The following is a 72,089-nucleotide window of genomic DNA, read 5'->3' on the forward strand; positions in this document are numbered from 1 at the left end:
GATGGTAGCACCGAATCCCATTCTGTGCAGCAAAATGATTCCACCTCTGTAGGCATAGATTGGCAAGCCCCGCAGCTACACCACCAATCCTCCCCTGACCTCCGTCTCCCCTCGGCCCCTTGCTGTTTTGCTGCCTCGGAGGATTCAGCCTCTCTTCTCACCCGCTCAGCATCCAGCACCTGGAGTTCCTAATCTGTATGCTCCGGCCCAAACAGGTATGGCTCTGGATCTGTGTCCGCTACAAGAAACTCTTCAAAATCGCATTCAAAGTCGTCCATTGCAGCTACTATGGTCCGGAGATATTGTTAGGCTAAATAAACAACTGAGTTTTGTTTACAGGCTATGTCTGTGCCTGTGTCTGCTCACCGGTGTATCCCTCCGCAGATCACAGCACAGGGCGTAAACACACCATACTTACGTGTATCAAACTTCTTCTAAAACGACTAAAAAGGACTCTCATTTTTTGAATTAATGTTTAAACATGTTTATTTTAAATGCACGTGTAGAAATGCCAGCTTCAGGGTTTCTGTAATGTTTATTTGTTCACTTTTATGAGTAGGCTACTGACCCCCCTACAGACTTCAATTGTATTTGCTAAGCTAAGCCGCAATGCTAACCGCTGAGACCCAGCCACTGGACGTACAGACACAAAAAAGATATCCATCATGTTGTCTCAATATGAAAATGATAGAGAAAGGGCATACCTCCCAAATCGTCAAAGTATTCTTTTAACAATGGAAGTTAGAACATGTTGCAACATGAGCAGGTAGTAGGTTATTGTGCAAGACTGCCTTTGGCGCAAATGCTTCAAGATGTATAGAACATAAAGTGGCGCTCAACTAAAACAAACACCAAACTCACCGACTTCATGACATTACTTGTGTATGTGTAATGTGTTTGAAATCGCCCAAGGCATGATGGCAACCATGATGGCACATGACATAGTCTTTACGTTACTGTAAAAAACATGTATTTTAACACAAACCATGACTCTAAACCTAACAAAGTAATTTTGTCACCAAAACCTAAAGTACTTTTAGTGGCTGATTGTTTTGTTGCCTGAACCTAAAGCATTTCCTGTGAGGACAAAAGTATATTTTGAAAGATACTGTAGCATATAATGAGCTGAAATTGACCTGAAAACTGACATGTCCAAAACTGACGACTCAAGTGTCATAGTTCGAAGCACAGGGCCACTGACCAAGCTGCTGACTTTGACAATGGAAGTTAGAATGTGTTGCAACATCAGCTGGTATTAGGTAACGGTGCAAGACTTTCACTTGTGCAAATTCTTCAAAATATATACAACAAAAAGTGGTCCGTTCATCTATCCATACACTTCCAACCACTTATCCAAAGCTGGGTCACAAAGTGGTGCTCAAGTAAAACCAAACCCACCAACTTCATGGCAATACTTCCTGTTTGAATTGCCCAATGCATGATGGCAACCATAAACTCGAAAAATTCATATCATCTTTCCGTTAATTTACAAATTGTTCAATTTGAATCAATTTGGACTTTTATTTAAAAAAAAAAATCACTCTTATATGAAATATAGCATTTATGAGTAGCCTAACTTATTCTGAAAGTGTTGAACGTGAAAAGACACGTGGTCATTGTGCCTTGGCCTGTTTGCAAATTACAGGAAGTGAGTAAAACCAGCTTATGGTTCGAAAGCTATGTTAACTTGATTTAAAGGTAATTTCTGTTCAGAGATGTTTCAGACATATTGGTGGTGCTGTGTTAATTTTCTTTTAACATTAAATTATTCTTTTGTGAACAGCAGACTCATTTATACATTGGCACAACATGTACATGTGAAAAGGCCTCGAGTGTTGCAGAACAATGCTGAGTGTCAACAAGTTCGCGAGCACAGTGTTGATCATAAATGTATGAGGATCAAAAACAAGACATCAGCACTGTGTTAAAATCCCTATCATGTGGGAGGGTAATATGACAGACAGCAGTGATGATAGTAATGTGGGTGTCAATTGGGAGCCTGTAAGGTGATAAAAAGTAGAGTTAGGGGGACAACCGGAGAGTTCAAGCTGAGAGCAGGGCAGGCGAGTCAGAGACGGGCAGATCCCTGCCTTGTGTTGAAACCAAACTCTACACGATGGAGTTATTGATTAAATGTTCTCTTAAAAGGCCAGTTGGATGGAGAAGGTCACATCAAGGTTTTCACTACAGGGGAATGGAGATGCATTTGACCTGTCAGCTGAGGATAGGCTCTGAGTGAGCACACAGCCCTTCTGTGGAGGGAAAAGGCAAGGCAGTCTTCTTAAATGGAATCTATCCATGCTGAAACTTACTGGGCAAAACCCCTATGGAGTGAGGTAAGTGTCAAAATATCTGAAAAGTCTTTCAGGAGTTTCCTACCATCAGATGTACAGAGGCCTTGTACGGCTCTCACATAAATATCTTGAATCGTCCTTACTAGGAAGTCATGATTTTAACTGCATGCACTTTTACCAGTTCTAATCATGGAAATGTAAACAGAGGAATAATTTAAGTTAATTGGCGAGAGAGCATGGTTGTGAGTGCAATCATTTCTTTCAAAAGGTTAATGTGAGAATAATTTGGACAAACTGTTTTCTATTAAGAAGCCAGACACTTCTTAAGGATGTATGAGTCACATTAACAACAGAACAATTGTAAAACACAATTTAAAATGCTGTTAGCAGTCATCATATCAACCTTTTGGATCCATCACAACAATACTTTCTATTGGATATTTTTGGAATTTTACTCTATTCATAATAACCTAAGCTCAACATTGCAGTACCATACCTCTCCACACATGTAAATATGTACCCAACCCAACTCAGCACTATTAGCTGCAACCAGCAGCTCTATAGGTCGCCCTGTCGGTTTGGTCAACAAAAATCTCTTCACCTTTTGGCGGCCATAGTTTCTGCACTAGGAGGCTGAAATTTGTGTTGCACATCCAGTGTGTGTGTGTGTGTGTGTGTGTGTGTGAGAAGGTGTGTGTTTGTAATTCTGCTAATTGGCTAAAAGGGGCCCCCCATTTGGCGTACTGGCATGGGGGGCAGTAAACAAATTCACATAACCAGACCAAACTTTGTAGAAAGACACACACATACAAGCGTATGCACACCATTTTGCCACGCCCCTTTTATAACTCATGAACTGGTTGTCTCTGGAAATATTATTAGACCACACATTCTCACTCCCACCTTGTCACATATTGACATTTGGTCATGGACCTTCCATGTCTAGATACGACGTGCAAGGTACCCTGGGTGTGTTGTTGAAGTTCTGGGATGCAATATCAACTTCTGCCTGTCACATGCATTGTCTTCTTTCAAAATAGATTTTACATTTTCACAGGAAATTTACCGTATACATACAGTCTCTTTCAAAATAAATGCACTATGTCTTTAAAACGGAATTGCAAATTGATGTTTTTTCTTCCTTCAGCAACACACGCCCGTGGTTTGGTTTTGGAAAAAAGAGCATGGTTTGGCTTTATAATCTTAGAGGAAGCAAACACTGCTCTCGCAGGTAAAAGTCAGTGTTTGCTGGACCCATCCACCACACAGCCCGCCCTAGTTGGACTTGTTTGTGTGTGTGTGTGTGTGTGTGTGTGTGTGTGTGTGTGAGTGTGAGATTGCTTGTATACATCCAAGTTCGTGATCCGGCAAATGGGAATTCACACTTGTTCATAAAGCACTTCAAACCTACAATAATTCTTATTTTGGCCATTTGAAGGCTGCAAACAAGCTGAAAACACAGTATTAGCATCTTATCACCTTATAACATTAAAAGCAAGCTTATTTATACAGCACACTTCAGCAGCTAAACAATTCAAAGTGCCCTAAATAAAACTTTAAAAGGATCAAGACAAGGTGCAAAAGAAACACATTAAGAAGCTATTCATTCAAGAGCTAGAAAATAGAAAATAACTAGAAAAGCACTCAGAGTGCAGACCTCCGCCAAGTAGGTGATATTCCCTCCCCCTCTGCATCAGATTTTGCAGCCTGCATCACAATTAGGTTATCTGCATCACTATCATTATTAGGTTATATATGCCTTCACCATGGAGACACTGTGGTGTATTTATTTCGTTTTTATTTTGTACCAACACAGAATATGTTTTTTTTTTATCTTTCACTTTATTTTTTTCCCAACACATATTACACATATTAATTTCAACTTTAGAATTACAACAATATTTAGCAAGAAGAACAAGACGTGCTTTCCAGCCACCAGATGGCGCTATTTTCACCATCTTTAGAAATTGGAATTGCTGCTGAGGCTGTCAGACGATAGAATTTATTTATTATTTTATCCACTTTGCTTCAACCGATCACCACCAAAATTATTATCATCATCTGTTCCTTGTCCCATTATCCACCTTTCCTGAAAATTTCATCAAAATCCATTCATAACTTTTTGAGTTATTTTGCAGACAAACAAACAGACAAACAAACAGACCAACGCTGGAGAAACATAACCTCCTTGGTGAAGGTAAAAAGTTAAAATACAATAAGACAGGCATAAAATACAGGCAAACAACTGCCTATTTACACAGCGGTAAGGGAGCTGAGCCAGAAGGCAAAGCTTTTGATTTACCTGTCAGTCTATGCTCCAACCCTCTCCTATGGTCATAATGTTCGGATGGTGACTGAAAGAATGAGATTGTTGATACAAGTGTCCGAAATTGGTTTCCACCACCACCACTACTACTTTGAGATAAGGTAAACAGTGCTGACATCCAAAGGGAGCCTTGAGTCTAACCACGCTTTCGCAACCCAAGGAGCCAGTTGGAGTGGTTCAGGTATCTGATCAGGATGCCTCACCTGTGGCTTCCGACGGCAGTTTTCCAGGCACGTCCAATTAGTAGGAGACCGTGGGTAGACCCAGAACACATTGGAGAGATTATATACCTCATGTCCTGGGACTACCTTCGGATTCCCCAGATAAAAGCTGCAAAACATCAGAGAGGGATGTCTGGAGAGCAGCAGAATCTAGCAATCCATGCATGGATGAAAGGATATACTCTCCAACATAGTGTACAATAAAATAAGCTGTATCATAATCCTGAACCTTCTAACCACTGATCGACTTTACAAGGAAGAATCGGGCTCCTCAAGGGCACTTTGACAGCAGTAGTTGAGGGAGACTGACTCGTTCGATTGTGGGACAGGCGACCCCTTTTCAGTCGAAGTCTACGTTCTGCCCCACAGAGTCGAGTGCAGCAGTAATTGGCCACAGTCTGCTGGGGAGGAGTCGTTTAGATTTGGAAGAGAACACATGCTGTGAGGTTCCCTTTCATGGTGACCATATTCCTGATTTGGCACAAGTCAACCCTAGGGGAGGATGCAAACTGCTGGGAGACACACACACATCCCTACACACAGATCTTTACTCCCAATACCCACACTGACTTTCCTCCTGCCTCGACTTCCATGCTAGAATCAGGGAGACACATCTAACTGGAAATGCACAGCAAAGATTTTTTAAAAATATTTCACTAATACTGCACCACATGAAGATTACTGCTCTGCGTGCTGCTGCTGTTGAATGATTGAAACTTCATTAAAATCATGGCCTGAAAATAATGAGTGCTTTAACGAGACATACCTGTACATCATTAATGACTGAAAAACTGTTGTTTTGGTATTATTTTGTGAACAACTTGTACTCCTACACTTGATTTTGAAGTGACATTGCCAGTGTACCCACTGGAATATAATGGGATTAATTCTTATCATACCAATCAAAAATATTCTGTTTAAAATAATCAGAGCTTGGTTTTGATCAAATGGTTACCAATCTTTGAGAGTACCTCAAAACTGCATGCTGACGTTTGACCTTTAAGGGAACACTGAATCTTCAAAGTGCTAAGCGTGAACTCCCAATTAGGATTGGGTTTTAACTGTTCAGGAGGTTTTTACTGGGAGCCGAATTATCTGCAGAGGTCTCTCCTCTCCAAAAGATTCAGACTAAATGATTGAAACTGGTAAAAACACTGAATAAAGCAGTGTGAGGTTACAAACCAATGTTTCTCTGATGCTATTAGGCTTGCCCGAGATGGATGGCTAGCCCAGCACCTGCTAATGAGTGCTCACCTTTTTTCTCTGATAACTTAATATCCAGAAGTTGAGGCTTTGACCGAGGGACAGGTTAACCGCAGAGGTCTTTTCCTCTCCAAAACAAATGAACCCGGTGATTTAAACTGGAGAAACACTGAATAAAGCAGTGGCCAATGTAAAAACGCCCCTGGCCTGATCTAGAGCGAGTTTTTGGTTTGTTGGTTCTGAGCTACTATAGAGACATGGCAGTGCAATATGGCGGACTCCGTGAATGGGGACTTGCTCCCTGTGTAGATACAAACAGCTAATTCTAAGACAACAACAGTACTTTAGATTTTATTGAAAAGAAATGCAAAAATAGTGGAACATAACTTGGCCTCACCTGGAGGACCACACCCGCAGAATTAACAAATGTATTTGGGATGTCAATTACTGCACCATACTGTGCTTCCTTGTAGAAATAAAAAAAGAGTAAAAAACTGAACACATCTTCCTTCCGGATCATACAGAAGTTTGCTGCTTACATTTGGCATGCAGTTGAACATGATGTTCTCATTCTGAATTCCCTGCATTTTTAAACAACCCCTGTGTATGTAAAGTAGCGCTACAAACAAACACATCCAAATGTTATTTCCTTTATTAGCTTTCAGCTTGAGAGCCATGACTCCGGATCATGATTTGCAAGACAAAGCAGGTGGAATTACTCCCACCTATGTTAATGCTATTCAGTGAATGTGAGTAAATGGCCAACACAGGGGTGGTCCTTATTTACCCAGCTGTTACTGTAGGTTGAGTCAAATCAAGCCGTCGCTCCCTGAGTATTCCTGGCTTCACAGCAGCATGAGTGGAGGGGGATTAGCCTGTATTACATGCTTTACTATGATGCTGGCTTGCACAAATCCCTTTCCTTCCTCTCTTCCTCTTCTCCTGCTGACTTAACACTGGAGTGTGTACCATAAAGCAACACCAGAAAAGGCAAGGAAGAACGTCTGTCCTTGCAGTAAGTTATCAGATTTTACTGGTGAGACTATTTGCTTTTTAATTAGATGTAGAACTAGGTACAGGCGACAGTTATGCTGACCCCGCAGAACCATTTATTTAACGACTATTGCTTTCGGACCTTGATCGTGTCCTCAGGGATCATATTGTCACCTGGGTCCCCAAACGCCCTTGGCACTTAATTAATCAATTGATGTGATTGAGTGGCCTCTGTGTGTGAGACATAATGAGCTCCTGATTAAAATCGTTACAGGAGGACCTGTAGACACGGTCATAGGCCTCACATTGCTACTAAGCTCCACAGTAATGTTATATTTAGTGAACTGGCCCAAGAAACTGAGGGGATGAATGTCATTAAATGATTACAGATAATGATAAACTCTTGTTTTTTTATACAAAGATGCTTCTTTATGAACAGATAACAGATACAGAGAGGTGGAGGCTATTGAACTGTAAGGCTTCGAGTCCACTAATAAGACATGGTGCTAAGACTCATTTATCTCAACCTCTTTAACTTCTAACGTACAGGTTTTACAGTCAACTCTCACCATCACTGCGTGGTCACTGAAGATCATGAGTATAGCTTGGAAAATTTGGATGTAGATTAACTTATTTTTGTTTACATAACTGAAAAAAATGGGTCTCAAACCCCCTTTTTGCTTATAATCTCATGAGTCACAGTTACTATTTTCCATTGAAAAAAATGATCCTACTTGTTCGCTAAGGTTGGCATAGTCAAACGAATACTAGTGAGTGTCCTGTTCAGGGTTACAGGGGGCTGGACCCAGGGATGGGCAGTATTTCAATTACTTGTATTTAAAATATGTATTTCAACTACATTTGAGTATTTTGTAATTTGTATTTCATAAGGCCAATAAAAAGCAAATGTGATTTGTAACAAAATACTTCTGAGTGGAGTAATTTTGTATCTAAAATACTCAAAATACTTTCTCCACGAATCAAAAAACAAAAATTATAGGCTACACATTTTTAGAATATTGGATGTAGCAATATTTTTTCTTAGTTTTTTAACTCTAGAAATACTTGAAAAGTTAGTTGTTCTTAAAGGCAACTAACCTGGCTACTCAGTGGTTGGGTCTCAAGAACCAAAATAGCCTAACCCTAACCCTACTACCATCCCACTGGCCAATGAAACAGAGAAATGTATAGGCTACTCACTTGTTAAGTTAGCCTGTTCACTTTTGTATTCATTAACCATTTATTTTTATTCAGTTTTCTGTGCAGAGCTTGATGTTTTTATTTATATGACTTTAATAGTACACATAGGCCTAATGCTATTCATATGTTATTATCACAGTGTCTGTGAATATTTTATTTATGAACTGTTAAGTCTGGTTAATAAATATATATATATATATACATAATCAAGTTGTTGTCTTTTAATGGCTTTGCTTAGTTACACTTAGTTAGTTCTGTGACACTTAGTTAGTTCTGTGACTGTTCTGCCTTTTTGTGGGGTTCACCAGAGCTTTGTGTTTATCCTATAGCCCAAACCTGAATACTCTGCTATACCAAATTATAAGAAAACAAGCGCAAATTTGCAATAGCTGCGTCCAAATTTGCTACTATCATGCCATTAATGGATGAATTGTGGTTGTTCTTTCTGCAATAGTTACTTGTGGTCTCTAATTGCAGCGTACATTTTGAGCATTTTTGGTCAAGGACTTTTTGAGTTATTCACAAAAAGATTTGAATCGGTTAGTATAGCGCCAACTATGGATGAATCGTGGGCATTCTTTCTGGTATAGTTACTCATTGTCTCTAGTTGCAGTATGCAAATTTTGAGCATTTTTGGTCAAGGAATTTTTGAGTTATTCACGAAAAGCTTTGTGGACCGACCAACCAACCGTCCGACAGAGTGACCTATAGAGCTGCGGGTCGCTGCTAAAAAGAAAAAGAAAAAAAAAAGTATTTTCTGTATTAAAATACATGTATTTTATTTTGATACATTTTCTGATACCAGCATTTTGTATTTTATTTTGATACATTTATTTGAGGGGTATTTTGTATCAGAATACATTTTGATGTATTTTTGCCCCATCTCTGGTTGGACCCATCCCAACATGTAGTGGGGGAGAGGTGCAGTACATCCAGGACAGATCGCCAGTCCGTCACATCGGCAACAGGTTGATCAACAAAGGTCACATTGCAAATGTGCCAAATATTTATTCACAAACAGGCCCCGATAATGTAACTGGATCATGATAAAGCTGCATGACAGATGTTAATATACTGTGTAAACCTTGCATCTCCATGTTTGATCATTTTTTACCTATTTTTTTTATAATTCAGTGCCACTGGTCACTCTTTACATTTGTTTGTGGGTTTCATGAATATTATAACGAACAGAAAGTATTAAAAAGAGCTTGTGAATAAACCTCATATCTCCACAAGATCCTTAAACTGTTGCCAAAATCTCATAGCTCTATGTAAAAGCGGTGATAAAGTATCTTTGGCGTACACAGCAGAGCTAAAGGTAAACAGTGACAAGACAATTTTATATGACTTCTAAATAAGGAACTGGTTGTTTGCAGGAGTAAAATGTTTCTTTACTCAAGAAACGCTCTTTGAAGGCTAGTGTTATGCACCAGCCCTCTGTGACTCCCAGCACTGGGAAGTTGCTACTATTGCTACTGATGGTCCATCACCTGAGCGTCTGGCTGCTCTCCTGCCAAATAGTCTCCTAGTGTCGGGGGAGAGACTGACGGATCCCGAATGCATGAAGTAGCTAATTTTTGTCTCTTTTGTGATCTGATAACCAGAGAGAGAGTGAAAGCATTTTTAAATGCTCAATTTTTCAAATGAAATTATTCCACATTTTACAATTGACCTATGGCTAAGCCACGCCCCCTCCACTCACTCGGACAAACTATCAACATTCAGTGACCGGTGCTATGGCAGGTGTCACAGTACATGGCATTTCGCAGAACGCGATTGATGATTTTTGGGGACATAACGATCAGATGTCATTGAGAAGTAACCAAAAGGGCCTAACCTATGCAACTATGCATTGGAGGGATATATTCATCATTTTATCGTTGCCATCGCCATCAAAGACAACAAGTTAAAGTGCCACTGAAGTTAAGGTTTTTGGCTCAGAATATGAGAAAAGGATAACGGCCTTTTTACCATCTTTACCAAGAGTGTCTCTCCGTTAGTTTGGTGCTACAGTATTTACACTGAATCATTCAGCATAACGTTTGCCAACCTTTGTTTTCTCTGCCATTACAGATAAGTTAATGAAGCTAAGCTCCAGAAGTTGTGATTGTCTTCGGCACTTGGCCTGCGGCCTTGTGCCTATGACCAAATCACAGCCGTGACGATACACAGTACTACAACATCACTCCCTCTCATGTGATATTGCTTAAATATAGTCACTCTAGTGTTTACTTTATTTTCCATTTTCCTTGCTTCTGTTTTTCCTCTTCTTCTGTTTTGAATTTCATTCTCAATCGACTTCCTGATGGGTCCTAGTGCCTCATGGGGCGGGTACAGCTGACCATTCAGCCAATCATGCTCATTGTTCAGAGACAAACGTCACCCGTATCTCATGCTAAGCAAAGTGCGAATGGCTGGAAACATGTCACATGGGAACAGATGCCTTCAGGGCTCACAAAAAACTCTGGCATACTGATTACAACCACACCGGTCAAATTATCGTACATTTGGCCTTTTTTGGGATTATTGATTGTACATTGTACAGAGAGCCAAATTGTCGTACAAATACGATAATTATCGTACACCTGACAACGCTGTGTCCGAGTGTATGGGAATGGCTATACGCACTGTGATTGGCTCATCGCATTTGAGGGCGGGACTTAGCCACAGGTCAGTTGTTGGCAACAAAGACAATCACAGACTACAATACAGATCAGAAGATAAATAAGTTCACTTCAATTAAAGCAACACATCTGCAAAAGTAATTCCCAAGTCTTTTAAAGAGCACCTTCTTGAAAAGCATCCAAATCCTCCATTTTGACATTTTATTTATATTCTAATAGTACCTGTCCTCTAACCAGACTCTTGAAAGCTAGTAAAGAATCACAACACTGCCCCTTTTTCCATTGTTTTCTTCCTACTTAAATAAATTGCCATTTTTGCTTGACGTTGCAAAGAAATGTCAGCAGTCAACCTTTTTTCTTCTTTTTTTCCATTGCAAAAACCAAATCTAAACATCTGATGTGGCTGTTCTGATCAATGTCGGAAAAAATGCACATATCAACATTTGCTGGTCAAAAATCTCTCTTTTCTTTTCAGGAGTCAGAGTCAATACACTTCAGCTTTCAGTCAGTTAGTACCCCACAATGAGACGTGGATGGAGACGGAGGATCAGAAGAAAAGCACTTTAGAAAATGGATGGAGAACTGGGCCTGTCATTTGTTGAGGAATGACTCATGACATGATGGGCTTGTCAATCATAACAAAGATAATTAGAGTTGGATTTTTCAAGTAAGCTGTCATTGGATGCTTTGCTTGTGGGCCTGTGAATGTGAAGAAGAAATAATCAATGCTTACTTGTAGGTTTGGATGTGTATTAATGATAGACACTGTATACATAATGAAATTAACTATAAATTTTGCAAGTCCTTAGAGGTTTCATGTTCAGATTCAGATCATCAAGAAAAACGCAAAATCATGTGCCATTAAAATCCCAAATAGCAAGTTCCTTAAAGCCACATAAAAAAGTTCAACCTTCTCTGTAACGGAATGTTTCATATAAAAGATCACCAGCATGTGGGTAAATTTAATAATTGTAATATTGCAAGTACGGTTACATCAATGTATTTTGGCCTACAGTGGCCTGACCACAAGTATATGAGAAAATAGCTTGTTTATTCATTGGAAATACAATTGTGCTTAGCTACGCTTGAATAAGTTTAAGAGACCTGCTTTACTTAAACAGGCTTAAAATGTAACCTAATTTTTAGAGCCCACTGGTGGGAGGCCCTGGAGTAGACCCAGGACACGCTAGAGGGACTACATATCTCATCTGGCCTGGGAATGCTTTGGGGTCCTGCAGGAGGAGCTGGAAAGTGTTGCTGGGGAGAGGGACTGCTGGGGTGCTTTGCTTGCCCTGCTGCCCCTGTGACCCGGCCCTGGATAAGCGGATTAAAATGGATGGATGGAAGAAATACACCAAAATATGTTGCCTATTTGCACCATAGACAATATAAAATAATGGATGTCGCTTCTCTGACATCACCCATTGGTTTGCCATTTTGAAGCCTCAAGTTCGGCATTTCGGCCATCGCTATCTTGGGTTTTGGAGCCAGAAGTATATTTGGACTAGAGGATGTTGCCGTGGAGGAGCATGGGCTGGATCTGACTCACAGAGCCTGTTTATACCTGATATAGCTGGTGATCCAAACACAAGTGGACTGCCAAGACACATTGCTGTTTCTACCTGTGCCTAACATGCGTCTCCAGCTGACCAATTGTGTTCAGATTTCGTTACTGCCACGCGCACAGTTATTATGTCCACACTTTTTTCTAGCTGCGGTGTATCATGCTTGCTTGTCACGTTAGTGGTTGTGTACCTACAGTTGGAGATACTGCTGTCAGTAGAAGTCAATACGTCTTTTTCCATCGGGGCTAAACGAGGGATGGTCACGCAATACTTCATCGTTCTCAACATAAAACGGGCGCTTTTAGCGCACTGTCACCAAAACAACCACCACATGGAAACTTAGGTGTGATGACTATCTGAGGAAGAGTATAACAATGTTTCATGAACTGTTCTGCGCTGCTGTCTCATATCATGCGGTACGTGAAGTTGTAAGTTGTATCTTCAATAGTCCCGCTAAGGCTTCAAGACTGACCTCAAGTCATAGGAGTCATTTCTTCAACAGCAGACTGTAGTGACAGCCTGTCACTCAAACTGCCACACTCTGAATTATGCGTAACTTTAAGTCTTAATAAAATGCGAACAGGTGAGTTACATAAAATTCACCCCTGCACAACTGAATGAATATTGAAATCAGCCACAGAGACCAAGAATATTTGGTAACACTTTACTTGAAGGTATTTACATAAGAATGACATGACACTGTCATAACTATGATGTCTGAACATGAACATTATGTACATGTCATAAACGTTTATGACTGTTGTCATTAAGTGTCATTCAGTTTTTGTAATGACAGGTTGACATTGTTTGGGTTGTCTTGATTATGACAAGTTGACATTAAATTTGTCTGGGATGTTCTTATAATGACAACGTGACATTAACCAGGATGACATTACCAGAAGATGTCTTTTGTTAATGTCAAGTTGTCATTATAAGGACATCCCAGGACATCCCAAACAAATTTAATGTCAACTTGTCATGACAAAGACAACTTCTGTCACTTTAATTAATGTCAAGTTGTCATAATCAAGACAACCCAAACAATGTCAGCTTGTCATTACAAAAACCTAATGACACTTAATGACAGCAGTCATAAACGTTTACAACATGTATATAATGTTCATGACAGTGTCATGTCATAGTTATGAAAGTGTCATGTCACCCTTATGTAGATACCTTCAAGTAAAGTGTTCCCGAATATTTTTGTACCAGGCTAAGTTATTTATTTACAGATTTTGTTTTGGAGCCAACGGCAGTTTCTCTTGATTTACTCCTCCTAGTACAGTACGGGTCTTTGGAAACCAATTTTTTGTTTGGCATTAATAGTCATATTCTACTGAAGCAATAAAGACAATATCAAGAATAAGGGCCACTTCTCAATAACTGTTTAACTTGATAACAAGATATTTGATTGCAGAAGGCATACTTCTCCAACTACAACATAATGTTGAACAAAACACATTTTCATGGATCTAGTAAATAACAATAACCATCCACTTAAATCTCAAAAAGGAGCCAGTTGGCATAATTCAGGCCCCTAGCGAGAAAGGAACACTTGAGTGAAGATTTAAGTGTCATAAATTTGATTGAGATTGATTGGTGGAAAATTACAGCACTGCTAAATTTGTAACATCATCAGCTGTCAGTGTTCATACAGTGGCTTAATGTGTTCTGTACCGCATGTCTGTAATTTGTTTTCAGCTGTTCTTTGGTAAAAACTGATGTTTTAAATTGACCTTCTCTGTAGTCGACTTCAAAAAAGAACAAGGACAAAGGAAAGAAAAAACACCATTTAATGATTTACACCATATGTTATGTGTACCTGACAAGTAGCTGAAGGCTGAGTTAAAGAACCCTTTGGGACAAAACCACAGTGTTCTTGGACTAACCTTAGTTGTAGCTCCCACAGTCAGTGCACAGAAATCCAACAAATAAATGATAAGTTTTAATGAAGCCACCGAGGCAGCCTCCGGGGGACTCTTTTCCAAAACTGTTTCTGTTGAGTCTGACATCTTTCCAATAGCCCTGCTCCAGTCAATACATTTCTGCCTGGGTCATTGGCCACAGACTACATCAAGCTCCATCAGTTGTAAAAGTGGCTCCCCTGAAAACTTTGAGGTATTAAAACAAAATTTTAAAGAAGGGTGGTCAAAATGCACTGATATTTTCCTCCTGCCTGGCTTAATTCTTTCATGTGAAAAGAAATTAAGGGTCTTTTGTACAAGGTGCTTAGGGGTAAAAAGTAAAGACTGTATTAAATAAGGAATGCTGGAAAATATAACATAAAAGGCGCAGAAGGTGAAATGCTAACGGGGTAAATATCTAACTAAATACATCAAATGTGAAATGTGTATAAATGTAATAGTTCTAACAATTTGAGAAATATTCTTATTTTCTTTCTTTCTGAGAAGAGTTTTTATGTCTTGCTTTCACTCATTGAGACTATGAACAAAACAGCATCCCATCTGGCGCAAGATGTGTAATATATACGGTAAGGAAATATTTTTTCATCACAGAGTATCCCATGGACACTAAAGCATCAGGTCATGATTTTCAATACCGTCAAAAACACAGATGCTCCTCTTTCTATTAAACTGATATGAAGAAGCTGTATTAAAGGGAGAGTCCAAAAATGAAAATTCAGCCATTGTCTACTCACCCATATGTCAAGGGAGGCTCTGGTGAAGTTTTAGAGTCCTCACAACACTTACAGACATCTGAGGGAGAAGTGGGTAGCAGCACAACTGCACACCTAATGGCTGACGGCGCCCCAGATTCAAACGTCCAAGAACACATAATTGAAACCATAAAATATCTCCATGCTGCTCGTCCGTAGTGATCCAAGTGTCCTGAAGCCCCGACATAAAAAGTTGTTTGGAAAAACGTCATTTGAACTGTTTTTGGCCTCACTGTAGCCTGTAGCTTCAACTGCCTCTCTGTGGATCATGGTCACACACACGTCAGCGCAGTGTACACAGAGGCAGTTAGAGCTACAGGCTACAATCAGGCTAAAAACAGAGTTCACTGTACAACAGTGATGATCAAGTGACAGACTGTAAACTAATAGGTGCTGGGGGCCCGTAATTCACAATGAAAAAAAATTGATTCACACTGGTAATTTTGTTTTGGTGTTGTTTTTTGTACATTCAATGTCAAAAGGTTGCAAGAATGCATAAAAAAAAACATCAAAATAGAGCTTGTTTTTCAAAGAGAAGTGCCAGGGGAGGACCCCACGGACCCCCCAACAGAGGTCTGGCCTAAATATTTATTTTTATATGTATATATATATATATATATATCTATATATATCTGGGCCCTGGCCTTTGTCGTTTTACAGAGGTGGCCCCCAAGCAAAGCAAGTTGGGCATCCCTGCTGTACAACAGCCTGACCCAAAACTTGCCTTATAAATGGGATATATTCAGTAGCCGAGTCATGTTTGAAGCCACTGGAAATGGATGAAATTCATATCTTACACTGTTCATTTGAATAATTTTCTCAGCAGAAATCACCACTCAAAGGAACTTACATTAATTAGGCTTAGCCCTGTGCCCAACAGCGTCTCTTATCTCTTCTACAATCTTCTTTTTTCTTTAATTTTGGTCCAGATAGTATTTGAGATACTCTGGCCATTTGTGTTTAATAAAATGAGCATCAGATTTGAACACTGCAAAATTCATACTGCGTCCAGAACTGTCTGTTCCACATAATTTGTTTGATTTCAAAGTAATTTTCATTAAAGTTATCTTTAAAAAGTGACTGATGAATTAAATCCATCTGCATAGTTCAAGTAAAAAAAAGCCCCCGTGTGAAATGAAACGTTAATGCTCTGCTTGATGAATCATATTTGAAAAAAAATGAAATAAAAGATGGGATTTCTGTATGTACAGTCTCTTGCATCGCTTTCATCAGAAACTATATAATAATAGCAATCCCAGAATAATATAATATCCATAGTGGCCATGGCAACATCCAGTGGCATGTAGTAATCACACAATATTGTGTACTGCTTATTCTAATATGAAACCAACTCACTTCCCTTTGTTTCTGTCTCAAGTTTGTAGTGGAAATCTCTTTCAGTCTGTTAATTGCTTCACTTTACAATCCTGTCTAAACAAAAGCTTTTCAGTACAACCAATAGAAAGAGGGAAAAAAGTGTGTATAATTGGATTGGAATTTTTTTTCAATTTGATTTTCTCAAAAACAATTTAAGGTATTTAACTAACATAGCAAGTGTGTTTGAACCCATTCAAGCTGTGCCTCGTTTCTAATTTCCCCTTAAATCTATTTGGTAAGTTCCTCACATTGTGTCCCCTTGTCACATCAACAGAGACATGCATTTACCCCTCATCTACCCTCGCTGTCATTTGCTTGAATGCATTTCAACCCTTGACTTGTTCTAACATACCATTACGGATGAAGAGGAAGAAGAGGATTTCTGAAGTGAATGGTGTCAAAACTGTTTGCTTTTTGCCCCATCAAGAAAAGCCTGGAAGCGCCTTTCGTGCTTACGTCTACCAGTTGACATCTTTACCACATCATGGTTCATGGGTCGTTCTGAGGTTGCCTGGTGCAGATGTATCAGGCAGTATCTGAGTAAACCTTCCTTTATCTCTCTATTGCAGCTTTTCATTCCTCTCTGGCAAAGAGAAAAAAAGGAGTCTTCACAACCCTTGACGTTTCAGGCAATTGCAATATCAGCAAAAAGAGCTGAAGTAAATATACTGTGGTATTGATCGGTCACGCATTAGCATTTCAGTAGATTAAGTGGGAAACCGTGCGGGTGTTCGGTTTTTCCATGCTGCCGTCAAAGTGCCAGTCATCAATCTTTTCACATGCATGCACACATGCACTCCTCACGAGGCATCTCTGTAAATGAAGACAATTTACTATCAAATACAGCCACCAATCTGATATTATAACCTTTGGGCTAGACTGATGACATCCATTTCCCTTTCTTGTTTGAATTAGACCAGACCCAGGTAGTCTTTAAAGCTCATAAAGCAGGTCAACATTGCATTGATATTGCAACTGCAAGGAGCCTGCGTGAAAAATCATGCTCAATGTCCAGTGACAGCAGCTGTGTTATGGTAGTTAAGAGGCAGTTATACGGCTGTGAGGATAAATTGAAGAAATTGTAGATGTCAATGGAAGCAGGCAGTCAGTCCAAAACAAATTGTCCATTATTTGCAAAAGCCCTTACGCACATCAGTGAGAACTGCTATATGAAAAGGCAACTCTTTCATTATTTGAAAATGACCAAAAGAAAGATTTTCAATCTAAAATGTAATGAATTAGCATTTAAATGTATATTATAAAGTAATAAAGAATAAAGGAAAACATTCTGTTACAGCGTAGACCTCCCAATATATTGATACAATAAGTATGCATTAAAAAAAAATGTTAAGGTGCCACAGTCACACCACAGTCAGAAATAATAATAAGCAAATATAATTATAATCATAAATTTACTCAACAAATTGTCATTATTATTACTAACGGCTCTAGTATTATGGTGTGCTGCAGTTCTGTGTGTGGTTTATCCAAGTGGTGTTGCTGTAACCCAGCAGAAGCTGACTGCTGTGGGTAGGTACATTTTATTACTTTCAAATGTATTTAAAAATGGAAAACTGGAATGTTATATCAGTGTTACACAGACTGTATCACTGTGATGGTTTCCATAAGTATTGTGAAAATGCTCATGTTCATGAACATTTATCTTCTTGCAATATTATGCTAATGTCCGGTCAGAACGCTAGCTAGCTATCATACATTTCGTGCATAGCTAGCAAATAGCCCATAACATTCTGGGCATAATAATTCACTAGCTTTGTGTAAAGTTAGGATGCATTAATGGTCCCGTCAGATTTTAATGGAAAATGTATTGTTGTAACAATGTACAGTAACACTTCACTTCTGTCAGCTAACATGAACGAAAAGGTAACGTGTCAGCAGCCCTTTTTAGATAGGAATTGTGTAAGTTTGCAGGAAAGCCCAATCAGTCTTTTTTCAGCATTGGCAGTATGAAAACAAAATCGGGGAGTGCGGCAAAATGCCGCCTACCTACTTTTGTTCATACAGAATGCGCCTTTTTTCGGGGCAATGGGGGGCGTGAGCAAGTAACACGAGTAGCTCAGCGTGTGACGTAAACAGTGACGTGGGAGGGAAGCCGCAGCTGGTCAGTCCTTCGGCGATTCTCTCGGAAGTCGGCTCGTTCTTCACCGTCCCTGTCATCTGACGGTTAATGGCCTCTTCGTTTGCGAGGACAAGGAGTGCGCGCAATTTCTTGTCTCCCCAGTTGCTCATCTTTACTGTGTCCGTCAGGTTTGCGTTTCCCTCTTGCTAATTCCTGCTATCAGCCAGTGGGTCGCACGTCATCAACAGCTCCTCCCACAAGTCTTCAACAGCCCCTCCCATTGCAGAAGGCCGCCTCAGTCTGTTTAAACTAAAAGGGTTCGGCCAATATGACTACCCTACAAGGCAGAAAATTGGGCACCTTGGATCAACTCGCCATTCCGGCTCTGTGTGTCTAAACGCTCGCAGCTTTCGCGGAAAATCTGGCAGTGTAAATGGGCCAGTAATTGCATGGAGTGGAAAAAAATGTTACTGGTGAAAACGGGCTGATTTGCGAGACCACCAGACCCCCTTACCACTTACCAGATTTGGTCCCCCTAATGTTACCTCCATGGCTACAGCCCTGCGGTGAGCTATTGAACTCAAACAGAAATCTGGTTCCTAAAATATTATCAATAATGCAGACGTATTAGAAGTAACAATAGCATTAAAACATATCATTTAAACCAGATTCATTACTTGAAAACATATAAAAATACTCCTGCTTAAGAGGCTGGTACAGTATCTGCATATGTATCTACAGTATCTCACTCTGAAGTCATCAAAATCCAGCACTTGGTCAGTGACCCTGTTGTTTTCTTTTCTGAACCCAACCATGTGCAAAATGGAACCATGTACATTTGTTGTTGAAGAGGAAAAAAATGTTCATTTGTGGTGTTGAACTGACGGAGTGATAAGAGCTATATTGTAGGCAACTGGACTTGCTTGAGGTGAGTCCAGTCGCTTACAATATAGCGCCTATGATAACCCTGACCTGGATGACCTCACCAACATACCAACATTGTGCATTTATTTTTAAGAGCTGGCATACAAACGGTATATTCCTTAAAAAATGGAAGTGTGTTTTGAAAACAGACAACACATGGAAGAGGCAGACCTTCACATAGCATCCCAGAACATCAACAACAACACGCTCAGGGTACCGTGCACATTGTATCTTGATGTGGAAAGGTCATGACAGAACATTGATATGTGACAAGGTCGGAGTGAGAATGAGTATCAAGCCAAACAAACTGCCATAGCGCTTACAAAACATCACCATTACAAACTGCTTTCACTTTTTATAAGTATGATGATAACAAGAGTACAACAGCAGCCCTTGAAAAATAAGTGAGGTTTATTGGTGGCGAGAACTGCTATAAAACAATTACGCTGTTCCGAGATAATACATTCCCATAAGGAGCCTTCATGATGTTCCCCCGGGAACATCTGAACAATGTGAGTGCAGTTCTTCCTCTGCTTTTATTCCTCCACCACACATCATGGCAAACCAGACAAAAACCCCATAATTAAATCTACTGGGAATACAGGAGGTCATCGGGTTTAGTTCTGGTTCAACCTTGACCTACTTGATCTCAAAAACAGACCACCATTGAGAACGAGAGGTGCCAGGGAGAAAACAAACAAACATGCAAAACACTTTAAAATGGAGGCTCTTTGAGTGAAGGACGTATTACACAGGACAGCGTTAGAAAAAAGGTGGTATTGAAGTGGCACAGCAGTGGACTGTGGCTCCTAAAAATCTCAGTGAATGATTATTCTTTAGAGAAACCGAATTATCTTTGGTGCTTATCCTTGGGGTGTTTTGGCCAAAAAACATTCAAAACACTTCACATTTTTTACATTATTTGAAAATTGATCAAGGACTCCATTTTATTTTGGACTTCATAGAATGACAAAAAGAAATGCAGGTAATTCACTGACAGGAAATCGGTGAATTGGTAGTTCCTGGGTGGACACTCATTGCAGTTTCAAGGATCCATTATCACTGTACATCTGCCAAGGAGGCCATGTTTTCGGTTCAGTTTGTTTGTCAGCAGGGTTACAGAAAAAGTACTTGATTTTCATAAAACTTGGTGAAGAAGTGTAGCATGAGCCAAGGAAGAATACCTTACATTTTGGAGTGCATTCAAAACCTAGGGCGGATACACAATTTATTTTTCACTCTCATTTACATTGTGAGATAGGGCATTTAGCCTTGGCAGTCTGAGCTCTCTGAGTGCCCTTCTAGTTTGTACTATATCCCTTTGCTTTAAAACTACAGATCCAATCAAAAACAGTGCTGCTTGGCACAAAGGCAAGGAAACTGTGGGTAAAGCAGTAGGTTGCTTATTTACCCAATGCTTGCTTAAGAGCAGGCTACTGCTGTCAATAAAAGTCATATAAATGCAGTTGGTATTTACACATAAACTTGTTAAGATGAGGTCCCCAAATATGTCAAACAATGTTAATCTCTTTAGAGACCATAATAAATATTCAACAAGATCCAACAGATTTTAAAAGTTGAACGGGCAAAAACACCTTTTTATATACGGCTGACCCCCAAATTCCACCAGATGCGTGTTGGTTGCGTCTGCGCTCCGGAACGGCAGCGGAGCCGATACGTTTCAATTCTAGTCAATGTGTGCAGGAAGTCGTGTACAGAAACAAAATAAAACATCCGGTTAATTTTCAAAATAAAATACACAGTGTTCACGGCGGATCATATTTCCCTGCACTACACAAACATAATAATGGACGGATGCAGGCCTGAAGTCACCAGGTGAGAGGTTTTCAGACATAATTTCACCCCGTTGACACCATGGACGAGGAGATGTTAATCATGGAGGTGCATTGAGATGTCTTCCTACTACTCCTCTGGTTTTGTGGTTCTGTTTATAGAAACTACATGTTGTTATATCGCGCGATTATGCGTGAATTTGCGCAATCTCGTGGGTCCTTGTGACTCCCGCTGTCCGGCAGAGCTGCACCGCTCCGCACAGCAAACGCAGCCGGTGGGTGTTGACGGACGGCAGAGCACGCAGCGGATAACCAGCGCAGCTGTTCCGCAACAGACACGCATCCAGTGGAATTCCGGTGTCAAATTGAATGGAATAAACTTCTAGTACAGGGGATTTTAACTCACTTCAGTTCATGCACCACTTACAGCCCATTTTGGTCTCAGATGGACCGGACCAATAAAACCATTGCACAATAACCTATAAGGACCTATAAGATGCTCATCCTTTCACAGAACAGATGAACAGCCTGAGATGTCTTAAGAGAAATAAGTGCAGTTTCAACAGTATGTCTCAGTTTTTCCACATTCAGTCAGTCGACTTCTCACTGTCATTACATGTGCATTTATCCACACATTTTTTACTTTAAAGCAAGCATTGAAGAAACTGTTATCAAATATTGTCTCATAATAGAAACCTTGCAAAAACTAATAGTGTTGTTCCTTCATGTCTCTTTTATTTCTGTATGTAATGATATGAATATTGTATTTGTGCCTGTTGGTCTTGCCAGATGTGGCATCTCACATCCCCCAGATGTTAGAGGGTGTTTGTGGATAGTTTTTTTTTTTTGGTCATGAAGAATAAGACATTAATATGTGCTTCATAATTACTAAGAGCCAATGTGCTGTTAATATGCATGCTAATAGGCAACTTCTTAATAGCGAATATGTGGACCTTAATATAAAGTGTTACCATATTTTCTTACATTTTCTGTGCATGGAAACTATGGTATGGTTGAGATGATGGTTATGCCAAATAAACTATGGTTAATTATCATCTTTTGGTCATGTTGAAACAACAAACTGTTGGAAAGTACTGTTCAAAACCCTGGCTTCAGACGTCATAAAATGTTGAACATTTCTGAATTCATTTATGGATTTTACAGAATTGTTCCGTATCATCATTCTGTCTGGTGGCAGGAAAGGGCAAATATACGCCAGAGTTCAAGATGTTCCTAAAAAGGAGCTGCCACATCTAACAAGCTGTGAAGAATAAAAAAGTGTGTTGAAATGAATGGCAGTTCAAATCAGACACTGATTGCCTTCCAACCAAGTCCTCTGAGCTCCCTTTGAGTGTCACAATGTCTGCTGCCTCCACATTTCCACATGTGGGTGTTCCTGTCATGGTATGGATCAATCTTCTGTTTTATGGAGGCATTGTAACACTGATTTTCCACTCCCCTTTCTCGCAGATATCCTTGGACCTGCCACAATCATTTGCATGCTGCGTGGAGCGCTGCAATGACAGCTTTGAGTTATGACAGATAGGAGAGTTGGCATTCCTGGGAAAGTGACACAATATTCTGCAGTCTTGTGGTTTAATGGAATCTCCACAATCAGATCCCTTTGATGCATCCACAAGGCCCACAGCCACTGAGACAGGAGGAAGAGCACCTTAAAAATGAATGAACTTGAAAATGAGAAGGTTAACATGATTTATGTTGAAACATAGCGGGGGGAAAGCTCATTGAAATGATGAGGAGCGCCCTTGGAATTCATTTGTTCAGAGCGACGTTCGGCAGGATGGAGTGCCATTCATCTTCATCGTTCATCGTCTGTCTATTGTCTTCCAATCTGTGAATGACAGGAGAGCCACCACCATTTCTATGCTTATAATTTGACTTGTGATATCGTGGGCTGACACACATGTAGCTATATTCTGTCAAATATAAAACTCAGGACGTTTGTTGGTGGTGTGATGGTGGAGAGAGCTCGCTGCTGAGAGGATATTTTTGACTGTTGTAATTTGGAAATGGGCAATTTCTGCATCTTATCTGTGTGATATGTCTGTGCAGCCAGACCATGTGAAAATGCAGACAACTGAATTTAGATGGCATGTTTGAACACACAGTACATTCAGTTCATATTTCACAGAGTGCAAATATGGAGAATACCACTAATTGGCTTATTTGTCTATAGTCACCCAGGAAAGATTTGCTGAACAAGCGTGTACTTCTGCAGCATCACTTTGTTCCACGCTCATACATTTATACATATTCAATCGTGAGAGACGACCTGCACAACCACAGGCTTTTCCTCTTCACTGAGCATCGGGTTTGAGCCACAGTAAGTGCTTTGTTTAAAAGGTACCTCCTATCTAAGCATTCATCAGTGTCTGGAGTTTGCACAGCTAAAGGAGGCCCATGAACAATAAAATAGAGTTAGTAAGCGCAGGATGTACTTATCGTATACCAGTCCACATTTCAGTTTGGGAGTGTTTATCAATTCACAAAAAAATTACTATATGTCTTGTTTACTGGCAAATAATCAGGTCTAATCCTGAAGTAGCCGCACTGTAGTTTGTTGCAATCAAAGGAGCAGTCAAAGATATTTCCACTATGTTTGAGTGCCAGGGAAGACAAAAAAAGTCTTTTAAATTCACTGTAGAGTGATCTGGTATTCAGGCACTAAAGATACAGCTGATTCTTATACATGTAAATTATATAAAAGGCCATGTAAATATTCAACAACTCGACAAGTTGTACAAAAACGAATGTACATAATTATCTTTGAGTACCCAAATATTTTTCAAATCCACAAATAGAGTGTGTAAACTGATAGAACATGAATACAATTTAGAAACTACCACAAATTTATTCAACACAACAAACTAAATGGCAAAAAGGCCTGCATGTTGCAGTGTTGCAGAAACATTACTTTGACTTTGCATGTGACATTAAGGCCACCTTGTCATTAGCCCCAACTGCTGCAGCACATGATTCATCTGGCTTCCAGTGAAACAAGATAGTCCTTGCATTGCGTGCTCAACACGTAAGGCCCACTGGCAAGTTGCCATTCTCTCAAGTCAACCAATTAATGAAAATGTCAATCACATATCAAAGGCAATGCCTAAGGAAACACTAAGGAGCTACTCATAACATCTCCATGTCAACAAACATACATGTTGTTAGAAATTCTGAAATTCAGGTTCAGGCTTCTGCAGACTGCAATCAAATCCAGATTAAGGTATCATAAAATTGTTTAAAGTAGCTGTACAGACTGTTTTATGTATATATATATATATATATATATATATATATATATCACATTTTTCACGTCACTATATCACCGTTTAGACTAATCTGATGTTTGTAAAGTCTATAAACACAATGATTGAACAAACTATTTCTGTGTGCACATTTTGAAATTAATAACATGGTTATCGTAGATTAGCTGGGCTAACCGTTAGCTTTTAGCCCTTTAGCGGCGTCTGTAGCAACTCAGTAACTCAATAAACGGTCTGTAAAAAAAAAAAAAATTTCCAGCGGATATCTTAGTTACAACATGATTGAGCTAGCACAGCAGTTTTGTGTTGCTAGGTGTGGTATTAATTCAGTTTTGGGAAATCACAATGTCTAGAAAGCATCAGTGGCTGCAGCTGACAGGGACAGCTAACAGCAGCAGCAAAGCTAACATCAGGACGTCATCTGTTAAAAGCTTCCTGTTGTCAGATATGACATGAAACTACTCCAGTTAGCTCAATCATGTTGTAACTAAGACATCTGCTGGAAAAAAATATTTTTTTCATATTGACGAGACGGCGTTTTGGGTGGAGCGGTCGCCATGGACGCGGAGCTTGCTATTTCTGTAGGTACACATTTCCTGGGGACACCTGCATGTCTCAGCCCCGCCCCCTCCATTGTGATTGGCTAAAGCGCAGCATCGTTCAACCTCAAAGCCCCGCCCTCCTCCCCCCTCTGTAGTCGTCTTTCACACAGGGCTGCCGACAGATTCTACAATGTAAATTGCAGAATCTGTCTTGAGAGATTAACCTATACCTGCTGTATGGGCACAGTGAATGCAGTGTAGCAGTGATTAGCTAGCCAGTCAGATACACACACAGTGACATGCATGTGTTAACATATATGGCCTGACCATCTATCGCAGCAAAGAGGAACTTAGATTACAACACACACACAGAGGAACTGTGGCTTCATTCTCTGCTCAGGATGCTGTTACTCCACTATATCTTCACATAGCTAATCGTTGTTTGCTGCTTTATTAATGTTCTGAGTGTCGAATACAGACCCGATAAGTGGGATGCCTTGCCCGAACAACACAGTGGTAGCCTGTGTGTGCCAGCTGGGCAGAGAGGAACAGGCACCCCAGTCTGTAATCCTCTGACCAATCCATTGCTATCAGTGTACATGCAGTGAATTGGCCAGGCTTGGCTGGATGTGCATATTGAGTGCCAGTCACTACATGAACAAGCGCCTCTTTGTTGACATCTGCACTTAATCCTCGGCCCTTGTTTATTATGAACAAAGTGGCTTTTGATTGTGACTACTTCTCAAGGCACAGACAGGAAAAGTAAATAACTGAACCAGCGAGAGGGAAAGGATTATTAAAAGAGATCTGACGAGAGTGAAAGAGGGACCAACATTGTTTGATGAATTATTTGTATTATTTGAATTATTTGTTGAATAATGCATCGCCTTGTTGTTTTCTACAGCATCTGCGCCAGCATTCTTTGGATTTTACAAAGAATCTGAGTGACAGGAGGCGAGCTGTGGAACTTTAATAAACTTAGATATCCCACTCATGGTTACAGTTTTGCTGACTTCCCTATTGCTCTGAAGTCATTTCATCACTCTTACTTCCTTAGATATTTTTCTGAGCTGAGAGCCCATTTTCCCTGCACTCAATACGTCTTTTCCAGTTCCAGCACCATGATGCCACTGGCACATGGAATGGCCTTAGATAGCACGCAATTGGCTCAATAACAAAGAAATGGGACAATAAAGCTGCGGGCTGTGCGTTTATTGTCGATGCATTTTGGTACAGCGAGTGTGTGACATAATTCTATTTGACTCATTAGATTACAGATAAAGGTGATAATGCATGTTCCCCATTTCTACAGTAGTTGGGAAGCGATGCTGAATTAGAGATTTATCTTTACCTTGTCATGTGCTCAGGGTGAAACCAAGTTCATGTAGTTACGGATATCCAAGGAGCTAACATATGGTTTCAGGAGCATTCACAGCTGAAGAAACACCTTACACTGTACATAACATTATTGCCATTGAAGGGTGGCATTGAAATCAAAGAAAAAGAAATATCTTTTCTGAGATCACTAAGATTTAACATTTAAAAATGTGGAAAAATAATGTGTGTGCACAACCACTTAACCTAAAGATGCACTTTCTACACTTACATTTCACAGATTTGTAAGAATAACCAACACAACAAACATAACAAAGGGCAGTCTACTACAGTAAACATCCCCCTCCCTCTTCAGCTGAGAAATAGTAGCTCTCATTTTGTATACAGAAAAGAAGAATGTATTCCAATCCAGCATAAATAGTAAAAGTAATTCAATATGTGCTATATTAATGCGATGCTTGTTATATCTGGCATGTAAATCTGACCTTGGTTCATATAGGATTTCAGGTCTGTAAACATTATCCACCCTCCCTCAGGCAACCTGTCTGAGGTTACTCAGATTTCAACTTGTGTCCATTTGGCACAAAACCAATTCCAATGGTTCTGCCTGCTTGAACACAAGCCATCTTGAAGCTCTTTCAGCTGTGGTGGATGGCTCTTTACATTTTATTTGACATGATACACAGAGCACTGAGTGCTCAGAAGGACTGAGCTCCAAAGGCTCTGCATTTAACTTCAGCTGGGATGCATCATTAACATCCCTCTTGAACATGGGCGGATTATGAGATAATGGGCCCATGGGCACAGATATGCAAAAGGCCCCAGCACGTCTCCTACACAGGAGCAATACACACAGACTTTGTGGTGATGTTGTCTCTTTTTTGTTGTTGTTTTGCATCTCTTTGTTGTTGTGATGCATCTTTTTCTAGTTTCTGGGTCTCTTTGTAGTTTTGCATCTCTTTGAGGTAATATTGTGCCTCTTTAAAGTAATGTTGTGTGTCTTTGTAGTTATTTTGTCTCTTGTAGTTCCTTTGCATCTTCGTGTGGTGTTTCTGTGTCTGTTTTTGGTCATTCACAGTCTCTTCCTGGTCAGTACCTGTTAATTTGACTGACAGTTCTGCAGGTAAAAGCCACAGGATTGATGTCAAGATGCAGATGAGAAAAGAAAAGAGACAAGAAATGAACACAATACTAAGAGACACAAAATAACTACAAAAAGATGCATGACAACTACAAAGGGACACAAAACAATAGCTAAAAGCGGCCAAACAACTATAGTCTGTGTATTTCTCAAATGTAGGAGAAGTGGTGCGGCACTCTGCATGTTCGTGCTTAGAGACCTGTTGTCAGTGGCGGCCCTAGCACATTTGGTGCACTAGACGAGCTGTTCATTGCGGCCACTGGCTGCTCAGAGGCAACGATAACTAGCTCTCCTCCTGCTGATTTCATGTCCTTTCTCTCCACATTCACTCCTCTCAGCAGTGTAGTGGTAGCTGAGTGGTCACCAAAGAGTTTGTTGTTTTGACATGATAATGATACAGCGTGTTTCGGGGTTCATGTGACACCAGATTACTCGTCCATTCCCCCTAGAGAGCAGGTAAAGTGAAACGAGCTGGGGAGAGGGGGGCCAGGGGGTGGCAGGAACCCTGAAAAAAAAGGGCTCTCTGTTATTTAGTAGGCTTTGCTATGTAGTTATGTTGTGGCCTTGTGTAATATTTCAAAATAGTAGAAGTAACAGTATCAGAAAAAATGGTAAAAGACAAACATTTTGATTTCATCTTCCCCAATTGGTGGCACCCCTTCCACGGATGACTACACCCTCAGCATTCACCTATGCTGCCTTCGCTACGGGCCGGCACTGCCCATTGTCTTGTAATATATGCCTGAAACACTCTCCTGGTATATCATCAGCTTTTCTGGAATATTATAAACTATTACTAACAAACAGCAGACAAAGATAACTTTTTTTTTTTTTAAGATTATTTTTTTCTGCCTTTTGCCTTTCATGTACAAGACAGAGTGAAACGGGGTGAGAGAGAGAGAGTGGGGGGTGACATGCAGCAAATGGATGCAAGCCTTACTCGATCCTGCAACCGCTGCAGCGAGGCATCGCCTCTGTACATGGGGCGCCGACACTATATGGTACGCTGCCAACGCCCCAGACAAAGATGACATGAGCATTAAATTGACCTATGGCTAAGTCCCGCCCTCAAACGCGATGAGCCAATCACAGTGCGTATAGCCATTCCCATACACTCAGACATTCTCTGCCTGGACGTCCATTGAAATGCATTACAGAAAGTCAGTTTTGTTCGGTTTTATGAGCTTTTTCGGAGATTTGAAGTTTAAAAATGGTCAAACAGTGTGCATGCAACTCTGACACAAGGTATCCTGAGAGGCTGGGCGACCAGGTGTATTTTTTACACTTTAAACCACATCTCAACTGAGAAAAGTGTCTCCTTTGGATAAAGTTGTGTGGTAACGTTAGACCACAACATCAACTCAACGTGAATAAGATTAACAATGATGTCTACATCTGTTCTAAGGTAAGTCAACATTGTGTTTGAGGCAACATATTGTCACTTTGCTGGAAAGAAATATAAAGTTATCTTTAACATCTCTAGCTAACGTTAGCTAAAGTTAGCCTAACATTAGCTCCTAGCTGTGTTGTTCATCATGTCACCTTGTTTGCTGGGAGTTCATTAGCCTATTTTGTTCTAGTTTTGTACTTTGGTGATCGAACATCATTGTTAGCTGTTGTCCAAAGGGCTCTAGTTAAGCTAACGTTAACTTCTGGAGCTTAGCTTCATTAACTTATCTGTAATGGCAGAGATAACAAAGGTTGGCAAACGTTATGCTGAATGATTCAGCGTAAATACTGTGGCACCAAACTAACGGAGAGACACTCTTGGTAAAGATGGTAAAAAGGCCGCTATCCTTTTCTCATATTCTGAGCCAAAAACCTTAACTTCAGTGGCACTTTAACTTGTTGTCTTTGATGGCGACAGCAACGAGATGCGGTTCACAAGCGTACACTGTGACCTGTAAATTTTGGCTTGTAATTTAAGCTTTTCATCGACCTTCTCAACAATAAAATGATGAATATATCCCTCCAATGCGTAGTTTGGGTCAAAAATCATCAACTGCCTCCTGCGAAATGTCGTGTACTGTGACACCTGCCATAGCACCAGTCACTGAATGTTGATATTTTGTCCGAGTGAGTGGAGGGGGGCGTGGCTTAGCCATAGGTCAATTCAAGTATCTGTCCACCTCATAAAGGTGCTGAGACCATGCCGTCCATGTAAGGGCGACAACACCAAAAATCTGAACTATAAACTGTATAAAACTACAGTCTTGGTTCTCATTGGGGTTGGCACTATGTGAAAGTCATATAATTAAATGTAAATGTAACACATTGTGGCTTAATTAAACTTTAGACTCTGCCACTAAAATGAGGATGAGTCGAAATATATGCATAAGCCAAAATCTGGTTGTCACATAAAAAGCAAAATTAAGTACAGATTCCACTCACTCACACATACACCTGCACCATAAACCTCAAATCCCGAACACACACACACACACACACACACACACACACACACACACCAATATCTTCTGGTTTTCACGGTCAGCTCCCCGTACATGTGTGGGGATGAACGTGAAATAGAACCTGGCTTGCAGATTTGCAAGCCCTCCCCCCAGTGTGGACAGGTCACTGTATTTCCCTCCTTACATGTGACTGAATTATGAGCAGGGTCACATATGGCTGGTTACACAGGCCATGTACAGTATGCACCATCCCCAGGGCCTGGCTAAGCATAAACCCTGCTGTGCTGCATTGTGCCAGTAGGGTTAGGCATATGGAACAATGACTGGTGGAGATAACGTCCTCAAAGCCTCATGCTTGAGTTCTCGTCCTGAATGATGGTCAAATGTGACCCTATATGGACAAGATAAGATGAATGCGTGACTTTGATTGACTTGTGTTCAGGGACGGCTGTTCTAATGTGTTTTGAAAAAAACACTGAGATGCGCATCAGTGATGGGGAGCGTGTGATGTATGCCTGACCTCTGTTAGAAGTCATGTGGATGTATGTGCTTTTTAAGCAGATTTATTTGACCCCTAACCTGCACATGTGATTTATAATATGGACTTCAGTCATCATACCGCTTAGGGAAAGTTGTGTGTATATTTCTGTGTGGGCATTTGCATGTCAGCATGTGTGTGTCTGCCAGCTTGTCGGTGTGATTTTTACGTGATGTGCATGAGGATATGTTTGCTTCCAGTAATCATGCAACATCAAACTCTGTTTCTAGTTTAATCTCTCCCTCTCCCTCAAGTGCATTAGGCTGCCTCCCTGTGAATCGAACATGGCCTCATCTTCAGAGAAACAGACACACAAAAACTAATTTTTAGTGTCACTTCAAGAATAGCAAATCCACCGCAAAGCTTAGACTCAAAATCAGGTTTTTCCAACATAAGCAGTTATGGCATTTTGATTTCTACACATCCTAAGCAGAACCAGCAAAAACAAGACAAGATTTTTTATGCATTACTTTCATCAGTGTTGCCTCAGAAGAATATTACTTTCTATCAAAATCCTTGATGCCTCACACAGGGGTCCTCATAAATCAGTGTCATAACAGCTTGAGAGGTGTTGGAAGATCAGCTGTATCTACAAAAAAAACCTCTCAAAAACAGAAAAGGACTGGAGCTTACACGAGCACTGGCATTTATTTAATGTGTGAAGTAAAACTGCTTTTCCCCCCTCTGATGTCTGATGTGTATCAACTGAGTGTAGGATGGTTGATCACAGCTTTAGCTTTCAGATCATTAAATGAAGCATTCGAGTGACCTGAGTCAACTTCTCTGAAATCATAAATGATTATGCATATTATGCAGAGGCGGAGCTTATGTGGGTGGCAAGGTCAAACATTTTGACTGCAGGATAGTCTCGATGGGAGTTTGAAGAGCTAGCCAATTTTGATACATTTTTGCATGCAGTAAATGTTAATATCATGTGATCTTGTCACACTGAGTGGATAACTAATACTTTTACTGTGACACTGGGCCTCATGCAGCAACTCTCTTAAATTTCTCTTATATTTTCTCTTAATTTTCTGTTAAGAGAGAAAATAACAATAGTCAACTCCACGTACACCAAACATTCTTAACCATCCAAATCTGCTCTTACCCAAGTTTGCTAAATGATGACTCCCACTTGATCATAACCTATGTGCAAACGTAATACACCCTAAAGTAGGGATGCATGATAATATCGGCTTTTAAATGAACGGATCGGCCAATGTGCCCTTTCTTATGTTCACAATGAATGAATATTACACACAATGAATGGTCCTATATTTCTTTTCCTTGGTAATCATGATCCTTTGTTGCCATATGTGCACTCTGATGAAGGTCAAATAGACCAAGAGCTCAACAATAAAGTGAAAAACTGCGTTGATGTAAATGTGCGGAAATCTTTTTGTACCAGGTTGGATGATCATGAAAAATATGAGTTTTCTTTCAGAGAGGGAACCTTTTTATGGTTCTGTTTCTGGACTGAGTAGCTAAACGACATGTGCTGTTGATTGTCAACGTCATTGTAATGGTGTCTTGTAAACCCATGAGAGTTGGGCACATGTAAGTGTGCACAACACAAAAATAAAAATCAATCAATCATGTCTCCATCTGCTGGTGGGCCATCACAATAAGAGCATGCACGCATAATATGATAACAACATCACCACAAAAGAGACTTGATGATCATTAAAATTAGGTGGGGACAAAAGTGGATATACTGATATTGGTATTGGTTATCACCCCAGTTAGTTGATATATATATATTGGCATATCGGATATCGGCAAATGATCCAATATTTTGCACCCCTACCCTAAACACTATACAAGGGCAGGTGTTGGAGAGATGCCACCAAAGATAGGACTTCTACAGTAGTGAAATCAACATTCTGTTAAATAAAGTTACCGGTACTTTGTGCCAGTACTGGTGTTACAAGGAAAATCAAAACACAGCAATGAAAAAACATTTGTAATGCTGTGAATGCTGTGTCGGCAGTAGAGGAAGAAGTATTCATATTCTTTACTTAGGTAAAAGAACTATAAGTCCTGCATTGAAGGTGTGTAAATCAGGAAAATCTATTTAAGTATTAAAAGTAAAGTACACTCATTATTGTTCAATGCAGAAAAAATTCGGTCAGTTTCATAACTCTAAATAGTTAAAATAATTAAAAGGAAAAGCACCAAGTCTTCAAATTTGAGAAGCTGGAACCATAAAATGGTTTTGTGTTTTTGCATGAAAAATGACTTAAATGATTATTAAAATAATTTCTGATTAATTTTCTAATCTATTGAATAATCATTTCAGATGCACTTGTGTCGCTCAAGATGGTTGGTGTGCAAAAATGTCAATTTGTAAAGTAACTAGTAACTGAAGTTGTCAAATAAATGTAGTTGAGTAAAAAGTAAAACATATCCCTCTGAAGTGTAGTGGCATAAAAGTAGAATGTGGCATGAAATTAAACACCCAAGTAGAGTAAAACTACCTTAAATTTGTACTTAAATACAGTAGCTGAGTAAAAGTACTTCATAACACATCACCACTGGTCAGCAGAAGGACACGCAGCTTGAGATCACCAAGTATAGTGGTATTCTTTTAGCCCACAAATGTAATAATCCAATCATAATTAATCCAAAAATATCTAAATCTAAATTTGATTATATGATATTCATACATGTTTATGTTCCTTACTGTTTCTTTGTGTTGGTCAACAATTTGTGGACTTTAAATATTAGGTGTTTTTTCTGTATCTTGGCAAAAGCACTCTCAAATACTCATAAAATTTGCTATCATCTAAGAACAGAGCAAAACTAAGGGAGATATTAAAGGGTACTAACATAGTGAGAATGAATTGTGAATGTGGGAAAAAATAAGTGAACATTTATTTTTATATTGCTTCCTGCATAAGGCCCATTGTTTCATTCAGTGTTGAGCCACTGCTCCTTTGCACTGACAGGGGCCAGCTGAGGTGGTTCAGACATCTGTTACAGCTGCCCTCGGGCTGCCTTCCTTTGGAGGTATTCAGGGCACAGCCAACTGGGAGAAGACCCTGGAGCAGACCCAGGACACGCAGGCCTGGGAGCACCTAGAGCCCAGGAGGAGTAAGAGAATTCTACAACTTTCATGCAAAATGGTCTTAAGGGTATTCAAGACCATGGCAGCCCATCGGTTGATACTATTGTCAACTCAGGCCTTTAGAGTCGTTAAAAAAAGCAAAATTCTTAGGCCCCATTAGTCCAAAAAATGTCCCACTGGACCCAAAGCCCATTTCTCTGACAGACTGTCATCCCAAAAACAAATGCCTGTTGCATGTCTCCAAAAATTTCACTTTCCCAGTAGCATTCAAGCCACTGATCCCCAGTGTTTTTTTACTGATCCTTGGCGACATTTCAGACACCAATCCTCAGTGTTTTAACCGATCCTTCGCAGTGTTTCCCAGGGCCGTTTGAACCACTGAACCAAGGTGTTTATATCATGTCCCTGCTTTTCCAGTGACTTTTGGGCCACCAAATGTGGGTGTTTTAAGCAAAGACATTATCTGTTCCAAACCACAACCATGTAGTTTGTGTGCCTAAACGTAACCATACATTCATTACAGTGTGTTTGACAAATGTAACCGATCTGTGGTTTACACATAGGCCGAAAATGTGAACATTTTTCTGGCAATTAGGTTGACTAACTACAAGAAGTGTGTATTTTTTCAGAGAAATGGGACTATGGGGCACTGGGTGTTATTTTTTAGTATAACAGGCTGTTGGAAAAATGGACTTGGAATTGGAGCAACCAGGTTCTGGGATTAGAAGTTGGTGTTGGTTCCTTCTGTGTGCATTTGTTTCTCCGAGTCTCTTCCACAAATTGTGGAAAAACATGGACATCTGTGATATCATCAGAGCTTTCACAAGGGACATTTTTATGCCTGGAGTTGAGTTTACCAATCACCATCACCTTTGTCAATTACCAGTGTCCACCATCTTGAATTCAGCTGGGACAAGCAAGTGACAACTACCACGGCTGACCCTAACAGATTGTCTGACCCTGTGATAGAGAGCAACATGTCCAGAGTATCCTGCAGCATTTGGATGGACAGAAAATGTCCTTGCAGAAATGTTGATGGCAACTTAGGCCAAGTTTGAAACTAAAAATTTGTAAAATGTGCCAAGTATACTACGTAAGCATCAAATCTTTCTTCTAAATCCAGTCCCAATGAATAGATAACACAGATTAGGTTCAATGTGGCATTAAAAAGCAGCCTTTGAAATCATGACTTCTGTCTGCGCTGGAACAGCCTCTCTACCACGCTAACTTTGAAGGCAAGTGAGATAAACGTCTCAAATATACTGGCATTCTCAGCTAAACTAGCAATAAAGAGTGAATTGCCTTTCATGCCAGCATTATTCATTTAGCTTGTAGATTGAGCAAATCACTCCTTTTCCAGGTGGGATTCTTACTATGCAGACACCAGCTGACAAAATTTAATCTGTTTTTACTGCCATTGGGCAGATGGTTCTTGTCTACGGGAAGGATACAGCCCAAATTTGAATTGATCTCGACTTTTTCTATTTACTCACTTTAGGGCTGCTCTTCCAACGTGGTCTCCGGAGGAGCTGAACATAAACCAACCCAAGCGCCATCTCCTCAGCATTTAATGGTGCTTTTTTCTGTGATTTCAGGAAGCTAAATGGCTGTCATGAATGTCACACAGACGTGGTATTGTTGAAGCTCTGTCTATGATGACGGGCAACCAGTGCGACTGCAGAAAACTGCTTTCAATTTGTTAAAGTGGCAACTGTGACAGTGAGATTACAGAGCACTAAAAGCATTGTCACAACAAGGACACAACCGTGCTTGAAGATGCACTTTGGTAAAGACATTAAATAAGCAGGGGGAAAAATGTAGTCTAACCTGGTGGGACAGTCATGGAATCTTACAGTATTTATATGTCTTAAGTGTATGTTGGCGCAATCACAAGTTGCAGAAGTCAGATGTCAGTCAGTGCCGTTTTCTGGGATGCTACTTCCTAGTTTACTAGTTTGACCCAGTTTTCTGGGTCAAACTAGTTTGTCTTCAGAGGCCTGTTTAAGTTGCCAGTTAGGAAAAAAAGGAATCATGTTAATTGATTGATTTTTTTAACTATTGGCTGTTGGGAAGCCTCCAGAGCAAGAGTGGTTTCGTAGTTCTGTTTCTCCCTCAAATCCCACAATGGAAACAAGTCCACAAACAAAAAGAGAAATCAATGGACTTTCTTTGGCAGCTTTGAGAGAGGTGCTTAGCATCACAGAGTGTTTGCCTGAGGTGAACATCCCAGAGTGTATTATGGTGTTGCTCCATTGCCCTGTTCACATCCGCAAGCTGTTCTAAACCCATTTGAAGTGAAGCACACAGGGTTTTAACAACTATCAGCACTAGTGTGAATAGCCTCCTAGGGCCCTCTCGCTCTATTTGGCCGCTGAAATGGCTTCTCTTCTCAGCTGAGCATCTATATATTCCAGTACGAGTGTTTTAAGAGCAGTGTTTACGTTAAGGAAAGGTGCTTCATCCAGTACTACACACTGAAGCACCATTTAAAAGTCTACAGTTTCCAGTTCGTCCCTTTATCATGAATACAGTTTTATCCGTTGTCTGTATCGACTCACCATTTTGAATTGGACTGATCATTGCAGGGTGGAAAAATTACATCAAAGATGATGTTAGGGTGTTTTTACTCTTTCCTTTATTATTTCATCTCACCACTGACAGAGACTTCAAACTTTCATTGTTGCCCCGGGTTGAACTTAGATTCAAACACTCTTCCTCCGTGTGATTGAGGAGCCTCATAAACTGCACACATCTTGGATACATCCCTTTGGTCCTTCGGAAACCTTCCCTTCCTGTGGAGGACGGTGGAGGGTGTAATTCACTTTACAATATCAAATAATCACCACTTGTGATTCTTGTCTCCTGGCTAACTTGTCGGGCATGAGTTTATGGCTTTTAAAAGCAGAGGTGAGCTGCAAGGAGGAGAGCTTCCCCGGCTGCGGCCTGAAGGTGATGAGGCCCAAAGTGAAGCTTTGCCTCCAGGTCATTGAGCAATAATGAGTGTTATCAAGAAAGTGCCAGAAGACAGGTAACACTGGTGGAATTTATGAGAGGCCTTGCAGGATGACCCTAAGCAGGACCAGCCATTCTTCACCCGAGACAGGGCTAAGGCTAGGAAAAGACTAATATGGCAGGATTGTGATTAAGTAGACCCTCTGATTTTATGGACTTTGGCTCCAACAAGCGAGTCAGTATTTATCGACATAGATATAAATTGTAAAAACTGAACACTTCACTGATTACTGTACTCAAGGTGATCTCCACTGGAGAAAAAGTATCTGTTTCCAAAACAGATGGTCACTGTAGTATTGGTTATTTTTAAGGCATCAGTACGGTGTGATAAAAGAAATCTGATCATTTTGATTCTCTTCATACATTTTGCAGTCCAGCCAAAACCTGATCGAATGTTGTTAACATGAAGCAGATTTACCGTAACCTGCAATCAAAAGCTTTCAGCTGTGCCCTTTCCCCGATCCATTTGTCACCATGTCATTCAAAGTCATTTCTTCCCATTTGTCAATTTCCGCTCCTGTTGGAAGGAAGCGGTGCCGATCTGCACCGCCTTTAAATGCTGTCTATGAATCATCAGCCTAACAAGAGGGTATAGCTTCCTTTGAAATTCAAATTGAAGATATAAATAACAATGCAGTGTGTTGTGCTGCTGCTTAGGTTGTATATTCAATATTTCAGCTATCCACTTCTTATGTGCAAAGTAGAAGCAGTGGGCTGCTGAAGAGCAGAGGGAGGAAAACCAGCAAGAGGAGGGATCCAACAACAAAATCTCCAACAATCTGTGCAAGGCTTCAGTCTGCAGGGTTTTCTGATAATGAATATGGCTAAATGATTAATTACTAAGTAATTTAACTACTTTTATCATTTCAATTACTAATTTTTGTCTAGATTAATTCTTGAAAACAGGCTTTGGACATGATACAGAACCGATAATGATTTTTTTCAAACGTATACTAAGCATCTTGACACACTGGCAGCTGTAACCAGATCTAACTAAACAAGAAAATACCCTGTCAGACCTGTAGCACAAACAAGAGATTGTCTTGTCAGAAGCATTCACACCTACTGTAAATACTCTGTTTGGTTTAGACCAGGGGTGGCACCTGATGTGCAGGAGGCAGGACATGACACAAAAAATACACTGTGGAAATCAAAGTCTTTTTTATGTTGCCGATTTGTAATTCGGTCATACACCACCAAGTCTCTTGCCGGTCCTTGAATTTGTCTGACCATTTCTGTGTCAACCCTTACGGAAAGAAAGAACCCTGTTGTCTGAAATCAGACAGTTTTGTTGGAATCTCTGTGTTCTCCGCCCTTGGATGTTTGTATGCTTCCGCTTTCGCGCCAGCTGTATGATAGAAATGTCATTAACACACCCACTTGCTTGCTGTGAATTCTCCGGACAATGACCTGCTCTTTTCACAGCATTACACAGACCTTGGAGGAGGAATCTGGCAGGTTAAAGTCCGGGACAGGTAACGCTTGGTCCAACTGATTCTCACACACAGCTTCTCCGAATAATGTCTAGATAAGTTCAGGGTTGCAGTGCATCTGTAAAATGGGCTTAATAGTCTACAGGCTGGTACATCTGTGGGGGGAGTGCCAAAAACTGCAATTCTTTGCACGGCCACATGAGGCTGGTTCCAGCAGGTCAATCCAGGAAGACCCCCGTGTTAAAGGCTAAGTCTTCCTAAGCTTGAAAAGTTTTTGTCACATACAACAAACATCTCCTCAGGATCCGCTAGCTACATGTCCTCTGAATATGCTGTGAAAAAGTCCGGTCTCTGTAGTCAGCCCAGGCTCCGCAAATGACGACAAAAACACTTCACTTCTGTTTACATTCAACAATGTTATCAAACACAACGGAGCTAGCTCGCCTTTTAGCCTCATTGTAGCCTGTAGCTCTAACTGCCTTTCTGGGCACTGCATTCACATGTGCGCACTTGTGCGAGACCGTGAGACATGGGCACCGCATTCATGTGTGTGCTTGCTTTCGCTGGTCTTGCGCTAGCTGGTTGGTGCAGCCTGGACCACAATGTTTTTGTTGCCATTTGTGGACCCTGGGCTGCCTACAGAGACCGGACTTTTTCACAGCATATTCAGAGGACATGTAGCTAGCGGATTGTGAGGAGATGTTTGCTGTATGTGACAAAAACTTTTCAAGCTTAGGAAGAAGGAGAGAGCCTTTAAAATGAACAACTTTACAGCAGAAATAAACATGTGTACAGCCTGGTACAAAAACAGTTTGCTAATTTCCCCCTTTATGACACCTGTGCAGGTAAATTTTATTAAGGTTTAGCTACGCATAATTAAGGGCGGGTCGTTTTTAGCGCTGTCTGCAGATAGCTCCAGCCTCACAGCCAAATGCAGTCAGTTTTGGCTTCAAAAAAATAAGATGGCGATGGCCAAAATGCTGAACTCAAGGCTTCAAAATGGGAGTCCACAAACTAATGGGTGACTTCATGGTAGCCATGTCCATTATTTTACACAGTCTATGAATTGGGCACAGCAGCAGACCTACTTTAAGCTAGATGCTAACCTAATGACAATGCTGCCATTCTCATATTTAGCAGGTATAATAGTTAGCATGTTCTACTCAGCATGTTCACCATCTTAGTTTAACGTGTTAGCATGCTACTGTTTGCTAATTAGCGCTAAACAAAGCAGAGCTGAGGCTGATGGGAATGTCATTAGTTTAGCATGTATTTGGTCATAAACATAAGTATCGGACAAATTAAGTACAAACAAAATCAAGAGAACACCAAAGTTACTATAATTAGATAAAGGCGTGAATGTCCATACAAAATCTCATGGCAATCTATCCAATAGTTGTCAAGATAACTCACTCAAAACCACAGACGTAAATCTCACAATGGCACTAGAGGAAAAGCCAGGGATTCACCTTAATCATTAGGATTCAACCTCTGGGTTAATGGCATACAATCTTATATTATTAAAATATTTTAGTCTGGAGCAGCTGCCTTCCCCTGAGGCATGCAGCTAGCATGGCTAAAAGATTAAACTTAACTGGCCACCCAGAAATTCAGCCATGTAACTTACCTCAAAAGCACACACCATGATTATCAAGTTGATCTCTGGTGTTTTATATCAAAGGTTACTACAAGGACAAGTGATGCATAATATCTGATGCTGGTAAGTGAAACTTCCTCAGCTGTTTAAATTTGTATTTGACTCACGATTGGATCATGATTTCCTGACAATAGTCTGCCTGACACACTGACTTCTCTATTGTTGACTGGGGCCGTTATCTTAATAAGACAAGTGCATTTGCTTAGTGTTGCTTTAAATTGTCTCCCTGCAGTTTAAGGTTCTTAATTTAATAGAAAAAGCACAGCTGCCACTAAAGCAGTTTGTGTTCTTTGATAAACTGTTACTCATCTCACAGTTTCCAACATTTGGCGAAGGAATTGAGCGTCGAGCCCACTGCTGTTTTTATTAAGGAAAAAGCACAGCTATGGCACTGAAGCTTGGACCTCTCTGTTTAAACATATTTGCACTCCACACGCAACAGCTTTAGACTCTGCCCCCCTCTGTGTGTTTTAGCATATGGCTGCTCGTCTTTAAAGAGGTGTAAATTCAAACACGGAGATTCACGCTTATTACGGTTCACTGAGCAGAACGTGCATGTGACATGGTCTTTACAGCAGAAGACTGATGGCAACAGACCTCAGAGTACAGGTGTGAAATATTACAAATTATCAACAACAATGCTGATAACAACAATAACTTCCACCGTAAGATCAAAAAATATAAATGGCATTTTACTGGTTGCAGTTTTATGCCGTGGCCTTTATCTAATCTATTTATGTCAGAACATCAGCGAACACCACTGACCACTCGGTGAGTTTCATGGCTTTGAAAACGAACATTTAGGGTGGTTTTAGGACAGGTTCACACATGGCCATAGGCAGCAGTGTTAAGCCAGGCAGGGGAAAGCCAAATTCTCCGCAAGTGAGCAATCGTCACTATTTTGGTCTTAGCCACTCTATTTCATCATAAACAACCCAGAAATGGGGCTCAAAGTGCAAAATACCTGACTTCTCCTTTAAGGGAGTTTTGCACAACTGATTTTATTTTGAGCAAATCTTAACTAGGACAAAGAAAATCTTAACCTAAGGTGTTTTGTGCAACCAGCCCAGGGATCTTAAATCATCAGAGAAAAAAGATGAGCACACATTGACAGGTGCTATGCCCATCTCTGCCGGCCAATCAGTTTCACAGAAACACCAATTTGTAACATGAAAATCTGAAACTGCTTTATTCAGTGTTTTTGCCAATTGGAATCACCAAGTTTTTTTGCTTTTGGGACTCTGGGGATAGCTCGACTCACAGTAAAAACCTCCTGAATGTCTGGATCAGAAAAAAGGTGAGTCTAATTAGAAGGTGCTGGGCGAGCGGCCAGTCTGCGATGCACCAAACAGCATTGAAGAAATACAGATTTGTAATGTGACACTGCTTTATTCAGTGTTTTTACCAGTTTGAATCACCTGGTTTGTTTATTTTGGAGAAAAAGAGACCTCTGTGGATAAATCCTGGTAAAAACTTCCTGAACAAAGAACACTGAAGGAATTCTAACTGGGAGAAGTTGGTTGCAATCTAGGATCGTCTCCACTAGATGCCACTAAAACATACACACTGTTCCTGTAATTGTTTTGTTTGTTTGTTTATTTCACTCACAATTTTGTTTCTTCTGTATGTTATTGGAGGATTACACTACAGACTTCTGTTTTTGCCAGTATTTGAACACACCATAATTTATGATGTCATTATGTTTGGAAAGTGTTTATGTGTAGATGGGGGACTTTAATTTTCTTCCTTCATTCCAGCCAACAGCAATTAGCACTGAATATTTGCAGCTTTGCCAATGTCCACACATGTGCATTGTGGTGATAACAACGGCTTGATAAGGTCTCCTACTTCAACAGGCATGTACCATGTCTGCCACATTGTTTTCGACTATCAACGACCGCAGCTCTCCCTTTTAATTGGGACTGAAGTAATAAGCACTCAGCAAAGTTTCTGAGACACGTCTGACAGTCAGTATTCATTATCAAACCGGAGCTCGCAGCACCATTTAGCTCATCCACAGCTGATGGACCAAACACTGGCGTATTATTCACAGCATGACAAAGAATGGAGGGATTCTGTCATGACTGTTTAGGATATCCATTATCTTTTAGCCCCAAGATGATGCACAGAGTAACTGAGTCACTGAGCTGGTGGAGTGCATTCAGCTGACTTTGATGTTTGCCTTAAACTATGCAACTTCTTAACAAAGTCGGGGACTTGCTACGCCGCTTCCTTGACACAAATTTGGCGTTTGTGACAAGAACAATACTGCTGTTTTTGTCGAAATTCATTAGGCCTGTTTTCCAGGGGATTACTACATTGCAGCACAATGTATAATAATTAAATGTGAATCTCCATATTCATGCCGTAGAAGGAGGCTGATGTGATAGATTAGATGTCTCACACCTGGTGGCCTGCATTCTATTTCGCAGTGATTAACAGCTGCCGCGCAACACAGGAAACCTGAGTGACACTTGACTTGCAGATGAGCTGCTTGACAGTGTTTGTTCTCTTATCTCACCGGAGAGGCAACATGATCAGGATATGACTCGAGGGACAGGAAACAGGATGGTCTTTACTTCCTGCTCAAACAAAATTATAGATCGGCCAATTGTTGGTAAAGCAAACCGCCTCAAATTTTAATGAAGCTCTACTCTTGAGGGGCTTTTGCTTGTGTTGACGCTTTACAACAGCTGGGCACGGCTTAACATTTACCCCTGCTCCTACCAAGCACAGAGATGTCTCTTCGGTGAGGCAGCAAGGTGAGCTCCCTCAGGGATAAGGTCACGTACTGATGCCATGCAGACGCCTCTATTTTATTCCATCATCGCACTGGTACAAAGGCAAGGCTTTTTGCTGTGCTGTAATACCACTTTTAGCAGGCCAGCAATCACAGTGAAGTGACAGACAGAACAGGCCACAAAATGTCGGTATGTGACATCCCCCCCCTGCACTGGGAAGACTAAGCTGTAAGCACTGCCAGCCTGTGCATCCTCTGGGAAGTTGCCAGCCACTGTGCCAACCAGGGGGCTCCTCCGATGCACGAAACTAAGCAATCTAACTACAAGAGGAGCCCAAGAGTGTCACATCTGCTAATTACAGCAATGGCATCTACTTAAATGGGTACACACGTAAGCTGACATTACACCACAGACACACACAAGCACTGCACCTCCTCCAATCTCCCTGTTAATCAAGGCATAATCAGTAATCAAGCCAGTAAAAGTGCTTCCTGTATTCAGGTGGTGCACTCTTTCTTGTAATGTTTTTAACAGACCAATTTGTTGAACATGGAGCCAGCTCATAACAATTAAGTTATGTTCTGAGAAGGACAACTTTAGAAAAGTCCTGATTGCTGGGGGTCACAGCATACACAATTGGTTCTGTAAAAACCATGTTAAATAAGAAAAGTGTTTTACATTAAATGTACAGTGATTTACTCATTATGTTTTTAGAGTTAATGTGTCTTTATTTTGATTGATAGCTGCTTTAATTCCATGCTGTCTCCAGCAACGTCCGTTACCATGCAATATATACAACTGGTGTTCCCCACTTGGCCTGAACTAAACTGATTGGCATGTCTGTAAATAAAGATATATTGTGCTAGGGATGTAATGATATGGAAAATTTGATATCTCGATTATAGTGACGAAATTATCACGGTAAATGATAATATTGCAATATTTTTTTAAGCGCTGTAAAATGTCCAAAAGATAGATACATTGAAATAACTTCACTAAATCTTGTAACTTCCTTATCATATTAAAATGTTAACAGCCAGAATCTTACATTAAAATGAAACTTTCACATTAAAAGGGGCAAGGGATTGGCACAGCAACAGAAAATTTTATTTTAAATTAACAAAATATGTAAACACATTACAGAGCAAAGCTTATTTGTCTGGTGCATTTTAACAGTCAGCAAAATATGTAAACAATTTATGTATTAATTATTTATTAGCACGAGAGGAAAAATATATATAAAACAAAACAATGCAAGAGTAGAACAAAAGACATACAATATATAGAACAGATATCACAAATGTGCAGGAGAAACCAACAAAACCCCAAGGGCAATGGTCATCATTACACAGAATAATTCACACATTAGAAGTGTGCATGTGAGTCAGAGGATTACCTGTATGAGAAAAGGAGTGCATGCTCTCGGTCAAAGGTTAACGCGGCAGCGTTTTATGTTGTTTCCTTGAGCTTATCTCGGGAGGGAACTGCCCATTGGTTCGACATCCCATTGTTCCGACCATATTAAACTCATTGTTCTGAAGTCCGTTCCGAAATCATCATGATGCCCTGTGGTTAAGGTCTGGTTAGGTTTAGGCACAAAAACCACTTGGTTAGGGTCAGGAAAAGATCATGGTGTGGGTTAAAATGAAAAAGAAAGTGACAAACTCATAAGCCATGAGCCTGCTCCGCCTCAAGCCAGTCGCGGCGCACCATATGCCCACCGCGAGCCGTTCAGCACCGCGGACAGTTGGACTAATGGGCTGTCAAACCAATGGGCTGTCGAACCAATAACATGGACCCTCTCGAGAAAGCATAACTGGCCGTCTGTATCGATTCTAGCTCGCCATACAATAACCATAATCACAGTGATTCAATCATACTTGATCTCAATTAGCGTTACGTTACGTCGGTTTATATTCTGTCGGCTCCGCTCAGTGTTTTCAGCTCCGTTTCATTTTGAAACACTTAACGTTAGCAACATAGCTGCTAATACGGCTATTAGCTACTCAGCTAGTATTAGCTCCTAAGTGTCTTAAACAAAAACGGAAAATCTAGTCGCCGTTTAGGAGGACAGATATGGCTCAAATGTCCCGTATACTTCGAGAGTTACACATTATGACAATCTTAGTAAAACCGAAGTCCTTCACACAATAACTGACGTTTGCATAGCATAACTTGCATTGGCTGTAAAGCTGTGGATGATGGTCACGGAGATGAGCCAGCAGATTTGTAGTGTTGCTACCCTTCGCAGCAACTTTTCTTTTCTTTCTGCATGTTCTGCACACAGGATAGTTGTCCTCCACCAGCTGTCCCTTGGCATTCTTCAGAAACCCAAAGTACGCCCAGACCTCAGACTTTGTGCGTTTAGTTGGGGGGAGAATTGTCCTGAGTGCCGCTATCACCACCTTCCACCATGTTTTCATTCTCTGTGTTTACACATGCTACGCATTCACGCAGCGCCTGCATCGCGAGACTTGAATGAGGCTGTTATTACATATCCTGATAATCCACTGCAATAATGCAATTAATTTAAACATAAACGGTAATTCTTACCGTGTAAAAATTAACCAAAATTTACTGTAATATCAGTAATCGTTACATCCCTATATTGTGCTTTTTTAAATAAAAGATATAAAGATAAATAAAATATAAAAGTCTGCATTTAAAAAAAAAACTTGTGTGTTGTGTTGTTAGTATAATTATCCGACAACATAACGGAAAGGAGAAATGAACGTCTGTTTACCTTTAGCTGGATTCGGACATATTTGTTGTGGCAAGTCAAAACGCTTCCTCTGCCTGCTCCCTCTCTCTCCTAGTCCACTCTTCAATTTCAATGAGCTCTGCGTCCGTGTACGTCCGTGTACTCCATGTTCAAATAAATACGGACGGTCATCAAATTCAAATGGTTCATCCAGATCCAGTTGGTCAAAATCAGGTAAAAATTCAGCCATGACTACTCCAAACAGAGTAACTCCTGGAGTTTGTAAGGTCACTCCAGCGGTAACTTCCTGCAATAACTCAAGTCTCACGAGACCAACTGCTGTAAAACACCATAGAGTGTATAGTAAAACACACCAAAGAAGAAGAATCTCGCAAGACGTGAGATTTCAGAGCCAGACTTTCACTCTCTGAGTGAGTGTTTTGACTTGAAACAACAAACATGGACCAACTGGATCTGGATGAGCCATTTGAATTTGATGACCGCCCGTATTTATTCGAACACGGAGTACACAGACGTACACAGACTCAGAGCTCATTGAAGAGCAGATGAGGAGAGAGAGGGAGCAGCAACAGGCAGAACAACATGGCTGAATCCCGCTAAAGGTAAACACAGACGTTCATTTCCCCTTTCCGTTATGTTGTTGGATAATTATACAAACAATCCGAGCCTATCTGTGTGGAAAAAAATGCACTTTTACTGGACGTATTGTGACGTTGTTTGACGCTGTCCGAGTGCTCTATTATTTAATGTAGCTCGTGCTCACGGGCTGCAGGCAGGTCAGCTCTAGCTTTGTACTGGAGAAATGTCAAATATTGAACATCCTATCACTCATTTAGACAAAAGCAGATCGGAAAATAAGGCCCAGGTTGAAAAAAAAACATTAGTTCCCCTTTAAGTGAGGGACAAATAAGGACACCAAGCCTGGTGGCACTGCATCATAGAACTAAAATGAGTCGAAAGGACATATACATTTTTTGTAGCTCTAAACATTATAATGCAGGTTATATAATGATGTCACAATACTTGCTCAAGCAAATTCTTTAAGTTCCTATCTTTAGCATTCATAAGTAATATATAAACACTTAATAAATGGGTTATAACACACTAGCTGTCATGGAGTTGTAAGAGATAAGTGTTCATTATTTAGCGATGAGGGATAAAATCGACGCAGCATAGTATCGCAATATTTTTCCATGACGATACGTGGACGCCAAGTATCGTTTTTTATCATATGAATTATTATTATTGATGATACAAAATAAACTTTTGGTAGCCTACTGGAATAATAAAATCAATAGATTTTTCAGTCCACTGGAGCCATTGGACTTTGACAAACTTTATTCTATTAGATAAAACAGATGATGAAGTTTTCCTTTGGGGACATAATTTGCTGTTGAATAAAGGTAATAAATCACAGTATGTCACAATATATATAATGGCAATACTCAGCATATTGCAACATGTTTAAGATCACAAAAAAAACAACCTGTATCATGACTCAAATATTGTGACAATATCGCATCGTGGGACCTCTGGGAATCACACCACTATTGTTAATGTATGTGTCAATAACTGTAAGTCCTCCTGTGGGCAGCCAGCAGTGATGGCTGGTACATCAACAGATATTAAACGGCAATCCAGTAAAACACTGTTGTCAACTAATCAATCAACTAAAATATTTCCTGATATCCAGAGTTATGACAAACACTTGTCAACAAATGTCATGGCTGTGTGAAATTCCATTTTAGTGTTTTATAACACATCTATTAAAGGTTTGTATACTGCTTATAAAAGCTTAATAGAGGGATTTCATGTTATCTGCTGCCTCTGACTGACAGATAAAATATAACCTTAAGAGCTTACAATAAATTTGTAAGCTCTAAATAAAGTATTGTTGAGACATTGACACATTAATGGACTGCCACAAAAATATCTAAATTGTAAGAGGCATGCTGGACTTGGTGTTTTCCTTTCCCGATCCAGTTCATTCCTCCGGAGAAATGGCCCCACTTAGCTGAACCTCAATGCGCTTGTTCACTTATGCTGCTCTGCAACAGCAAGGACACACTGACCTCGTCAGGTCATTTGGTTAGCGTTGCAGCTGTTAGCATGTACCAACATTCACGGCTGAACCTGTGCTAACTATAGCTGAACATCAGGTGGGTCATACGCGCACACAAAGACAGGTCTGTCATGAGTAGATTAATGTCAGCGGTGATGACTTGACCGTTCCCTTATAGATCTGTCCTCCTTGCTGATCCAAGCATCAGTGAGTTAAGTGTTAAAGTGAACCACTGGTCACAGAGAACAGTGATTCCCGTCTGCTGATGGTTGGTGTCAAGATGATTTCTCTGAGCCCCTAATGATGTCTGAGGTTGTTGACATGGTAGACTATAGAAAGAGACTGCAGTCTGTGTGTGTGTGTGATGTTCTGCTGACAGGAGGACAAAAGTGGTCAGCACCAAACAACAAACCCGACATTTACTTGGCCATTTAAGTGTGTTGTTTTTGTCTATCAAAAGTGCTGTGAGATACCAAGCGAGTGACCCTCTGGAGTTTCAATGAACTTGACAACAGGCTGAGAGAGAGCGTGTTTAGCTCATAACGAACCAGTATTATCCAGCATGCATCGACCCTAAAAGTTTTTAATCCAAATGTCTGATTTCTGACCCGCATTTCCCTGCATCACCACTGCAGCACAGAGATTCATTTTCACAGAACAAATATTTCATATTAGTGCTGATTGGATCACAAGGAAGTAGCAAGGGCATTATGTTAAATCATGGCGGTGTTTTTTTTTTTTTTCATGCTTTGGGGTTTTAAAATTTCTGCGTTAATCCTTAAGAAGCTGCAGCATTATGCATTGCTTTCACATGGGAATCTTTCAGGAGCCAGACTTAGTTGCACAAGTCTCGACAGTGACTGGGAAAACATTGATATGATTCATGATACTGCCTAATCCCACATCCATCATCCATCGAGTAAAATGCGAAAGCAACATAAATGCACCCACACTCCCATGGATCATTTGTGAACAGTTTGTCATCCACATAATTCAGGCTTCAGGTAAAGAACCCTGCAGAGATTTCTGAGGATGAGCATAAATAAAGCGAGAGCTGTCAGCGATATCATTAAATTTGAATGGTCTTTATGCTTTATATATGTCCGAGTATAGTTTCGCCATTTCAGTGTTATTTATTCAAGGACAAGGAGTAGACTGTGGGAAATGGGTTTCTCAAGTGTGTCTAATAAACTTTAACCGACGAATCAGCAGTGAAATGGATTGCAAACTAGAGAATCACACCTCGAATTTATCAAAGCATTTGTCACATATTTTTTTGAAAATTTTCATTATTTGTGATGCTGTGCACATCGTGAGCTACCAATTGTCTTTCCTCCTAAACAAATGCGTCTTCCCGAGCTGCCAGAGTTTGCCTCGCAGTGGCCTGTTATATTTTATTGAAGCAGTCAAAAGGCATCTGAAAGAAAAACAAAAACTTGTCATCAGACGGGAGATTCCTGCAATCTGACCTGCCATTCGAGGAGACGTCTGCAGTATGCGAGACGTCGAGCATAGTCTCAGTTCTGTTTGCGCCAACAGCTCACGTCAAGGTGAAGTCTGACTCCTCTCTGAACCCTCTTTGAACTTCCCTGACAGCTTGTGTGATATGAAATCCCCTTCTCTCCCCTCCCCCACCCCCGACCAGAACTTTGGTCATGCTTCACAAAGCGGCCGGCTTCTGACGGAGACCTTGTTCCTCTCCGGTGTGTGACAGAGAGATGGTGGAATGTGTTGGTGGAATGGCTCAGGTATTTGGATTCTGCCAGGAATCACACTGGGCACTGATGTGGTTCCTGCTTTTGAGAGGGGTTTACTGGGCTTTCAACCACCATGCATGTCCAATAATAACAACAATTAATGGCCACAAATGTTTTTGATGATATAACTGCATGTGGCTGGAGTAGAAAAGTGCAAACCAAGTTTATTTATACAAGATCCCGAATTAAAACAAAAAAGTTTTTGGTTGTTTTTTTTCTGCAGTACAGCTAAGAATTTTAAAGCTGCAGTGATCGCCATTTTCAAAGTCAATAATCGATCAAATTACTGTGTGTAATGTTAAATTGGTTTCCACCACTTCCAACACTTTCCATATTGTATTTTGAACCCGTACAGAACCCATCTGGACACATACCTAAACCCTAGATCTGTTTTGCGTTTTCACCACAGATAGTATTCTTATTATGTAGGTGTGTGTGTTATGGGATGGTAATAGCCGCATCACTTCTCTGTCCAGCTGTTGTTGTATTTCCTCTTCCCTGACAATGCAGAGGAACATCTGCACCTCATTGATCATACATGGATCTGGGTTGTCTGCCGACATCTTAAGAACAAAAAAATTAAGCTTGAGTTCATTGAAATGCATTACAGAAAGTCAGTTTTGTTCGGTTTTATGAGCTTTTTCGGAGATTTGAAGTTTAAAAATGGTCAAACAGTGTGCATGGGGTACATGCAACTCTGACACAAGGTATCCTGAGAGGCTGGGCGACCAGGTGTATTTTTTACACTTTAAACCACATCTCAACTGAGAAAAGTGTCTCCTTTGGATAAAGTTGTGTGGTAACGTTAGACCACAACATCAACTCAACGTGAATAAGATGAACAATGATGTCTACATCTGTTCTAAGGTAAGTCAACATTGTGTTTGAGGCAACATATTGTCACTTTGCTGGAAAGAAGGGTAGGGGTTTTTAAAAGTAATGGGTTTGTACACTGTGTCCTTGTTGAGCATGTGTGACGATTCTTTCTTGACCAATCAATAGACCGCAGTGTTTCTAGCTCCACCTCTTAGTATCAGATAAGTGTGCTGGGTACCTCAATAGAGGGGTAACAAAATATTTCGTGGAATAGAGCACTTCAGTTGGTACAATCCACAACTTTTGACGATAAAAATGCACAACTAAACTTTCTAATTTAAAACAAACAAACTGAACTGAACGCGACTGCTTGGTGGAAATAAGGCTTTAGTGGCAAGTCCACAGAAAACGCTTTGGTTTCCTGATTTAGTGTCTTTCAGGTAATTGTTTTGTTTTTTGGGCTTGCAGCTTGAATGTGTTGATTAATGCCCAGGTCAGACCAAAGATTTACGACCAGGTTGAAATAAGGCAACTACTTGCAATGTGCCGTTCTGCAACATTCTAAAAAACTGTAGGTTCAGGCCAGTGCAACTAGATGAGACTGCGTATCATCTCTATGCAACAACTCTGTACTTCCGTTCTGATTTCCAGCTTTTCAGGCTTATTTTGTGGCAAAAACATCAGTTACTACAGCTATACGGGCAGCTGAATTACCTCAGATGTTCTTTGAAACATGTCAAATTGGAAGTATTGTCCAGACTGACAACTTGAAAGCCAGAAGATTCCATCATTCTGCAGAGTAATCATCGAGTTTCTCACAAACCATCTTCGGTAAATTACACTGAACTGCAGCAATTTATTGCCAGGGATGGTTCAAATCTAACTTGATATATCCTTTGTGAGTAAGTTCACTGTGAACTACACAGCTGCTGTTGTGTCTATACATTCTGATTGGGGTTCTGGGCAAATCGCAATCAGTGCGGTTTTTAATCAGCTATCAAAGTTTATAATGATCCATTGTGTATTCACCATTTAAGAAACTCAACAATAGTTTTGCACTTGAGGACAGCGTTTACTTCCTGTTTTGTTCTTGCCTCTGCTTGATTGGCTGGTTTGTTTTTACTTTCCCTTAACCCCCTTTGGGTTTGGTGTTGTAGCCGTGTGGATAGAATCATGATCTTCAACTCATTCGGACTCAGCTATGACGGTCTTCGACTACAAGTCCTGCAATGAATGCATGCATCTCACTAGTTGCTGTCCACCTGGCTCCATCAGCCAGCCGTGGACTCAGCCTCTCTGCGTGGAGCCAACTGTAGGCCTGGCTCAAGCCGAGGGGACACACTTCATCAGGCGCTGCAGCTTCTCTCTACTCCCCCTATGCTTCCACTCCTCTCCTGCTAATGATTAACATCATAAATCACACTACACTGTTTTCTCCTGCTGCCAGCAGTGAGGGAAGCAGCTTCTCCATGACCCTACGCATTCAGCAGTAACGGGGGGCACTTGTGTATTGAAAATTGTGTTTTGGGGTTGGTTTCTGTCAGAACGGAGACTGAAATTATTTTTTGGAAGTAGTAGAATATGTCCATTTCCATTTATCCAGTCCAGAGATCCAACAATAACTATTAGATTGGCAGCTAACAACCACAACCTGACTACATTTAGAACCATTATATCTACTGGTTGGTTTGGCTGTCCAGTGTTATTATCAATGAGCACTACGTCTGGCCAGGAAAAGGACTAATTTGCAATTAATTTTAAAAATGATCCACTTTATACGCCTGGAACCTCCCGTCTACAACGGGCTTGCAACGCGCCCTCATTGAGGACTTGGCTCAGATCCTGGAGTCACTTCTTATTCCGAAGCCTCCTTGTTTCGGCGGTGGGAACCTCTTGCGACTGCATGCCTTCGCTGACGTCGACCCCAGCAGGATTCGAACCCTGGATTTTCAAAATGATGATGTCACATTTTTTCTTATAAAAATTTAATTTCATGGGATATTATCACATCATCTTCCGTTTAAATACAACAATCATATGTCATTTAAAGGTATCTTATGCAGGATTGTCAGTTACTGAGCCAACCCCAGAATCACTCTCGTTTAGCGCTTCATCTCGCTATATTTGTGTTTTTGTCGCTGTGTCTTTTGGATCCCTGTTGCTTTCAGTCTGGCACCTGGTCACTTTGTTTTTATAAAGCCCCAACTTCACCTGAGCGCTGTAGGGGTACACGCCCATAAACATCTTCTGAGTCTCTGCAGAAACATACACGGCCACACACTTCTAGTGGCTGATGAATGATGATTGACAGGGATTCGGGGCAGCAGTAGCTCAGTCCGTAGTGACTTGGGTTGGGAACCAGAGGGCTGCTGCTTCAAGTCTCAATCTGGACCATACATGGAGTGTGGACTGGTAGCTGGAGAGAGGTGCCAGTTTGCCTCCCCCTCGAGCAAGGCACGAACCCCCAACTGCTCAAGGCACCTGTCCATGGGCAGCCCCCTCACTCTGACATCTCTCCATTTAATGCATGTATAGGTCCCGTGCATGTGTGTTTATTTTGGGCCTGTGTGTATGTGACAACAGAGTTAGAAAAACTGAATTTCCCGTTGAAGATTAATAAAAAATATCTTCTTCCTCTTCTTCTGACTTTTGAATGAGTTTATACATTGTTTTTTTTACTAAAATCCTGCATAATATATTTCAAATTTTTTTATGTCTCACTTTCAATTTAAACTAGTGTCACTGTATTCTTTGCTTTACATTTTTCCGAAATATTAGGGTTTAGTTTTAGTAATTTTATAACTTTAATCTTTGACAAGTAAATGGAGTGGGTAGCTATAAAAAAAGAGAGAAAACTCTGGTAACTCTGAAATTAATTATTTCTACGAAAGCATCAGCATAGTATCCAGGTATCCAAGTATCCAGTTCCTTCTACACTATATTAAACTGCAATAAGATTAAACACTGAGATTTTATGAAGGATTTAAAGTCCAAAATTTAAACTGAGAAAAACAACACTGTTCATTTTGCTAAAGTCTTCTATTATAACCATTTTATTGGCCATTGTCCAGGTTTGTGTCTGGACTGCTCTTTTCCTGATGTAGCGTTCTCTACCCTTGATAATCAGTTTCATTAAGGCCTCTTTTCTAACCACCTGCCTGAAGCTGCTCTCTGTAATTCTCAGACGTATTTTTGTCCCGTGGCCTTTATTAAATGTGGCTTTGTTGTCACTGGCAAGTGCAACAAAAAGAAAAAAGCGAAGGAATGCCCTCATGACTCCCATTCATATGACGTTAGTGTATACAGTACATTTATTGCTGGCATTTATATAATGATCATAAGAGGTTTTCTCTGAAGAGGACTTCTAGATTTCAGCCCCCTCACACTCATGAGGTTTCCTATTGAAGATGTCGGGCGACAGCTGTCTGCCTGGAGAAGGGACCATGACACTGTGGATTCAAATGAGGACCTTTATGTCCTGATGGGCCCACTGCTGCACCATTTTCTCATCTAAGAAAAGTCAACTGATCTTACTTGCTGTTCACATTAACGCCGTGCTTAACATTTAGATTGTTTAACATATTCACATCTGAGTGCTTCCCCATGTAACCAGAGTTTTCTCTTCAAGGCCAGTGGGAGTTAAGAGTTGAAGTGGCTTCTCTGTAACTGTTGAGGGTGTGAAAAGCATCACTGATAAACATTTCACATCAGCCTCGTTCCATCCATTCTGCTGATTCAAACTATTGTTGCGCTGGTCACAAACATGTTGAACACCATTATTATCCTTGTGGGATGGGCCCGTGTGGTGCAATGAAACAATATGGTCATGTTTGTTTTCACATCCTCCATGGTGCATTTGACCTACTATTTAATGGCTTATGTACACTTCCAAAGCAGCGTCAGGGATAAAGAAATTGAAAATTCAATAAGGCAGCACATTCAATACTAACTTGACCACTTCAGGCGAGTTACACAAGGCATATTCGCTGTTTTAAATATTCGTGTGAATTTGGCTGCCTCGGTATTTTTGCAGCCCTGTGATAGTCTGGCAACCTGTCCAGGGTGTACCTGACTCTCGCCCAATGTCAGCCGGGATAAGCTCCAGCCCCCCTGCGACCCCTAACAGGATAAGCTGTTACAGAAAATGAATGAAGGAGTATTTTTGCATTCTGTGGTTATTCGTATCAGACAACCAATATACCAATCATATGCACCAACCCGTGTGTATGTATGACAGCTCAGTCTCTGAATCTCAAAACCTACCAGGAAGTACTTTAGGCCCCTGTCCTTTGCTTCTTGTCCACATAAATTCATGAATTACAGCCATCATTTCTTGGAAAAGAGCAAATTTTCCATTTCAACTCATTGCTATCTGCCTAAAATGGTTTGCATCTCCCTAAATCTGCTTGCATCCACGTGTCGGTGCACTGACTTTTTTTTTTTAAACCAAAATCATGTTACCTCTAAAACAGTCTGAATGGTCTGATGACACTTTTATTCTGGGACCCTGCATCCTCATATGAGGATCTTATACTTCAACAATACTTCATTCTGCTTAAATAAGACCTGTTGTCCTCGCACAACACACTAATCCATGTAAAAACAAGGTGGCCGCCATCTCTGTGGACAACATACAAAACCTGATCAAATTTTATTGCTAAAACTTGTTAATTTATGCTAAATAATGTTTTTAGTTTGATGTGGCGAACAAATTTGACCAATTTTAGCAATAGCAACAAGCTAAAATTCTGTTAATTAGGAAGTTATTGTTTGAGGTCACTGGGAATTTAGTTGCCAATTGACCTATGGCTAAGCCACGCCCCCTCCACTCACTCGGACAAACTATCAACATTCAGTGACCGGCGCTATGGCAGGTGTCACAGTACACGGCATTTCACAGGAGGCAACTGATGATTGTTGGGGACATAACGATCAGATGTCATTGAGAAGTAACCAAAAGGGCCTAAACTATGTATTGGAGGGATATATTCATCATTTTATTGTTGAGAAGGTCGATGAAAAGCTTAAATTACAAGCCAAAATTTACAGGTCACAGTGTACGCTTGTGAACCGCATCTCGTTGCCGTCACCATCAAAGACAACAAGTTAAAGTGCCACTGAAGTTAAGGTTTTTGGCTCAGAATATGAGAAAAGGATAACGGCCTTTTTACCATCTTTACCAAGAGTGTCTCTCCGTTAGTTTGGTGCTACAGTATTTACACTGAATCATTCAGCATAACGTTTGCCAACCTTTGTTATCTCTGCCATTACAGATAAGTTAATGAAGCTAAGCTCCAGAAGTTAACGTTAGCTTAACTAGAGCCCTTTGGACAACAGCTAACAATGATGTTCGATCACCAAAGTACAAAACTAGAACAAAATAGGCTAATGAACTCCCAGCAAACAAGGTGACATGATGAACAACGCAGCTAGGAGCTAACGTTAGGCTAACTTTAGCTAACGTTAGCTAGAGATGTTAAAGATAACTTTATATTTCTTTCCAGCAAAGTGACAATATGTTGCCTCAAACACGATGTTGTCTTACCTTAAAACAGATGTAGACATCATTGTTAATCTTATTCACGTTGAGTTGATGTTGTGGTCTAACGTTACCACACAACTTTATCCAAAGGAGACACTTTTCTCGGTTGAGATGTGGTTTAAAGTGTAAAAAATACACCTCGTCGCCCAGCCTCTCAGGATACCCTGTGTCAGAGTTGCATGTACCCCATGCACACTGTTTGACCATTTTTAAACTTCAAATCTCAGAAAAAGCTCATAAAACTGAACAAAACTGACTTTCTGTAATGCATTTCAATGGACGTCCAGGCAGAGAATGTCTGAGTGTATGGGGATGGCTATACACACTGTGATTGGCTCATCCCGTTTGAGGGCGGGACTTTGCCACAGGTCAATTAGTGTTCCCACAGACAAAGGGACAATCCTCAATGGGAGAATGGAGGAAGTGAACTGGGTTAAAAGACAAATAACTCACCTGGCTATCTCATTCATTAATTTCTATAACTGCTTATCCTATTAGGGTTTGCGAGGGGGCTGGAACCTATCCCAGCTGACATTGGGTGAGAGGCAGGGTACACCCTGGACACGTCACCAGGCTATCACAGGGCTGACACATTGTGAAGGACAACCATTCACACTCACATTCACACCTATGGACAATTTACAGTCAATAATTAACCTGCATGGACCCGGAGAAAACCCACACTGACACAGGGAGAACATGCAAACTCCACACAGAAGGGCTACCTCACCCTGGGTTTGAACTAGTATCCCTGCATTATTTGCACAGCTATGGTTAGGCATTGAAATGAACATTTAACAGTTTCAGACTTGAACAGTTACCCCTTACCCATATAGAGTTACAGTGCATTAAACAAATGTTGCATCATTTGTAAGTTTGTTTTTGCACAACAATATTCACACAGTGAAATAAACACTTTCGTACATGGATACACACTTTCGAGTACAAAAGAAAAAAAACATTGTCTCCTTATGAGGTCTTTATAGTTTTTTTCCAAAAACGACTTACTGTTCAAAGACAATGATTAGTGTTTTACCCTTATCAGATCCTATTAATCCAAAATAGCTAAGAGAAACTTAAAGATGTACTCCAAACACTTGGGTCTCAGGGGGTTGAAATGAATGGAAAGCCTCAGTCAACTCTTTGCCCTTCGTGTGAGACTAACCCTAACCCCTCACAGGCTGAAAAAATATCTAAAAACAAGCAGCTAGAATACCTCCTCACTATTCTTTCCAGTTTGGAATCACAAGCTGCAGGCCATCAACAATCCAGCACTTTGGGAAATGTGTCGGTAATGGATGGCTCAGGGACGAACTGAAGGGAAATATTAAAGGGTAACATAACCCGAACCTCGGCTGTTATGACTCTCAGAGCCCTCAGTTTTAATTATTGATGTAAACATCCACTTTGACACTTTCTCCGCCAGTGATGACAACCCAGCCGCTTGCCCGACACATGAAAGAGTAATGATGCACTGGTAGCCTTCAGGTTCAGGGGATTAGCCAGAAAGTTGCTGTCCAAGCAGTAATGTACATGGTTTTCTTTCTCCCACCACCCCGCTCAACACCCTCACTCTTTCAGATAAGGCACATTTTACACAAAGTAGCAAACATGAAAGACAGTGGCTGAGAGATCAAAGTGACCCGCACCGCTGATCCTCGGGGAAGAGGCTGAGGGCACATTTAAATGCCTGCACCATTCATAAAAGTCAAGCTGGAAACCCAGCAACGATAAGCCTCTGGGACATGTACATATTTGAAGTCAGCAAACAACAGTCTAAAGGGAATTACAAATGAAAAGTCTAGAATTCTGGATAAGCCAACTTTAAACTCAACTTCTTTTAGATTATGTAGAGAACAAGAAGCTGTATTTCAGCTTGCTAACACAGCCCTAGATTATGGAGGAAGTGATCAAATCTAAACCAATCACATAAACTTTGTTAACAATATCAAGGTAGCTCCTGTCGGCCTGTGTTACTGCTGCTCACACAAAGTTGAGCAGAAACTTATAACACTGCCAATCACATTGACCCTGCTCTGACCTGATTCAATCTTTTGCAATACATAAAATATGATTAGGACTGTCTTATGCAATGTTCAGATGGAGAATCGTCAGATTTTTACATCTTTTTTAGCATATCCAATTCCAGCTAATTATTTTTGCAGAGGCCTGAAAAGTAAAATAATACAATTGGACAAGATTTAAATATGATTGAAATATTATTCAACTTGCACGACTGGAAAGGCAATCTGATCATGTGAACTGAATTCTGAGCACATCTCAAACTCTGATGAGAAAAAGTTTGCTTCCAATGGACATGCACCTTGGTTATATTTCTTGTGTGGGTTTCATTAAGTGAGCTCAACAGGTTTGCTGAGGTTAAAGTTTGGTCTAATTCAACAACTACATGAGTTTGAGTAAGACTATACGTGACATTTTTAGGCTGAGAGTAGCTTCATACTACAGAGCACAGCTTAAATTGAAAGCTTAGTCTTTAATCAGCTGAATAACTGAACCTGTTATCTTCAGTTTTGGTGCTGATGGTTATTGTGTCAACATGTGCTCTTCTTAAAAAGAGTCAATTTTCCATTCCTAACTCAGAGATTAATATACAAACTTCAGTAATAGTGACATTAGATGTGTTTACACCAGTTACTATAAAAGTGCCCCGTGTAACCACATCAATCTAAAGAGACTGGCCTGATTGGAAGCAGGTTAAGACGGGTGATGTAAACCTTTGATCGTCTGTTTGGGAACACTTTCCATGAAGACCACATCTATAATGTGTTATGACTGTTGATGCAGTGCATCAGTAAGCATTATGTGTGTTTATGAGTGCAATCATTGAGCATTTTAAATGCATTATAACTCACTATGCCCTGATAACGTATTATAGATGTGGGCTTCATATAAAGTGTTACTATCTGTTCAACAGGAAAATATTAGTGTTAATAACTATGGAAATGTTTCATCCAATCATTTCTCTGTGGTTGGAATAAATATATTCTTACTGTGTATGTTCACCCCACAAAGGGCTAACATATGGTGATGTACGGGCGCCACACACGACATGCCACAACAGGTTTTCTACGTACCTCCCTCTGCTAATTTTGACAAAGTATCCTTCATAAATTAAAAAAATATCGAGAGCTCTGATAGTGCTACGTTCTTCTGTGAGTGCTTTGATCAAAAAATGCATTCCCTGATTTGAAGCAGCCTTATGTAGCATTGTTGCAACAGAACCAATTGTGGAGTCAAATTTAGTTAAAGTGGAGTTAAACTGTGTTAACAGGTGGAGCCACTTCTTCTCCTTCTATACTTTATGTATTGACTGCATTGAATTTTCTCAATAAGGTTGGAGAAAAAAATCCTCTCCATTATATTTAACCCCACCTACTGTAAAATAATATTTGAAGTAGACTTCTACATGTGTGCGATGTGGCGTTGGCATGCCAGATTGCATTTAACAATTTATTTGTCAAAGGCAGGGATACAAAGCAATGGCAGCCAAAGGCTGCTAAATGATACAAGCAGTCTCACAGGAGATTGTCAGTTGTGTAGGGGGCTGGTGACAAGCCCACAGCCCTTTATACACACAGAGCAACAGCACTGGCTTTTTAGTTCACTTATCTTGGTAGCAGCGGTGTAATGATTAATTCAGCTGCCTCGATGCTTTGATCATAAACATGCCCATAAACTATACATTTACTTTGTGAAAAAAAAAGAAAATCAGCATTTTGTGCTCACGACAATCCCAAAAAAGATAAGAGTTTTTTTATTGGACTCAGCACAGGAAGCAGCACTGCTGGAGAACAGCAGTGACTCAGGAAATAACACAACCAGAAAATTCAAACATAGGCTGCCTAAATAACTGGCAGGTTTTGCTGTTAAACCACGAGCTATCCTCTGGTTGAACTGCAGACACATTAAGCAGCACAGAAATACCCTCAAAGGGAAGATACCATGAATAGCATTTATTTTCTCCTGTGATTTGCAATGTCACTCGCAGGTGACTCCACGTCCTGTGTAACTCCACTGATAACGTTGCTTAGGCGGTTGTATAGAATTGCCATACATACCTTTTGGAAGCAGTGATACAGGAATATTTATGCATTTCTTGCTACTAGGATGAAATGCAGGATTTAAAGAAACCTACAGTCTTGATATGGCAAACTGCCAATGTGCCTTTCATGGATGATCAGACGATGCCAAATGATGCTAACGCGGAAAACTTACAGCGCATTTATAGGTCATGACATCATAAAGAGGGACATTACTAAGAGAACACATGTCCCTCTGAGCTTACCCCATGTATGAACTCATTTCCATACTTCCCTTTCATTCCCAAAAGGCCTGAACAGCAAACTACAATTGCAAAGGTGTTTTAAAGACAATGTTTACAAAGAGGTACCAAAGACCCTGTTTTACTAACATTGTAGGTTTATTTTCGAAAAAAAGACAATGTTTCTAATGAGCAGAAACTGTACATTTCTTGTGAAACCTGATGTATATTTTGAAATACACAACACATTTAACAGACGTAAATTGACACGCTGTCCCAGAACATCAACAACAAACGCAAGACGATACTTAGCGCATAATATGGAGACATGAACGGCATCAACCAAGCAGCGATATGTGACAAGTTGGGACAAGAACAGGTTGAATAAAATATACTTTAATATCCCCCTAGGGAAATGTGTTCTGGGCTCTGTCCTTCAGTTCAACAGAAGATAAAATCACACATGACAGAGTAAAAACATCTTACAACAAATAAGCACAGTGTGGCACTGTACTGTATATCTACTGAGTGGGGTCATCCCTATGTTTCCAGGGTTCTATGTTCCCCACTTAACCCTGCAAAAAAGGTTCTATGTTGCCCGCTTACACAAAAAGGGTTCTATGTTTCTCGCTTGGTTGAGCAGGCAACATAGAACCCGGGAAACATAGAACCTTTTCTGTGTAAGCGGGGAACATAGAACCTTTTTTGCAGGGTTAAGTGGGGAACATAGAACCCGAGAAACATAGATACGCTCCCATTTTGAATAATTATTTGTTGTCAGCCATTTACTAAATCAGGAAGTCTCATGAGATGCAATAGCTGTCTTAGTGACAATCACAGATAAAAAAAAACCAGACCTTGCTCTGTTATTACAAGGCTTCGGTGAACTTCAGTCTACGCTGCAGATCCACAACACCCACAATAACTGAAACTGTAGGCTAAGCAATACAGCTTATGGGCATAAAAAATGGAAATCATGTTGGCTCAGTTGTAGGTCACGATATGCCCTTTACAGAGGAGCAATGTATTAAAAAGCTCACTGTTTTCTTTGTAACATCTTTGATTGTTTTATGCTTTTTTTAGTCTGTTTTGAGTCATATTTTTAACCTCTCTAACTCCGCCAGGACACCAACATCCTCACCCCCCTCCCCCCTCCTCTGTTAAATGGTATCTCCCAGGCGCACTATGTCATCAAACCATGTGATGTTTGGTATTGCCGGATTCAGGAAGCTCTCGACTTTTCAAAAATAGCATCGTTTTTCTTTTATTTCTTATGGATTTCGCACCAGAGCAGCCTAAACACACAAAGTCCAAAATCGCGATGAGTGGTGACAAGTCATGTCATGCTGTTTTTTGACGGGAAAAGTTAAAGGATTACTCACTATCTTATGCAGAGCTGTTAGCAGGCAGGTAGCTCTTTTAAAAAAGGTAAGAGTCTCACTCCTACCACTATTTTTGGCTGAGATATACGGTCTAGAAAGTGGGATCATAACTTTCACGTTTCATATGGCTTTATTTGGTGATATTTTATGATGTTTCTGTGTCATAAACAACATCAGCTATCACAATCACACCTGATTTCAATAAGGTACCATGTTTGAAGCTGGCTGAGTGTTGTTTGATCACTGATAGTACTGTTTTGAAGCTGAGTGACCGACTTGTCATTTGGAGCTCCACCTGGATCTTTTCATGGAAAAACACTGTAGAATGGTCATACTTTGAGCAATCGATTTGAAACAAATGTTCATTGATAGTGTGCCTACAGCCCCACAGTGTCATTTACCTGCTCAGATGAAGCCACAGACAGGTATTCATCCTGAAAAACATTTTTTTTTTTTTTTTAGGCAAAATCTTAAATTTTTTACTGACTTCAGAGGCCCATTACTCTGTCTCTGTATCACCTAGAGTGTTTCTGACACTTTCATAAGAAACTTCAGAGAGTTTTCTTTCTGGCAAGACCTCATGCATGCATGTAGTCAGAGCGGTTCAGACGCTACAGTCATTTTAATTTGGGCATGTCATTTTAGGCGTTTTTGCTACATAATGGGGTTGAACATAAACGGTTGAACAGTCATGACCCTGAAGGACATGCCCACACCCCGAGGCATATGACCTTATTACTTGATGAGCAACAGGTCCATGGACTGGATGGACTTTTATTAAGGCAGGGCGAAGCAGGAAGAGAGCCTGTGGGTCACAGCAGATGCTACACCTAGCCACATCCACGAGAAGTGCAAGGAGACGTGCAGCCAACAGTGTCCGCCAACTGCGTTCTACTCAGGCCTGGGTCGGAAGTCTGTCGCCCAGGAAGACCATCCGACGGTTTGAGCACTTTGGGGTCAGCGTGGAAGTCGTGCAAAGCTGAAATCGGCATTAAGCTGAAAAGGAGGACATCAACACGGAAGGAGTTGCTGAATGGGACCTGACTGCTTGATAGGGTTTTAGCTAACTGCTGAACAGCCATTTTAAGTTTGTCAGGTAGCCTGAACTGTATTTGATTTAGTATTTTATTAATGTGCTGATTATATAATGTATCACTAGTGATTGATAGTACCATCATTGTTTATATTTAATTGTAATACATTCCCTTTTAATTAACTTTTATTCTCCTGCTCAGTTTTTAACCATGCTCCCCTGATTTTTTTTGTAGAACCTGTGAGCCTTTTGTTCAGGGTCCTAGGCTCTGTAAATTCCTTGTCTGCTTTTAATTCCTGCTTGATTTCTAAATTAATTTTGAAGCATGCAGCACTTTAGTTGCTGGGCCACACCATAAACACATGACCCTGACATTTGTGTGTGGGTGTGTCCTGTTGCATGTTGCTCGTCAAAAAAAGGTTGGCAACCTCTCACAGTGCCATGACTCTGACTGTGAGGACTGAATCTGAGGATGAATCTGTGCCTGTGGGCTCTCAAATGCTGACTTGCAGACTGACTATCACTCAGCACTCATAATTTGTTTAATCCTCACACAAATATTTTGTCATCAATATAGGTGACCACTCCTCACAGATCTGATTTAAAGTCAAATTAGATTTGCCTGCTGTCAGAGCACAGCGCTCCAATGTCTGATGGGGCACAAGCCATTTCCCCATGATGGGTGTCAGGGGTACGCGTTTGACAGTGTCTGAATGGACTATTAATAATTCTACAATGGTTCAGTAAAGCACAACCTCTGAGCATGACTGTAATACTGCTTTACAATGTCCCTTGTAATGTCACATCAGGTTAAATGTGGCAGCAGTGTGCATGTGGTGAGGTTTCTGAAAATGTGCTCAAGGTGCCTGAGATTCTTGGTTCAGACTTTGAACTAAATTTATTTTTAGATGCTTGAGTCTTGCTGATGGAGGAAATGGCAAATGTCTAGCAAGCCAAGATTTTGCTTGTGTGGCCCAATGGACTCATTTAGTTGGGGTCTAGGTTTGGGTGTGCTTAGTCTGAAAAGTAGTATCTTTGATTCCTGTGTTTGGTCATGACTGGACCTCTGTACTGGATATCTGTATTTCAGTGAGGCATACACACAGATGAAATGCTCATCAATCTTCACACCTGACAAGCTGTTTGATGGCCAACAAGTGTATTTCTAAAAACATTTGAGTGTTCCTTAAATGCATACAGCCCTATTCACCACACCAAACAGCAAATAACATCACCTTGGCTTGAATAATGTATTTTTCCATCAAAATCACTCACTGAGGCTTTGGCCCACTTTTTTTGTGGCTTCAAATTGGGTTTTAATCAACACACTCACAGATTCAGTGCCCCCTTATGACATCTCGGGAAATGAAATTCATACTCATTGACTCACAAAGCAGCAGCATGGGACGGGCCAACTTTCTCCATTAGACAACCATGGCCCTCAGAGGGAGGTGCTAATCCTCATCCCCAAAAGAATCACACTTACACGAGCTGAAAACTATTCCAGTGTACGCTGGGGTTCAAAGTCTGATCATGTGAAACAGAAGGCATCCACCCTGATACCACCCTGGACCAATGAACTGGACATTCTTCATACCTGATTGTGTCTTAGGGCATCATTATCACAGTCTATTGTGAGCCAAACGCTCTCTCTCATACCTAAATGACAGAGAAGGTTATTCCTGCTGACTTATGTGACTGGCCCCGAAACTAAACTAAATAAATTACTGTTCTAACAGTGAGAGTTTTAAACACATCCTTAATGTTACAGTCCCACTCCAAAACTTTATGGTTAGGTTGAGGAAAAATATAATGGTGTGGATTTAAATAAGTATGCTTGTCACTAACATTATGTGACATATGTCATATGACAGACGGCACATAAAACATGTTACATCACTGGCATAGCAGGCTACAGATACTAGCATACAAGGCTTGGTGATATTAAAAGAAGTCAACACTGACGTTCGGAACGCCAACGCATGTCTCCTGGGTGAAAGTCCTGTGTTTGTTTGACCCATGCAACACACATCCCACCCACCTTTCGGCATTTGTACAACATTACGCTTTTTATGCTACATCACCTCACTTCCTCCTCTGCTCCTGTAATAATTACGATGGCCACTAGAGGGCACCACCTTACAATAAAGACGTGTGTTGGTCATGATAAGCTACTTGCACAGTGGACCTTGAGGAACTTTTTCCTGTGAGAGCTGGCTAGTGAGCAAGTTCAATGGATTGCAGTTTAAAGTTTAAATAATTACGCATCTGCTATCTAACATATATAAATTTATGTTCGTTGTACATTTAAAACCGTAGCTTTCTGTGCATTTTGGCTTCAGGTTTCAGATCCCTGAAAATGTAGTTTTTGTTCAAGTGTAGACGGGAAAATAGGAAACAGATTTTTTCAGGCTTCTGATTGGCCTACATCATTTGCTTCTTGGCGTTGCTTTAGATTTCAGCTTATAACACCACCTGTTGGTTTGGAATGTTCTTAAAGGGATAGTGCACCCAAAAATGAAAATTCAGCCATTATCTACTCACCCATATTTCGAGGGAGGCTCTGGTGAAGTTTTAGAGTCCTCACAACACTTATGGAGATCCGAGGGGGAAGTGGGTAGCAGCACAACTGCACATCTAATGGCTGACAGCGACCCAGATTAAAACGTCCAAAAACACATAACTGAAAGCACAAAATATCTCCATACTGCTCGTCCGTAGTGATCCAAGTGTCCTGAAGCCCCGACATAAAAAGTTGTTTGGAAAAACGTCATTTGAACTCTGTTTTTAGCCTCATTGATGACCTTCTACGTTATTAATATTCCTGTAGTCTGTAAGGGTCCTCAGATCAAAAGAATCAAAAGAGTTTTTCATAAAAATTAATCCAAGCTGTGGGTATTGTTTTAACAGGACAAAGCTGTGTGTGGGTATACCAGGTGCCGTAATCCTCGAGAGCTGTAACTCACTCTTTCTTATGTGCTGTCTATCGGAGCTAGATCAAATGAATGATTCATAATTGATATATTATCCGAAGCCTGATTTTTATACAAGTATTATTCATACTGGTTTGAAAAAGCAATTTGATTGTATTTCCTGATCTTTGCTGATTAACAGTTTTGTGTGTTACAAATTAAAGGCCTGACCCACATGGACCCCTGTCCCAAATATAGGCCCGTTGATTTCAGTGCGTCAAGGAAGGAAAGAAAGGAAGGAAAAACTGTTTTCAGATAAACCTGTGTACATGTGGACCATGCGTATCCATGTGTTGTGCATTCAGTAGATACAATTTTAATCTAGAACCAAAACTGAACTTTATCTGGCCCCTTGTAAGAATGTGTCTCCATTTATAGTTGTAAACCAGTCACAGCTGAGTGAGGGGAGACCCTCCAGTTAGAGTTGTACCGTTACCGATACCAGTATCGGAAATGCCTCCGATACTGCCTAAAATGCGCTATCGGGTATCGGCGAGTACAGCCTGTGACCAATCCGATACCATGTAATGCCTCACGTCATTAGGGATACGCACGCTACAGGCAAACAAAACGGAAAATGGAGCGGAGTTTAAAAATCATTCAACTGTAACCTTTTTTACCAAATTGTGTGGCTGCACTTTAACCTGTCTTGATCTGTGTAAAAACTGGATAATAATAATAATAATAATAATAATAATAATAATAATAATAAAAAAAATTTATGGCATTCATTCTACTATTATGTATTTATTTCTTAATATTTTACATAAAGCTTTAGGAGTTGAGACATACAACAACTCATATCCCATCCATTATTATTTTACGGGCTAGTATCGGATCGGTACTCGGTATCGGCAGATACCTAAGGTTCAGGGATTGGAATCGGTATCGGGAAGGAAAAAGTGGTATTGGCATCTCTACCTCCAGTGAATGCGGAACATGCTAGTTGGACCATATGTCCCCCCCAGCAATGGAGCACTGGAGTCCTCTAAAAGAAGCTGGAGAAGTTGCAGGGGAAAATGGCTGCTCTCCTTACTTAAATTTCTAGCACAATGTTATCATAGATAACCGTATGAAATCAAAATCACACATGACCATTTACTCTTTTGTCTATGTGTGAGATCAAATTCAAATAAAGGCTTCAGAAATTGCAGTTAAGGACACAATGCTTTCTTTGATCAAATGCAGTTTTGTATAATCTGGTCCTGGTGTGTGTCTTTTTGTTCCATGAGTTAAAATTAAAAATAACATTTTGGATTTGTATGGCAGCACATAATATTGTTTTAATAAATAACAATAATGTTTATTTGCTAATCCTGTTAGTGCTGCAGTTGTGATAATTGGCAAACCTCCTGCCTAGAGCCAGGGCAGGAAAGTATAAAAGAGAGTATAATGAAATGATTTATGGGTTGGGGTAGCGTGCTTGTTTCTGAATACTTTGGGAGATTTTTCTACTTTAACAAGTCAGTGTTATCTACAAGTTTGATAATAAAAAAACTGTAATAAATCAGTGTCCAATTAATCTTGTAGAAAAGAGAGCTACTATTGAAATTAGATGCCCATTCCACACTTTGAATAAATCTTATATCTTCCTCAGGCAAAATACTTTATTCCTTTCATAGAAATTTGAAAAGAACAATCCACATGGTTGATCTGCAACATAAATCTGTCTGTCACTCCTCTGATCCTAGTCTGGAAAATGTGACCCTGATTATTATTATTATGCAAAGCAGCTGTGAAATATGACATTGCAAACGCATCCATTTGGCAAGCCAGCCCTCTACAGAGAGTAGAATCTCATTTGCCAGGTTTGCAATGGATGGAGAGAAAAACTGCAGAGCTGCAAAGTCTAAACATGCCAATGTACTGAACAGATGTTTAATCCATTCATCATGGTTCAACCATAAACTGTATCTAAAGATGGACAGTGTGTCACCACCAGGCCCCAAGGATAGCCACTCAGCCTGGCTTCAAATTCTTCCCAGTGGCTACTCGTTGCATTCAGTAGTGATCCTTGGCTTGGGGGCTCTGGCAAAGAAGCCCATTGTGTAAAGTGTATAGTGCAATAATGGGAGGTTTAAGGGAGTTTTTAGTTGTCACTGGAAAATGTGCCAAGATGAGCGGCGATCAGGGGTCCCTTTATCTAAATTTATTTTGGAAGGGGGGCCAAACATTGTCCTGGTTTGCCTCTCCTAATGGTGCGCCTCTGGAGGCATTGCAGCAAAAACATCCCATGCAGCCCCAAGAGCATTTGTCCCATAGACCACCATTATAAAAGAGAGACGCCTCCAACTGCAAATAAGGTCAGTTATGATTCTCTTTTATAATTTTTTGATTGATGAAGGTTTTGTATTGTAAAATGTGTATCGTCATCATAATGTAAAGACCTATGGGCCAAGCTGGAACTCGTGGGTGGGACCAGTGGGAAGTAAACCCTGGACGTGAACTGGAAAGCTAGAAACTTTTTTGCAGTATGCGCCAAGAGAGCAATTTTAATTGGACTGATTAGGCATTATCTCAGGGTCCACTATGCAGCTCTAATAATATGTCCATGATCTCTACTTCCTCCCACTGCACAAAAATAAAGCCAAAATATCCCAGATACAGGCGGTGCTATTTTGCACTGGTGACATCATCTGGAGCCAGAGTCTGCATAGTGGTGATCAAGAAATGGAGCTGTGGTATCCATACACCTGCCCGACCCAATCACAAGCTCCGCCATTGATTGCAAGCACACTGATTGCCACACAAAGCTATCAATCATGATGTCACACCCCCTTTTTTAGCATTAAATAACTAATTAAAATCAAACTTGAGATTTTAACAACCGAAAATGACAGAAACCAACTTTTGGGAACATTTATTTGAGACGTAGCCAACTTTGATATTTTACTTTGGTCCATGTCCCTTCCGCTAACATGGAGGAGGCGGGTTTTTTTTTTTTTTTTTACCTAAACTGCAGGCAGCCACCAGAAGGCTTCATCTTTAGGGAGCTGTCATGGGCTGAATCCAAATGTCTACCCTCTGACTTTACCGCCATCGCATAAAGTCTGCAAGGGCAGAGACTGCAAGCGGCTGATGGTAGCCCTCGAGACTGTTTTACTCGTTGCCGTGGAAACATTCAACTATCTGTCCTTTTTATATATATGTCATATAAGTTGATGAATAGTGCCTACTCATCTGTACCTGCATATAACAAGATATAAATCCCTTGTATAGCCTTTTTTGTGACTGAACAAATATGTGTTAATACATCTCAATATAACAGGCTACAGATGTTCAAAAACAGAAATGTTTGTAAATAAGGACAGGACCATAACTGAATAAATTGGGTATTACTCACAGTAGAAACCTTCTTTTATTGTTTTTCAGCCAATTTTTTTAGCCTATCACACTGCAATGCCTGATAGGCCGCAATAATTATTTTTGGCCTACACAATTCCAATTGCATTTTAGTAGGCCTAATCAGTGACTATTTTACACTTTTTTTTTCAGCAATTGAAAAACCCACAACGTCACGTCCATATTGCAATTAATTGTTCTCGTACTCGTCGTCCTCCACTTATCTGGGTCGGGGTCGCTGGGGCAGCAGCCTCAGCAAAGAAGCCCAGACAGTCCTCTCCCCAGCCACTTCCGTCAGCTCTTCCGAGGGAACCCCGGGCCGTTCCCTGGCTATCTGGGCGATGTAATCCCTCCGGCGTGTCCTAGGGCGGCCCGAGGTCTCCACCCAGTTGGACATGCCCGAAACACCTCCCAAGGGAGGTGTCCAGAAGGCATCCTTACCAGATGCCCGAACCACCTCAACTGGTTCCTCTCGATGTGGAGGAGCAGCGGCTCTACTCTGAGTCCCTCCCGGATGTCCGAGCTCCTCACCCTAAACTTATTTCGGCCACTTGTACTTGCAATCTCATTCTTTCGGTCACTACCCAGAGCTCGTGACCGTAGGTGAGGGTTGGAACGTAGATCAACTGGTAAATTGAGAGCTTTGCTTTCTGACTAAGCTCCCTCTTCACCACAACGGACCGGTTAAGCACCTGCATCACTGCTGACGCCGCCCCAATCAAAGTAAAGTTAGTAAATCAGGGAGGTCAGCTGAAGTCTGCACCCCAAGGACATTCTCTGGAAATCCGCAGAAAGTCCGCCTGAGGCCCCATGTGGAGTGGATGAATTGTAGATTTGGACTGCCTTAACAACTTCCAGACTTCTAGGAACACGCCCGCAATGCCAGTGAGTCTGCAGGTACAGTGAAGTCCGGACATTTCGATTCAGCCATGTTCGTCTTTATATACAGCCACTGGTCTCAACTTAGTGTTTAGCGCTCTAACTCTCTGAAGATGCTTAGTACAAGAATCTGCATGTGCCTTGACCAGTGAGTGGCAGCTAAGTGGTAGCAGTGTGTAAATTCATAGTCCATTTAACCACCGCTCACAAATACCACCCTCACTCAGATCTCATGGAGCACAACTGTCTTCGGGGTAGATTCTGAACCTGCCTCTAATAGCAGTTTGCAGTAGAAACTGGTCCCTCTACAGCTTTACAGTAGGCATTTGTTTTAAAACTATAAACTTTGAAGTCAGGCCATGATTTCCAAAATTGTGGAAATGACCGTTTTATTGCTGTGTTCATTTATGGTTGGATGTAGGAAGCCAAAATTGGCTTTAAACTTGCAACTCCCAGCGTGCTGTAGAGGCTACAAAAAGTGGGAAGGGAAAAGCCTATGATCCACCAACGTAGAAGACTGCTGTTATAAATTTAAGTAAAGATAATTACATGATTTTATTGCCTACACTTATATCTGACAATGTGTTAGCTTGTGTTTTCATTGGTTGCTGAGGAGCAGACTAATCTAAAGCACCGCCATTTGTGCTGTTTGCAGTGTTTTGCATATAAACCTCTGCCACCCTTGAGAGTAATTCCAGTTGTAATGCCACTATTTCTGTGGAGGCCTGCATGCACAATGAATCACTAAAAGGTTTGACTCCAGTCGTAAATACCTATTTTATTTATCCTTAAGGGTTTTTATGCAAAATACAGCTACCAGTGCTCCCCAAGGAAAAAGCCTCTGCTCCCAGTCGCACTCTCGCAGAGATCACGTCACGTGGAATCAACATTTAAGTTAAAGGGCTCCGATAGTTTATGAGTGTATGCCTGAATGGGTTAATGTTTAATGAGGACACTGTTTTAAATAACAACATGGTCCAAGTCACTTTATCAATAGAACAGGCTTCCTCACATGCACCTCACAGACTTACTAGTTATGCTTGAGGGCACTTTCATCCTTGTTGGCACCTGGGGTATTCCCTTGCACACTTGACATGCACTCCCATCTGACACTGCTAGTGTCACACTTTGGCCTGAGGGTTAAAGCAGGCCAGGGGAGCAAGGGAGTCAGCCTCTCTGCCTCGCCTCCCCGAGGAACGAAGCACATGTGCATTGTGAGCATGAACTGACTGTCACGACCCCCCACGCATCGCGCCCCTCCTCTTCCCTCCTCTACCCCATGCTGTCGTGCACAACCTCTGCATCAGCTCTTCTGTCACCATCTGAAGTACGACTTCAAGTGCATTTGAGAAGCTCAAATTTAAACAGGCAGCTGAAGGAATGCAATAAGCGCTGTAGATAAATTATAGTTTTGGTTCAGTGCTTCAGTCACTGCATCCTGGTTATTACGCTGTCCCTTAACTGATGTACAAAGCTTTCTAATTTCTGCAGAATCAAAGACAGAGTGGAGATAAAAAATGTGCGATATGAATATTACTCTATGTGAAAATATAGATGTTTCCACCATGTTGGTGGGGAAAGCACTGAGCTGCCACTTCGTCCACTGTACAGTCATGAATTCAGAGTAACGACTCGGAGTGCAGCACGACCCATACATGGTCGGCTGGTTTTAAGGCCAGGTCACATGGCAAAGGTTTAGCTGGGGGAGAGGTGGTTGAGTATACAGAGTCCGCACAGCTGGTGCCTCAGCGGGAGGTGGACAAGGCCAGTTAGATTCACACGGCATGTGGAAAGACTCAACATTGTACATGCACAACATTGAACAGATGACAATATCAATACTTACTACCAGTGGCATTACATAGATAGTATTTGATCAAAGCATGCATCTGCATGTATTCATGTACTCACAGGATGTTCAGTGGGACAACAAATTATTATTGGGAGGGTGAAGTCCGTATTTAGCTGCCAACTACAGGAAGTAAGAATTCTCTGAATAATGATGTTGGCATAAAAAAAAACTCACTCACAAGATTCACTGCCAAAATGACAAAGCCTGATCCACAGAGACATTGCTAATTATTAGTAGTTAATAAGCTGTGCTGTCAGGAAACACATTCAGCTACATTCAAGTAAGGATGGATCAAAAGGTGGCTGCAGGAAGTTCTCTTATTTATCCAAAAAATTGGAAAAAGGATGAGAGGATAATCTCTAAAAACAAGGTTCTAATGTATATGCAATTCAAACATAATCAGTCCTGAAATTGTGGAAATGTATGCTATCAAGCCAGAAGCACAAAAATGCAAAATGAACATATGATCTTCATGTAAATATTTAAAGGGCGGGTCCATCTACATTCTCTCTGATTATTAAAACAGGAACACCCTCTGACTGTAAGCAAAAGCAGCATAACCTTATAAATAAAAGGGTTAGTTCAGGTTTTTTGAAGTAGTGTTGCATGTGTTAACTATCCATCACTTTATTCCCCATCAGGCCGAGGTGATCTTATCTCTAACTGTCATATTTTGACGTTTGGGCCAAAGCCCCTGGCGTTATTATAATGGCACCAGCAGTAGCCTTTTGCATTGTATCTTGACACTAAAGGTGTGACAGTAAGTCACGTGAATAGACTAAGAGGGAGTTGGCGGTTAGGTTTAGGCAACAAAACCGCATGGCTAGGGTCAGGAAGTGACTAACAACTGACGTGACAAGCAACTGAATGCTGACTTTTAGTTTTACATGGGAGACGACACGAGTCTCCTGGGTCAAAGTCCTGTGCTTGTTGGACACATCCACCTCAACTCCCGCCGCCTCAAGCAAGCTTTCATGCTCCTTATACTTCATCTGCTGGCCTGAACGTCA

This window comes from Epinephelus fuscoguttatus, linkage group LG4, assembly GCF_011397635.1.
Source record: "Epinephelus fuscoguttatus linkage group LG4, E.fuscoguttatus.final_Chr_v1".
Taxonomy (NCBI): domain Eukaryota; kingdom Metazoa; phylum Chordata; class Actinopteri; order Perciformes; family Serranidae; genus Epinephelus; species Epinephelus fuscoguttatus.